At 42.9% G+C, this 72089-nt stretch overlaps 4 protein-coding genes, 2 long non-coding RNA genes and 1 pseudogene across 6 annotated transcripts; 6 read left to right on the top strand and 1 right to left on the bottom strand.

Annotated features, from left to right (window-relative positions):
• Positions 1-7748: 7748 nt before the first annotated feature.
• On the top strand, positions 7749-8635 carry LOC140470985 (histone H1-like). Its single transcript, XM_072566900.1, has one exon. It carries the CDS (start codon positions 7786-7788, stop codon positions 8464-8466), a length of 681 nt encoding a protein of 226 aa, XP_072423001.1. The 5' UTR covers positions 7749-7785; the 3' UTR covers positions 8467-8635.
• Positions 8636-21465: 12830 nt separating this feature from the next.
• On the top strand, positions 21466-22082 carry LOC140470827 (histone H2A-like). The gene has a single exon (XM_072566809.1). It carries the CDS (start codon positions 21466-21468, stop codon positions 21904-21906), a length of 441 nt encoding a protein of 146 aa, XP_072422910.1. The 3' UTR covers positions 21907-22082.
• A 6243-nt stretch (positions 22083-28325) lies between these two features.
• Positions 28326-44299, top strand: LOC140470964 (uncharacterized). Its single transcript, XR_011956813.1, has 4 exons — positions 28326-28531; positions 29291-29372; positions 35944-36019; positions 44091-44299. It is a non-coding gene; the product is annotated as an uncharacterized lncRNA (long non-coding RNA).
• Positions 44300-46258: 1959 nt separating this feature from the next.
• LOC140470872 (histone H2B 1/2-like) lies at positions 46259-47047 on the top strand. Its single transcript, XM_072566822.1, has one exon. The coding sequence runs from the start codon at positions 46289-46291 to the stop codon at positions 46667-46669; it is 381 nt and encodes a 126-aa protein (XP_072422923.1). The 5' UTR covers positions 46259-46288; the 3' UTR covers positions 46670-47047.
• A 606-nt stretch (positions 47048-47653) lies between these two features.
• Positions 47654-48151, top strand: LOC140470875 (histone H2A-like; annotated as a pseudogene).
• A 942-nt stretch (positions 48152-49093) lies between these two features.
• LOC140470876 (histone H4) lies at positions 49094-50120 on the bottom strand. The gene has a single exon (XM_072566824.1). The coding sequence runs from the start codon at positions 50075-50077 to the stop codon at positions 49766-49768; it is 312 nt and encodes a 103-aa protein (XP_072422925.1). The 5' UTR covers positions 50078-50120; the 3' UTR covers positions 49094-49765.
• Positions 50121-50279: 159 nt separating this feature from the next.
• LOC140470877 (uncharacterized) lies at positions 50280-55686 on the top strand. The gene is made up of 3 exons (XR_011956780.1): positions 50280-50521; positions 51281-51358; positions 52497-55686. It is a non-coding gene; the product is annotated as an uncharacterized lncRNA (long non-coding RNA).
• The last annotated feature ends 16403 nt before the right edge of the window (positions 55687-72089 follow it).

The raw sequence follows: 72089 nt of genomic DNA, 5'->3' as shown, positions 1-72089 counted from the left end.
GATTCTAATCTTCATTCACTCACTATCAGTGTCTCGGTGTAAAAGCCAATTTGAGATTAGTTCTGCAGTTATTGGCCTTTGAATACCTAGAGTGCCAGTTTTGCTCTTTGTGCAACAGTGACAAGTCGAGTATATGGATGACATTCTCTATGTTCAGTTGTATTTTTTCAGCAGAGTGTAGGATAAACCCGTTCAATATTTGATAAATCTGTGTGATTGAGGAGTTAATGTTGGTTCAATACTTATCGTTGCCAAGAATCTGAATTTTATTGTATTCAATCTCAGTTTTCTTTTCACATTTTGTGTGTGCAGTAGTCTTTGGCAGTTGCTGCTGGGCACTGCAATAATGTAACATCTAATACTAACATATTCTGAAGCGATTAATAATGTGGTCAGTCAATTATCTGGAAGTAGTTGTGGATCTAAATTGCATTTTTTTTCCTTTTTACCATTAACTGGCTGAGTGACAGTGAGTTTTCTGTTGTGCTGCCAATCTGTATCACTTTAAAGATTGGTACTGGTTGAGATCACACCAACATTGTCTGTATGTCTCTGTGTGATTCCAATTCTGATACACTTTATGAGGTGGTTCTAAGGTCTTATCAATCAGTGTTTCAAACATTAAAAAAGTATGGAAATGCTTCTGCATTACTGAGGCCCTCAACCAGAATGGGAGCATGCATGAAGTGTGTTTACATCAACACTAGGCTGAGAGTGAGAATGAGAGAGACAGAGACAGACACAGATGTGTATGTACATATACGAATGAGCATAAAGCATCCTCTGTAGATAAGGCTTGACCAAGAGGTTCATTTTAAATTTACATTGTTTGACTATTGTCTTTGTAGAGGACAACTGTTTATCAAAAGAATAATTTTGTCCTTCTCAATTACTCATAAATGTCCTACATTGCTTATATATCTGCACTCAATATCTACATATATATATAAACCATGTAACACCATGATCAGTTTGTTCTAATTGATTGTAACTTTAAAAATGCCAAATATACATATGAATTTAATGCAGCTCATAAATATATATTTATTATAAGCATACAGTCTAACCTGCTTCTAATCTTAGGAATGATAATTGGCTTTGAATGATGGAATTTACTGTCACTGAGGTGGTAAGCACTGAGAACAGGGTAAAATAACATAGATTTATGTATTGTCAGTTGTGTTTAACTCTTGGATTGAATGTGTACTTCTGGAAATGGAGCTCAATGTGTGTATGATTCAATCCACTCAGACAGAGGAAAGGACCTTCTCCTCTCCGACAGTGATAACATACCTGTTGGGTGTGAGAAGCAGCTGGTCACCCTTGGATTGGTCCATCAAATATTTGCCTGGAGAAAGACAAAAGAGAGAGCTCCTGTACATCACTAGCAGCTGAGTCGGAAGACATCAAATGATCAATGCAATACTCAGGTCATGATCATTATAATTCTTTGTTTTTGAACAGGGCAAGGTGAACAGTGCTGATCCTGGTTCCACTCGAGCCCTGAGCTCCTTCCAGTCCTTTTCTGTTTCCCCAATTCTAAAACATTTCACTTAGATAAAATGAACTCACCAACATATGGACATCTCCATAAATGGGATGATTACACAGTTCAATTTCCAGCTCCCAATACATGAACTATTGAAAAACAAATACTGGGCAAGATTTCACATACTTGGAGACGTTTATCCGGTGCCTGCCGTATTTATCCTACACACGATTATCACATTTGTTTCTACTGTCCTTTATTTCAAAGTCTATTCGCAATAAACAGCATGAAACAGAAGCCAAACAATGAATTTCCATCAGAGTTTAGAGGATTGCAAACCCCAAGAATGTCCGACAGCAGCTTTCTCCCAGCTCTGCCTCCCTCAGCAGGCCCACACACAGCCCGAGAAAGGCCTCTCTCTTCCCCCCAGCCCGCTCACTCCAAGTTCCGGGACCAGTTCCTGCTCCGCTCGGCCTCTTACAAACAGCCCCCGGTTCTCCCTGAACTTACCCCGAATCAATCCCGGTCTCGGAGGCCCCTCTGTGTCCCAGGCTCCCATCCCGATGTGCTGCTGGAAGGAGCCTGCTGTTCCCTCGCTTCCCTGGGCGCTGATCTCTCCATCGCAGCCTGTTTCAAACAAACCTCTTGCACTCACTGAGTAAATGCTCCTCAATGGCAGCGCTGGGGGAGGGCCTCACGCATGAGCTCCTCTGGTCGGGAGCAATCATCATTGGGGGAGGAGAGCGTTCGATGAGGGATGACGCATGCGATGTTTTCCCAAAAATTCCCAGAAACAAACATCAATTGGTCATTTCCCCAATTCCCTTTTCTCCCAGTTTGACCAAAGGAACTGGGGCTGTGGGAGAAAGGGCAGACAACGTTTCAACCTGGGACAGTGTCCCTTTATAAAGCTCCAATGGAGCTCATTCCCGGGTCATGTTAATAACTCCTCCCTCCGGCTCTCTCACAATCTGATCAGGGGGCGGAGAAGCTGGAGGCCACTCGGCCCAGCCTCTGTGCTCTCCCTATTCGATAACATCACGTCTGATCAAATGTTAACTGTGGATTTAATGCTGCTGACCCCTCATCCACAAATATTAAATCCTTGCCCAAACTAACATACAGAGAGAGGTAATAAGTGGACCATTCTTACGAAGGCAGAAAATAACTGATGGAGAGAGTCTTGAATCACAGTGTCAGTGCTTATTTCTGGGTCAGGAGGTCCGTGCCAAAGTCAGACCAGGTGTGTAATAACATCTCTGGGACTCGATTTAGTTTGTCGTGGATGACAGATTTTAGTGTCAGGTATGCTGCAGACAGAAACCTTGTGATGTATTGTATGCCACAACGAGAGACCCCAGCTGTTTTTGTTTATTCACTCCTGGAACGTGGATGTCGCTGGCTGAGCCAAGCATTTATTCTCCATCCCTTTGAGAAGGGGGTGGTCAGCTACCTTCAGGAACAGCTGTTGTCCATGTGCTGCCCACAATGTCATGAACAGGGAGTTCCAGGGTCTTGATCCAGTGACAGTGAAAGAAAGCGGTTTTATTTCCAAGTCAGCATGGTGAGTGTCTTACAGGGGAACTTGTCCAACATCAAGGCGGTGTTCCCTGACATCAGCTGCCTTTATCCTTTTAGATGGAGGTAGTCGCGATTTCGAAGGTCCTCCTTTTACAAATTACAAAACTCGAATCTCTGTCAACGGCACAGACAGACGTCTCTCTGGCCGAGAGCGTGAAATCAGAACAATGTGTTGCCTCCCTGGTGTCAGGATCAAGGATATTTCGGAGAGAATGCAGGATATTCACTAACAACACACGAAGGGAAAGGGATGAGATTTCGAAGGAAGAATAAGGAAGAGAGGCAAGAATTTAGAAAGGAGGCCCTCTCCGGTAGTAATGTCTAGATTACTCCCGCTGCTACGAGCGACTGAGGGTAGGAATAGGAATGCCCAACTCAGGAGCTGGTGCAGGGGAGAGGTGTTCAAATTTTCGGATAGTTGGACTCTCCTGGGGTAGACGTGACTTGTAGAAAAAGGATGGAATACACCTGAATTGGAAGGGATCTACTATATTGGTAGGGATATTTCCTTGAGCTACAGGGGACGGGTTAAACTAGTAAGGTGTGGGCGTGGGCGTGGTCAGTGGGAACCGGGGAGATAGTGAACAAAGATATCAATCTGAGGCTGGTGAGTCGGTAAGTCAAACACCCAGGGCAGACAGGAACATAGCAGAGAATGTGGTTGGATTGATAACTTACACTGCATTTATTTCAATGCAAGAGGCCTAACAGGGAAGGAGGATGAACTCAGGACATGGTTAGGAAAATGGGATTGGAATTTGGATATCATAGCAATGACAGAGACATGGTTTGGGGATGACACAACGGGCAGCTTAATGTTCCATGAATCAAAAGTTATAGGAAGGTTGGAGAGAGGGGTCAGCAAGAGAAAATGGGGAGTGACATGTTTGGTAAGAGATAAGATCACACCTTTACGGAGGGAGGATATTCCTGGACTTATATCCATGGAAATTATTTGGATGGAACTGAGAAATATGAAAGGGTTTGATCACCTTATTGGGATTGGACTGTAAACACCCTAACAGTCAGCAGGAAATTGAGAAACAAATTTGTCAGAAGATCTTAGACCTGCAGGAATAATGGTGTGGTTATGGTGAGGGATTTTAAAATTCCAAACATAGATTATGGCTGTCATATTGTTAATGGTTTAGACAGAAAGGAATTTCTTAAGTGTGTACAAGAAAGGTTTCTGATTCAGTATGTGAATGTATCTTCTAGACAAGGTGCAAATCTTGACCTACTCTTGTATCAGTGGGGAAGCACTTTGGGACCAACGACCATAATTTAATTAGTTTTAAAACTCATGGAAAAGGATAGACCAGATCTAAAAGTTAAATTTCTAATTTGGAGGAAGGCCAATTTTGAGATTATTGTGCAAAAACTTTCAAAAGTTGACTGAGGGCAGATGTTCACAGGCAAAGTGATGGCTGAAAAATGGAAAGCCTTCAAAAATGAGAGAATGAGGATACAGAGACAGTATGTTCCTGTTCGGGTGAAAGGCATGACTGGTAGGTGTAGGAAGTGCTGCATGTGAAAAGAAGTTGAGGTTTTGGTCCAAATAAGAAGGAAGCAAATGTTAGTTACATACAGCAGAGATTGAGTGAATCCTTCCAAAAAGGGACATAAAATAGCTTTGGCAAACAGTGTTAGTGAAAATTCAAATAGATTTTGCAAATACATGAAGGTCAAAAGGGTAACCAGGGAAAGAAGAGGGCCCAGCAAAGATTAGCAAGGCAGCCTATGTGTGGAACAACAGGAAATGTGGGAGATACTAAACAAGTGCTTACTGAGGAGAAAGAAATGGAAGATATATAACATGGGGAAACAGATAGTGACATCTTAAAAAATGTCCATAATACAGAGGAGGTGCTGCTGGATGATTTTAAACAGAAAAGGTGGATAAAGCATGAGCACCCAATCAGGTGGACCTGGAACATGGTGATAAGCTAGGGAAGTGATTGTTGGGCCCCTTGCTGAGATATTTGTATCATCCATAGTCACAGGTGAAGTGCAAAAAGACCACAGGCTGGCGAACGTGGTACCACTATTTAGGAAAGGTGGAAAGGAAAAGCCAGGGAACTTTTGAACAGTGAGCATAACATCAACAGTAGGCAAACAGTTGAGGGGATTGTGAGAGACAGGATTACATCTTTTTGAGAGGCCAGGATTGATTAGGGGTATTCAACATGGCTTTCTTGCGTGGGAAGTCATGTATCACTAATTTGACTGAGTTTTTTTGAATTGGTACGGAAGAGGACTGATGAGGGCAAAGTGGTGGATGTGATCTGTATGGCCTTCAGTAAGGTGTTTGACAAGGTTCCCCTTGGGAAATTGGCTAGCAAGATTCGATCACATGGAATACAGGGAGAACTAGCCATTTGGATACAGAACTTGTTTGAAGGTAGAAGACAGAGGGTGGTGATGGAGGGATGCTTTTCAGACTGGAGGCCTGTGACAAGTGATGTGCTACAAGGATCACTGCTGAGTCCACTGCTTTTCATCTTTTATATAAATGATTTTAGTTAAAAAATGACAGAACACGAACAGGTTTATTCCAACAGGTTTATTTAGAAGTACAAACTTTCGGAGTGCTGTTCCTCCATCAGGTGTCTGTATTTCGAAAGCTTGTACTTCCAAATAAACCTGTTGGACTATCGCCTGGGTGTTGTGTCATTTTTAACTTTGCACACCCTAGTACAGCACCTGCACCTCCACATTATGATGAATGATTTGGATGTGAGGTTGCAGATATTGTTAGTAAGTTTACAGATTACACAAAAATTGTAGGTGTACTAAACTGCAAAGAAGGCTACTTCAGAATACAGGAGGATCTCGATCAGATGGGCCACTGGACCCAGGAGTGGCATATTGAGTTCAATTTAAATCAGTATGAGCTGCTGCAATTGGAAAGGCAAATGAGGGCAGGACTTGCACACTTAATATAAAGGTCCTGTGGAGTATTGCTGAACAAAGAGACGTTGGAATGCAGGTTCGTTGTTGCTTGAACGTGGAGTTATAGTTAGACAGGATAGCAAAGAAGGCATTTGATATGTTTTCCTTTACTGGTCAGAGCTTTGAGTATGTGACTTAGGAGAACATGTTATGGGTGTACAGAACATTGATAATGCCACTTTTAGAATATTATGTGCAATTCTGGTCTCTTTACTAGAAAAAGAATGTTGTGAAACTTGAAACGACTATTTAAGATAGTTTTTTGTCCAAAGAAAAGACCTACAATTTGGGAATAAATATAGCAAGACAGAAAAGCTGCAAAACGATCCAAATTCAGCAAATGACTGCGAAAAGGGATTTAACTAACAAAGAACAAATGAAGAAAAGAGGAATGTTGTGGAAACCAATAAAAAAAAACTGCTAAAACACTAATAAATGTGTAAAGAGAGAAATGAACATTAATAGGTTGGCAAAGAAGACCATATGCCACTTACAACATTAAAGAAGGGAGTTCAAAATGGGTAGCGAAAATGTCTCAAAAATCATTAACATACCATTGTTTTCTGTCCACAAATGTTAACACAACTAACACAGTAGTGATATTGAAGAGTTTAGTGACAGGGAAGAACTGAACCAAATCAGTATTATATGAGAAACGATGTTGGGACTTTGGATAGGATTGAAGGTTGTGAAACACCAGTCCTTGATCATCTACGTCCCAGAGTATTTAATGTAGTAGACAGAGTAATACTGGATGCAGTGATGGTCATGTTCCAAGATTCTATAAACTCTGCAATAATTTACACAGATTGGGGGCTAGGTAGTGTAAGCAATCCAATGGAAAAGGGAGGGAAATATAAAATTGTGAACTATAGACCAGTCAGCCTGCAGGGAAAAAATCAAAATGAAAGCTTCAGTTGCGAAGCATTTGACAAAACAGTATTCAGGATCTGCTAGAATCAGCATGGACATGAAGGCCCTGTTCCAGTGCACACTGTTCTGTCTTCTAAGCTTGACAAACCGATTGGCCGTCTTTGAGGATGTAAACAGTAGAGCTGATGAGAGTGTAACAGTTACTGAGGAGAAAAAAAAACTACAACTAACTCCCTGGACACCGCAGCAAAGGCTGAAAGGAGGAGACATTCTATCCTTCCACACTTACATTTGGTGATATTTCTGGCGTGTGACTGTGTGAATGTGAATTCTGTGTCAGAGAGGCTGTCGGAAAAGGGCGGACGGTTAATCGAACGTAACTGTGTTTGTGTGTCCGCGAATATTATGATATTTCTGGGTCTCTCAGGTGAAAATCAAAAACATTTTCAATTCAACTTATTCCCCGGCTCCCCCACTAGACCACAAAGGTAGAATTTAAGACAATGTATTTGTTGATTTCAAGATTTTAGTCTAAAAGTACCGACAATGCCAGCGCTCAGCTCAAAGAGCTCGATTTGTGCGGCAGCAAAATGCGTTTAACTCGACAACGGAGCCATCTTTTCGAGTGAAAACTTTTCAGTCGTAAACCTTCCCGTGTCAGGGTGAGGAGAGATCGAGCCTGGCTCTCTGGAGATGCGGAATTTCAGAGGAATCGGAGAGTTTAGGCCGTTAGAGAAACACAGAGAAGCAGCAGGAACAGGGAGCTGACGGCAGGTTGTCCCTGCGCCGTCCGCTCGCTGCCTTGAAGTTGCTCAGTGCCGCCGCCAACAGCTTCATTGCTGACCCAGTTCAGACTGACCCAGAGAGAGATTCAGCGCAGAGTTCTCAACATGAGCGACAGTGCAGCCGCCGAAACGGCTCCTCCAGCCTCCGCTCCCACCAAAGTCAAGGCTCCCAAGAAGAAGGCGGCGGCTCCCAGAAATAAAACACCCGGTCCCGGGTTGGGAGAGCTGATTCTGAAGGTTGTCGGGGATATCAAGGATCGCAAAGGGGCGTCTCTGTCCGCAGTAAAGAAGGGGCTGGAGAGAAGCGGGATCGATGTGGGAAAGCGAAATGCACAGATCAAGATGAGTATCAGGAGGTGCCTGACGAACGGCTCCCTTGTTCTGGTCAAGGGCCAGGGCGTCTCCGGCTCCTTCAAACTCCCAAAGAATCCAGTCAAGGCAAAAGCGGGAAAGAAGGCGGGAACATCAGCGGCCGCCAAGAAACCGGCCGTGAAGAAATCACCGGTCAAGAAGTCGACAGCGAAGAAATCTAAGACCAAGAAAGCGACAGTCAAGAAATCCACAGCCAAGAAAGTGGTAGCCAAGAAATCCCCGGCCAAGAAAGCGAGCGGTAAGAAGACGGCATCGCCAAAGAAAGCGGTGAGCAAAGCAGCGCCAAAGAAACGGACCCCCGTGAAGAATGTGAAAAAGACCAAGGGCCCTAAAGCCCCCAAACCCCTCAGCAAACCGGCTAAAGGCAAGGCCAAGCCCAAAGCGAAAGTGACCAAGACGGCAGCAAAGAAATGAACCAGTCGGTGTAATATATAACCATCTGAACCCAAAGGCTCTTATCAGAGCCACCCACATCTCTCAGGAAAGAGCTGAGCCCGGATCCAATGTTCCCCGTCCCGGCGCCGCGCGCAGACCTACCTTAGACATTAATTGATCTGAATAAATCAAATACACACTCATGAAAGTGGAAACCTGTGAATGAGGAAGGTATCACACAGGGAGGGTTTATTGATCTCCACTTGGTTATTTCACTTCGCGACTTATAACTCTACCGAGTCACGAATGTGACACATTGTAGTATTTGTATTTCACTGACCCGTTCAGGAATGTTACTTTGTTCAGTTTTGATTCTGGGACGCTGCGCATGTTTTCCTGGCACGTTCCTTCCATCTGCCTGTTACAGACAGTTCAGGCAGCAATTCCACATTGTCTTCGGCCTAATTACAATCGGGGGGTAATAAAATAAAACAGATAAAGTGAGATTCTGTCCTTTTATCGGTGTACACTGCATTAGCTTTTAAGCTGTTTGAATTGGCGGGGTTGGTTAGATTGAATCACGGCTGGTACAAGTTCGGTTGTTTGTTTGGGCTGTTTTAAACCCTGCGCTCTCCTCCTGCCTGTTACAGACAGATCAAACAGTGATCCCGCCTCCTGTCCGCGCTGACAGCTATCTCGGTTTTGAAGAAATGCTACGAGAGTGTATTTATACGAGTTTGTCAGAGTGAATTCGGCGGGCATTTTCAAATTGACCAAATGTCATTTCACGTTAGCAAATCAGCCTCCAACAACTATTTTCCTGCCTTTTCTGTCCCTTCCGGAGCTGTTTCTCTGTGGGTTGAGTTTATATGTGATCTATATGGACTTCAGTAAGGCGTTCGACAAGGTTCCCCATGGGACACTGGTTAGCAAGGTTAGATCTCATGGAATACAGGGAGAACTAGCCATTTGGATACACAACTGGCTCAAAGGTAGAAGACAGAGGATGGTGGTGGAAGGTTGTTTTTCAGACTGGAGGCCTGTGACCAGTGGAGTGCCACAAGGATCGGTGCTGGGCCCTCTACTTTTTGTCATTTACATAAATGATTTGGATGTGAGCATAAGAGGTACAGTTAGTAAGTTTGCAGTTGACACCAAAATTGGAGGTGTAGTAGATAGTGAAGAGGGTTACCTCAGATTATAACAGATCTGGACCAGATGGGCCAATCGACTGAGAAGTGGCAGATGGAGATTAATTCAGATAAATGCAAGGTGCTGCATTTTGGGAAAACAAATCTTAGCAGGACTTATACATTTAATGGTAATGCCCTAGGGAGTGTTGCTGAACAAAGAGACCTTGGAGTGCAGGTTCATAGCTCCTTGAAAGTGCAGTCGCAGGTCGATAGGATAGTGAAGAAGGCGCTTGGTATGCTTTCCTTTGTTGGTCAGAGTATTGAGTACAGGAGTTGGGAGGTCATGTTGCAGCTGTACATACATTAGTTAGGCTGCTATTGGAATTTTGCATGTAATTCTGTTCTCCTTCCTATCGGAAGGATGTTGTGAAAGTTGAAAGAGTTCAGGAAAGATTTAAAAGGATGTTACCAGGGTTGGAGGATCTGATGGAAGGGCAGTTTGCGGATCAGCAGCTCGGTGAATTTCTGGGAGCGGCAGATCTCCCGCAGAGCCACCGTGCTGGGCCTGTAGCGATGAGGCTTCTCACTCCGCCCGTGGCCTAACCACCCAAATAGATCCTAACAAGAGCTTTATAAAGTCTCAGTAGCACATCGCTGCTTTTATATTCCAACCCTCTTGAGATAAATGACAACATTGCATTCGCTTTCTTAATCACAGATTCAACCTGCATGTTTACCTTTAGAGAATCCTCGACTAGCACTCCTAGATCCCTCTGTACTTTGGCTTTATGAATTTTCTCACCGTTTAGAAAGTAGTCCATGCTTGTATTATTTTTTCCAAAGTGCAAGACCTCAAACTGGCTCAAAAGTAGAAGACAGAGGGTGGTGGTGGAGGGTTGTTTTTCAGACTGGAGGCCTGTGACCAGTGGAGTGCCACAAGGATTGGTGCTGGGTCCTCTACTTTTTGTCATTTACGTAAATTATTTGGATGTGAGCATTGGAGGTACAGTTCATAAGTTTGCAGGTGATACGAAAATTGGAGGAAATTCTTGGCAGTGTGGAGGAACAGAGGTATCTGGGTATGCAAGTACATTGATCAAAGTTGCCACATAGGCATGTGGCGTTTTGGCTTTCATTAACAGGGGCATCAATGTTAAGAGCCACAAGGTTTTGCTGCATCTCTACAAGTCCCTGATGAGACCACATTTGGAATATTGTGTCAGCTCTGGTCACCCTACTACAGGAAAGATACAGAGGCTTTGAAGAGGATGCTGCCTGGACTGGAGGGCTTGCCTAAGGAAGAAAGGTTGAATAAACTCAGACTTTTCTCTCAGAACAGAAGGAGGAAGAGAGGAGATCTGATCGAGGTGTACAAAATAATGAGAGGAATAGACAGAGTCAATAGCCAGAGACTTTTCCCGAGGGCAGGAATGACTGGTATGAGAAGTTATAGTTTGAAGTTATTAGGAGGAAGGTATAAAGGAGATATCGGGGTAGGTTCTTTATGCAGAGAGTTGTGAATGCATGGAATGCATTGCCAGCTGAGGTGGCGGAAGCGAAGTTATTGGGGACATTTAAGCGACTGCTGGACATGCACATGAATAGCAGTGAGTTGAAGGGTGCGTAGGTTAAGTTACTATATTTTACTTTAGGATTAAGTTTTGGCACAACATCGTGGGCCTAAGGCCTGTTCTATGCTGTAATTTTCTCTGTTCTATGTAGTGGACAGCAAAGAAGGTTAACTCAGATCACAACAGGACCGTGACCATATGGGCCAACGGGCTGAGAATTGGCACAAGGAGTTTAATTCAGACAAGTGCTACATTTTGGGAAAGCAAATCTTAGCAGGATTTATACACTTAATGGTAAGGTCCTAGGGAGAGTTGCTGAACAAAGAGACCTTGGAATGCAAGTTCATAGCTCCTTGAAAGTGGAGTTGCAGGTAGATAGGATAGTGAAGAAGGCGTTTGGTATGCTTTCTTTTATTGGTCAGAGTATTGAGTACAGGAGTTAGGAGATCATTTTGCGACTTTGCAGGACATTAGTTAGGCTGCTGTTCGAATATTGTGTGCAATTCTGGTCTCGTTCCTATCGGAAAGATGTTGTAAAACTTGAAAGGGTTCAGAAAAGACTTACAAGGATGTTGCTAGGGTTGGAGGATTTGAGCTATAGGGAGAGGCTGAACAGGCTAGGGCTGTTTCCCTGGAGCATCAGAGGCTGGGGGGTGACCTTACAGAGGTTCATAAAACCATGAGGGGCATGGCTAGGATAAATAGACAAAGTCTTTTCCCTGAGTTTAGGTTTAGGGAGAGAGGGGAAAGATGTAAAAGAGACCTACGCTCTGCCAGAGGAAGTGGTGGAGGCTGGTATAATTGCAACATTTAGATGGGTATATGAATAGGAAGGGTTTGGAGGGATATGGGCCGGGCGCTGGCAGGTGGGACTAGATTGGGTTGGGATATTTGGTCAGCATGGACGGGTTGGACCGAAGGGTCTGTTTCCATGCTATACATCTCTATGACTCCATGCTAGCAAATGAGATTTGATTAGTTTAGGGTATCTGGTCAGTGTGGACTAGTTGGATCAAAGGCTGTATGACTCTACAACCTGAAAGTTGATAACTAGACTCTCACATATACTTGGTAAAAACAATGACTGCAGATGCTGGAAACAAGATTCTGGATTAGTGGTCTTTTATCTCCACCCTTCAGGCTCTCTGCCTGTATTCCTGATGAAGGGCTTTTGCCAGAAACGTTGATTTTACTGCTCCTCGGATGCTGCCTGAACTGCTGTGCCCTTCCAGCACCACTAATCCAAAATCTCACATATACTTGACAGGTGGCATATGATAAAAGCAATTACATAGTCAGAAATCAAAGACTGACAGGTACAAATTAATAACTGCACCCTGAGAAACACAGAGCAAAAGCTGACATGCATATACTCATACTTCACAGAACAGCCCTTCAGGCATCGTGTCTGCACCCACAATAACTACCACTGATGGTTTGCTAATTTCCTGCACTTGTCCCATATCCTTAAATGGTATGACATTTCAAGTGCTCATCCAAATACTAAGGTGATAGTTTCTAGGCTCCACTGTCTTCCCAAGCAGTATCTTCCAGATTTCCACCACTTGCTGAGTGAAAGAGATTTCCCTCAATATATTTAACCCTTACCCTACACCATAGTGAGAATCCTTATCCTTTACCATATTCTAACCCAATCACCACTTGTGATTGATCAATCAAACAAGGTAAACAGCTTCTCTACATGCACCCTCTCCACACGCCTCATAATCTTTCACACCACAATCATGTGCCCCCACCTCAGTCATCTCTGCTCTAGAAAAAAACAGTCCAAGCTCATTTAGTCTCTCCTTTTTTGGAAGTAATATTTGTGCTTTGATCCTGATCCCCCATACTGGGTTTGGGTTTAGTACTGGTGCTATCACTGTCAAAAATCACACAACACCAGGTTATAGTCCAACAGGTTTAATTGGAAGCACACTAGCTTTCGGAGCGACGTTCCTTCATCAGGTGATTGTGGAGGACTCGATCGTAACACAGAATTTATAGCAAAAATTTGTAGTGTGATGTAACTGAAATTATACATTGAAAAATTGATTGTCTCTTAAGCCTTTCATCTGTTAGAATACAGTGATGGTTTCACTTCTTTCATGTGTAAATCACAAAACCCTTTTTTAAAAGTTGCATTCTTGGGTTAGCTGTTAACAATGATGATAGCTAGACAATATGTTGAAGGTGTTAGCCCCCTGTGTTCTCTGTCTATGACCTGATGTTTAGATTGATTCTAATCTAAAAAGTGAGATAACAGAGTTTTACATAAATTCATGCACTTTTTGAGCTCCGAGTTCTACCTGAATGTATGCAGTTTTTGAGAAAAGTGCAATGTAACTCTGCAAGTACAAATTCACCACACAAATTATATGTGTGCATGTGGGTCTTTGTCTGCCTGTGTGTGTGTGTGTGTCTGTCTGGGGTGGGAGTTGTGAGTGTGAAAAAGTGTGTGTCTGTGTTTGTAATGAGTGCAGAGTGTCTTAAGTCTGTGAGGGGGTGCATGTGTGAGTGTGGGAGTGTATGTGTCTATAAGGGTGTGTGTGGGCATCTGTGTGCACATCTGTGTGTACCTGTGTCCTTGTGTATGTGACACACCTACAGTTTGGACAGATACAGATTGATAACTAAACTCACATTCACACAGCAGAAACTGAGAGGGTAGATTTGTAACCACAGTCACACGCTTGAATTGCAATAACTGACAGGGACACATTAGTGACAACATTTACATGTTCATGTGACAAGAATGGACAGGTACAGGTCGATAAATGAATTTGCATATCCACAATGCAGGAAATGAGAGATTGAGACTGTGGCTTTAACAGGTTTTTGTTTTTTCGTTCTTGAAGAACAAATTTAAGGCAGAGACACCGAGCCACGAGAGCAAACATTTTAAGGCCTATTGGGCATCTTTACAGAAAGCTGAAGATTCATCAACAGAAATACTTTGTGTTGGAGAAGGAGACCTTGAGTTTATTGTTTTTGGAGACATTTAAGAACAAAATTAACATACTGTTTAGATGAAGCTTACTATCACAGCCATTTAATTTGCAAATCACACACATGGCAGGGCAAGAGAACCTAATTGCCAAGGTGTTGTTGTGACTTTGATGAAAAAAGATGGAAGCGTTACATAGCAGGAAAAAGTGGACTGTCGTAGTGAGTGTTTGCATGCTTAGAGTCAACGAAATGTGTACGTATTGTTTACTAATCGTGTAAGGCTAAGGAATTTTTAAAAATTAGACCATCTCTGCATATTGATCAGCTCTTTTTAAGAGGGGTGGAAGGTTTGATGATATGGTGGCTTGAAGATATTTATTTTGTTCTTTCTTTCTTGTTGTTTTATGGCAGAAGTGTCAAGAAGTCTGCACGAGAGTAAACAGTTTGAGGCTCCTTTTAAAGTTGGAACAACAGAAGCAGCCTGAATGGGTGTGGTCAAGCTCTCACAGGATGACATTTTTAGTTTTGTTTTCAGCAAATTTGTCGGTGTCTTGAAGACAGGAAAGCTAGTTTTTTTTCCTCTCTGTTACAGTCAGAAGCTGCAGATTCTCTTTCTGCTACTGGAGTCGGATGTGAGACAATATATTTTATTGAATTTGTCTTTTGCCAAGGATGTTTATGGAATATTACTGTATTGGAACAGTTAATTAGGAAATATACTGTATCCATTGTTCTGTTAAGTATTCCAGTAGAGTTAAGTTATTCAAATTTCTTCTTTATTGCGTTGTATGTTAACTACTGTGGACAGGACAAAATGCACCTTTTAAAGCCACACAATCATTCTAACTGATAACTGCCCTCATATTCACCTAACAGAAACAGACTGGTGCAGATAGATAACTACACTGCCATATGCACACCAGAGAAACATTCAGGTACAGATTAAGCCGAATGTAGATATTCATAAAGCAGAAGCTGACAGGTACAGATTGATAACCAAACTCTCATATTCACAAACCAGAAAATGTCAGGTAAAGATTTATGACCATGTTTACAACACAGAAACTGACAAGGTGAGACTGATAAAAGCATTCACACAGACTCGTAGCAGAGACTGATAGGGATAGACTGTTCATTACACCGACATATTCACTGAGCAGAAACTGACAGGTACAGATTGATAATGCCAATCAAACATTCACATAACAGAAATGAACATAAAGACATGGATAACAAAACCCCCATTTACATAGCAGAAACTGTCAGGGACCAATTAGTAAATACACTCTCACATTCACAGAGCAAACACTGACAGGGACAGATTAATAACTACAATTACACATTCTCACAGCAGAGACCTAAAGGATAGACTGATAACTACACAAACATAATGACTGTGGAAGAACTGACAGGTACAGGTTGATGACTAGACTGCCATATTCACAGATCACAACCTGTGTGGAAAAGTTTAACTAAACTGAGATACTCACAAAACAGAAGCTGACAGGTACATGTTGATAACCACGTTGACATATTCCCAACAGAGAAATGGATAAGGTAATACCGATAAAAGCACTGCCACATTCACATAGCAGAGACTGATAGTGGGAGACTGAAAATTACACAGACAAATTCATTGAGCAGAAAGAAACGGGTACAGATTGATAAAGCCAGTCAAACAGTCTCATAGCAAAGACTGATAGGCACTGCAATAGTAAATACTCTTACACATTCTCACATCAGAGGCATTCTGGGATTGTGATAATTATACTAACGTAATCACTGTGGAAGAATGGACAGGTACAGACTGATGACTACAATCACACATTCAGATGGCAGAAACTGACAGGGACAGATTGTGAGAGAGTAATAATCATTCACCTCCCGAAAGTTCACATGGGCAGATCAAAAACCACACTCCTGTTTTACACAGCCAATAACGAGAGGTAAACTCACCCTTAACCAACCTTAAATTCTGAACAACACTATCTCACAGTGCAAGCAGGGAACAAATAACACAAGATTGTTACAATTAAAATTCGCACAAGTATCATGTTCAAAATAATCCTTAAATAACAGTGACCAGTTCAGAGTGAGTACAAATGACTTGTGACCAAATAAAGTTCAGAGAAAATCCACATAGCAAAGTTCATAATGAAAAAAAGATCTGCTAGAAACTGAAATGCACCAAATAATATCTATTCTAATGTAGTGCAAAGTAAGATTTCAGGAACTGAAATATTGGCAGGAGGCCGCTGACACTGATTGAGGAGCCAAACAGTCAGGGAGTAAAATTCATGTTGTCATCAGAAAGCAAAAAGCACAGGTCACAGTACATCAGTTCCCTTTAGTCATTGAGGTAATCAGAGTAGAACTGACAATGATACACACAGTGGCTGCTATTCTGAGTAATGTATGAATACTTTGGCTGATACTCATTGGAGATTTGAAGAAGAAGAGGGGAAAGGATAACTGAAGAGAGTTTTAGATTAGTTTAGTTACAGTGTGGAAACAGGCCCTTCGGCTCAACAAGTCCGCACCGATCCGCCGAAGCGCAACCCACCCAGACCCCTTCCCCTACATTTACCCCTTCACCTAACACTACGGGCAATTTAGCATGGCCAATTCACCTAACCTGCACATAAGCACCTGGAGGAAACCCACGCAGACACGGGGAGAATGTGCAAACTCCACACAGTCAGCTAACCACTGTGCCACCGTGCCGCCCACTTAGCAAGATTTCCATGCTGCATATGCTCACCTGTCACCTCATAGTTGTGTGCTATTGTTGCACTGTGAATAAAAGTACTATTGTAGTAAAGCAGAATTTATAGGCAAAAATTAGTTTCCTCTTCCAGCCAAAGAAAAATACACTAACAAAATAATAGGTGTTCCTAGAATGGTCTGGTCAGTAAAAATCACTGCTTAAAGTGGTGGTGAAGTAAAAGGCACAAATAGAATTACTGACCTGTGCTGAATTAGCTGACCTTGATCAGAGTTTGCAGAAAGGATGATGGTAGAATGTCCTTCATCTTCAGAGAGTGTAGAACAAGAAACACAAGCAAAAGAGAACATTCCTTAACTCCCATTTTCCTCCAACACGATGCATTTGTCAAGTAGTTCCATCATTTCCAGGAGTAAAACACAGTCCCTGTCAGATTGCAGTGCATTTTCTCACTTGACAACAAATATGATGCCATTTTAAAATGGAAGAGAAAAGAAAACCATTATCAAAACATGCAGAATACATTACAAGTAGAAACTCACACTTTAGAATGAGCTCGGAATTTGATCCCTTCACAAACCTTCCGATGATAATGCAGATCCTGACAGATCCACATTGAATCCCAAACTAACCAATCAGAGTGAGGTTACTATGCCTACAAAGTAGCCAATCAGGAGGCAGGATTTCCCATCCCTCATTAGCATTGATGACATCGTCAGTCTATAAAATGCGAGATCCTTATTCCGCTTTCCCTTATTCTGTGTCTGACAGTGAGTGTTTTTATGGCTGAAGAAGGGTCAAGTTGCGAAGAAAGTGTTGAATAGGGCGCCTGTGAAGGGCGGCAAGAAAACGAGGCGGTCCAGGAAAGAAAGTTAATCTATCTACATTTACAAAGATGCAGGTTCACCCCGACACCGGCATCTCCTCCAAGGCCATGAGCATCATGAACTCGTTCGTCAACGATATTTTCGAGCGCATCGCGGGGGAGGCTTCCCGCCTGGCCCATTACAACAAGCGCAGCACCATCAGCTCCCGGGAGATCCAGACCGTCGTGCGGCTGCTGCTGCCCGGGGAGCTGGCCAAGCACGCCGTGTCGGAGGGTACAAAGGCGGTGACCAAGTACACCAGCTCCAAGTGAAGGACCGCATTGCACTGAAACACACACATCCACAACCCAAAGGCTCTTTTAAGAGCCACCTACAACTTCCCTGAAACAGGAAGACCATTATGTTTCTGTATATGTACCATTAATGCCTCTGCGAGGACTGACAGAGAGGTAGTTACACCCCAGATAAAAGGAAAAGACTTAGGGGACAGAAAGGGATCCCCTGTGGCCATTCCCCTCAACAATAAGTATACCGTTTTGGATAATGTTGGGGGGGATGACTTACCAGGGGAAGGCAGTGGGGCAGCTGCTGCTCAGAAGGGAAGGTGAACAGGAGCAGAGCAGTGGTCATTGGGGACTCGATAGTTAGAGGGACAGATAGGCGGTTCTATGGGGACGAGAGAGACTCACGGTTGGTGTGTTGCCTCCTGGGTGCCAGGGTCCGTGATGTCTCTGATTGTGTTTTTGGATCCTCAGTTCGAACGGGCCTCGGGGGCCAAGGTAAACCGAGGCAAGAGCAAGGCCATGCTCTTCAGGAACTGGGCCGACCAATCCTCTATCCCCTTCACCGTCAGGACTGACCACCTGAAGGTGCTGGGTATTTGGTTCGGGGGGGCTTGGGCGTGCGCCAAGACCTGGGAGGAGCGGATCAGGAAGATGAGACAGAAACTAGGCAGATGGGGGCAACGGTCGCTCTCCATCGCGGGAAAAAACCTGGTCATCAGGTGTGAGGCACTCTCAGTATTGCTATATGTGGCACAGGTCTGGCCTATCCCCAGGACCTGTGCCGCTGCAGTCACCTGGGCCACCTTCCAATTCATTTGGAGATCAAAGATGGACCGGGTCCGAAGAGACTCAATGTACAAAGACCGGTGCAATGGGGGAAAAACACTCCCAATGCCACCCTCACCCTGATGGCCACCTTTGTGTGTGGCTGCATCAAGCTGTGCGTGGATCCCCGGTACGCAAACACCAAGTGTCACTACGTACTGAGGTTCTACCTGTCCCCGGTGTTGCGAAGGATGGGCCTGGCCTCGCTGCCGCGGAACGCTCCGAGTAGTTGGACCATTCCGTATCACCTGTCCTTCGTGGAGAAATTTATGAGGAAAAACACCTTTGACCACAAGTCCATCAGGAAGTGGTCAGCACGTAGCGTCCTTGAGACCCTTCGGGAAAAGGAGAGGGTGGATCCTGTCGAGCGGTTCCCTGAGCAGACTGTCAAAGCCATTTGGCAGAAGGTCTCATCGCCAGAACTTTCCAACAAGCACCAAGAAGGGCTCTGCCTGTGAGATCCTTCATGCACGCCCGGACTCTCTGCCGCACCGAACGCTGCCCTCGAAGTGGCTGCAGGGGGGATGAGACAGTCACACACCTCCTTCTGGAATGTGCCTATGCAGAGGAAGTCTGGAGAGGAATGCAGTGGTGCTTGTTGAGGTTCGTCCCGAGCAGCGCCGTGACGCGGGACTCCGTGCTCTACGGCCTGTTCCCCGGGACTCACACCGAGATGAACATTAACTGCGCCTGGAGGATCATCAACTCAGTGAAGGACGCTCACTGGGCGGTCCGAAACCTGTTGATCTTCCAGCTGAAGGAGTTGACCCCGACCGAGTGTTGCAGACTGGCACATTCCAAGGTCCAAGACTACGTGTTGAGGGACGCGCTGAAGCTTGGGGCAGCTGCCGCCAAGGTGCGGTGGGGAAAGACCACCGTGTAAGATCGGCCTGCCTAAAGAAGAACAGGGGGCCCATGCGGACGTTTTTTGGGCTCTGCTGATGCCTCAGCCAAATATATGTACAAGATTGAAAAATGCACAGACCTGTATATGACAATGATAAATTCGAATCTGTGTTTGTAAATGTGGACATATGTATGGCATGACCAAATGTACAGACCATCAAATCATTTTATGAATAAAGTATATTTTTGAAAAAAAAAGTTTTTGGGATCCTTTGGGGGGGAGGGAGAGCAGTCCCATGTCGTGGTCCACATTGGCACCGACGACATAGGTCAGAAGAGAGATGGGGATGTGAGGCAGAAATTCAGGGAGCTAGGATGGAAGCTTAGAGTTGTTTTCTCTGGTTTGCTGCCCGTGCCACGTGCTAGTGAGGTGAGGAATAGGGAGAGAAAGGAGTTGAACACGTGGCTACAGGGATGGTGCAGGAGGGAGGGTTTTGGGTTTTTGGATAATTGGAGCTCTTTTTGGGGTAGGTGGGACCTCTACAAGCAGAATGGTCTTCATCTAAACCAGAGGGATGCCAATATCCTGGGTGGGAAATTCGTTAAAGCTTTTAAGGTGGATTTAAACTAATACAGCAGGGGAATGGGAACCAAAATTGTAGGACAGATCCAGAAGAGGATGAGAGTAGGGAGTTCCAAAATCAAGTATCTGACACTGGCAAGTGAGAACCTGGTTTGAAGTGTGTGTACTTCAATGTGAGGAGCATCCGAAATAAAGTGGGTGAACTGGCAGCAGGGGTTGGTACCTGGGACTTCGATGTTGTGGCCATTATGGAGACATGGATAGAACACAGACAGGAATGGCTGTTGCAGGTTCCGGGATTCAGATGTTTCAGTAAGAACAGAGAAGATGGTAAAAGAGGGGGAGGTGTGGCATTGTTGATCAGGGACAATATTACAGTTGTAGAAAAAATGTTTGGGGACTCGTTAACTGAGGTAGTATGGGCTGAGGTTAGAAACAGGAAAGGAGAAGTCACCATGCTGGGAGTTTTCTATAGTCCTCCAAATAGTCCCAGAGATGTAGAGGAAAAGATAGCAAAGATGATTCTCGATAGGAGTGAGAGAGGCAGGGTAGTTGTCATGGGGGACTTCAACTATCCAAATATTGACTGGGATCACTACAGTATGAGTACTATAGATGGGTCAGTTTTTGTCCAGTGTGTACAGGATGGCTTCCTGACACAGTATGTAGACAAACCTACAAGGGGCGCAACCAGTTTAGATTTAGCACTGGGTTCTTTATTCCTGATGAAGGGCTTTTGCCCGAAACGTCGATTTCGCTGCTCGTTGGATGCTGCCTGAACTGCTGTGCTCTTCCAGCACCACTAATCCAGTATTTGGTTTTCAGCATCTGCAGTCATTGTTTTTACCCAGAACGTAATCATGTTTTCTCAGTATATCGGGGTGCTGTTGAAAAGTGAAATAAATGATGAGTTGCAGAGTGCAGGGTTTGGCGCCTTTTTTGTTTCCGCTTGTGTTTAATGTTCAGAAGATTCCATTCAGGGTCAGAAATGGGCAGATTCCAGGAGGCGAGGTCATGGGTTTTAACGTAGAAGTAAATTAGATCGAGTATTCGTGCATTCTTCTGTGTTTAAACTCTCTACTTTTCGGTACATATTGGCGGGCTTTTCAAATTGGAAATAAGCGGTTGATGGTTTTGGCGCCGGTACTTTCCGCCCCCCTCCCCGTGCCCTCTCCGGATTGGGGAATGAGGCAGATATCTGATTGGGAATTGAAACAACATTAGGAGGGGCTGAACAATGGGACCAATCAGAAACGGCCGCCCCACCATCCCTCCCGAAGGTATAAAAGACCGCAATGTGGGCGGAGTGTAGCATTCTCTCTCAAAGTGTTTGTGAGATTGTGGTCATGTCTGGAAGAGGAAAGGGCGGTGGGAAAGGTCGCGCCAAGGCGAAGTCTCGGTCGTCCCGGGCTGGCCTGCAGTTCCCGGTGGGCCGTGTTCACAGGCTCCTGAGAAAGGGTAACTATGCTGAGCGTGTGGGTGCCGGAGCGCCGGTCTATCTGGCTGCGGTGCTGGAGTATCTGACGGCTGAAATCCTGGAGCTGGCCGGCAACGCGGCCCGGGACAACAAGAAGACCCGCATCATCCCCAGGCACCTACAGCTGGCCGTGCGCAACGACGAGGAGCTCAACAAGTTGCTGGGAGGGGTGACCATCGCTCAGGGCGGGGTGCTGCCTAATATCCAGGCCGTGCTGCTGCCCAAGAAAACCGCCGCTGGGGGAGCCGCTAAAAAGTGAAGAGACTATTCTTGAATGTGACAACCCAAAGGCTCTTTTAAGAGCCGCTCACAGCATCTGTGAAAGGAGCTGAACACTCCCGTCTGTCTGATTGAATTACCTTCCTTTAACTGATATCGGTTTGTACGATACTGTACTGTTACTGTGTGTGATCTAATAAACTTTTCCTTGTGGCCGTTCACCGTTTGAGCCGTAGCACAAGGAGTGTGAAAAGTTTATCATGGAATATTGATACCACGCAATCTTAACAGTGCTCGGAGTACATTATTTTTATTGCTTGTAGGTTTCTGTGGTCCCGTGACTTTAATTATTGTCTGATAAATGATTCACTCAGTCCCTATACTTCCCGCCCACAGGCAGTTTCACGTTATCTTGAATTGTATTTGGGAAGAGCTGAATTGCCCCAGTGGCGCGAGTAAGTTTATAACGAATGGTCGCTGACCCTCCGTGTTTTATTTCCGAACGAGTTCCTGTGTAGGGCTCTGTCCCTCGCCGTAGACAGATGATAATGGAGGTAATCGTCATTTTTCAGCTTCTTCCAGTTGCTGTTTAATATGGGACCAATTCGGGAGCTACCCGCCCCTGTGGGGTATGACCCTGATTTTGATCTCTGGCAAACAGAAGTGAGTCAACATTAGTGTGGTGCTGGAAAAACACAGCAGGTCAGGCAGCATCCGAGGAGCAGGAAAATCGACGTTTTGGGCAAAAGGAAAGGCTTTTGCCTGAAACATCGTTTTTCCTGCTTCTCAGATGTTGCCTGAATTGCTGTACGTTTCAAGCACCTCTCTAATCTCCAGCATCTGCAATACCCACCTCTGCCAAACAGAATTGCCCTATCTTTGAATTCCACGGTTAGATTCATTTTACAGTTAAATGTCCATACACTGAGGGTGTTGTTTGATTGCACAGTGCTCTGAGTGAGACTTTCTGCTGTAGTTTCGAAGCTTTCAAAATGAACGGAGATCAAACCAGAACACCTGTCTCACTGCAAGGGTCAGTCAAATAGCACAGAAACAGATCCTCCAAAATCTTAACAATGATATACTTATCTAAATGTCTTTTCAACATTGTGACTGTGTCCATATGCATCACCCCCTTTCGAAGTTAATTCCACACAATCTATGCAGTTTAAAAAAAAACTTACATTTTTAAAGTAAAAGGAAAAAGATTTTAAAAGTATCTCATCATCTTGCAGTCTCTTACCACAGAAAAAGACACATACTATTCTCCTTACCTTTAGCCTTCATGATTGTCAAAACTCTATCACCCATCAAGATCTTAGGCTCCAGAGAACAGAAGTCCCAGCCTAATATAATGGAATCTTCCATTTCCATCAACACCCTAGTAAACTTTTTCTGAACCCTTTCCAGCTCAATAGTATACTTTTGATAACAGGGTGATCAGAACTTAATATGATAATCCAGAAGAGGACTCATCAACATCCTATGCAACCTCAATACGACCTTTCAACTCCTGTACTCAAAGGTCTGAGCAATGAAGGCAAACATGCTAGATGTTTTCTTCACCACATTGTCTGCATGTGAAGCAAACTTCAAAAATATGCAGCTGGCCAACTCGGTCTCTCTGTTCAACAGCACGACCCAAGGCCCTGCTTATAATTGTATACGTCCTACCCTTGTTTATTTTGTAAATATGCAATGCCTCAATAACTCCATCTGCCATTCCTCACGTCATTGACTGATTTAATCAAGATTTGTTTCTGATCTGAGAGACCCGTCACTGTCCACTATATATTTTGATGTCATCTGCAAAATTACTAACCATGCCTTCTGTATTTTCATCTAAATTATTTACAGAAAAAACAAACAAAAGTGGACTCAGCACCGATTGGGGTGGAACATCATTGGTAACTTGCATCCAGTCTAATAAGCAATTGTCCACCTCCTCTCCATCTCCTGCTGTTATGCCAATTTTATATTCATATGGCACAGTCAATCTGAATCCCAGGCACACTCAACCTGAATCCCATTTAATCTAACCTTGCTATTTAGTCTACCATGCAGAAACTTGTAAAAGGCTTACCAAACTTCAAGTCAATAACGTTTACCAATGTGCCCTCAATCTTCTTGGATACTCCCTCTACAATCTCAATCAACTTTGGGAAATATAATTTCCTTCTACAAAACAGTCCTGACAATTCATAATTATTTCTTGCCCTCTCCTTCCCAAACCACACATTTGAATCCAATCTTTCAGAATCACCTCCAACAATGTACCCATCACACAAGTCAGACTCACAGGTCTATAATTCCCAGGCTTCTCCTTACATCCCATCTTAAAATAATGGCAAAATATTACCCAATGTCCGATCATCCAGCACATCACCATAGTTACAGATGATACAAATATTTCTGCAAGGGGCACCACAATATCCTCCTTTATTCACACAATGTCCTGGGATACACGAGATCAGGAATCTGAGGTTATCCAACTTTGTTTTCAAAGACCTCCAGCATTTCCTCTTCTGTAATGTGAACTCTTTTCAAAACATCAATATTCATTTTACTTCATTTGCCTGCTTCCCAGTAAAAACTGATGTGAAATTTCATTTTCTGCCTCTTGCATCTTCTGAAATTCAAACAGAACTGCAGAGGTGAACTGGATCTGCTGGTAACAAAATGGCCCATGTCTGCTCCCACAAAATGGCTGACAAATGTCTCCCCTTGGTACATTGTCATTAATGGCTGTGAGTAATCTATTTTGTCCAGGGCAAATGAGGGTACTTCTGAAAACTTACTAACTTTCACACACAGGCATAAATGTTTTGGTTCCATGTATCTCTTCTGGAAGTCTTTGAAAACAGATCTAAGACTAACTAACCATAACAGAAAGCATTCTTACAAATCTTATAGCAACTAGTTAAAACTAAATGTATTTTTAACACACATAATTAGGACAATGGGAAATATAAGAGGAAAAACAGAATTTCATAAAGAAAGCACATGCGATACAATGAATAACAGAATTCAAACTGACTCACAGATAAAGCCAGCCTAAGACGCCTGAAGCAATTAACTTTGGAATGTGAATGAGGAGGATGCATAGAAAGATGGCACAGATGAGTGATTATAGTGTCTGTTCAATACCATGAGGTCATGGGAAGCTGAGGCCTGTTAAAGGAATGCCTGCCATTGATTCGGTGTCTTATAGGATTGAGTTTACGAAGTATGAGGGTGATCAAAATGATCAGGTTGTATGCGATTGTTATCAGCAAATTTTGTAAAATACTGCTTTACGTTATAAATTCAGAATGTGTCATGATCTCCCTTCAGGGCTGATCTCTGGAGAGGATCCTTTGTCCCTGCTTTAACTGGGTTTTGCATGAATAAACCTCCACTTGCCTGAGCTCTGCCTGCCTGCTGAGTTTGCATTCCCTTTCGGGGGAAAAGGCTCTGATTACAACAACAACTACCTCTTCGATCTTTAAGGTGCCCTACTCTCTTTAGCTCCCTCCTTGTTAACTTGCTTTGAATGATCTTGTAGAATCTCATTGAATTATGCTTAACCTTTTCTGCCAAAACTATCTGGTATCCCCCTCTTTGATTTCCTAATCTTCCTTTCAAGAATGCCCTTACTATTTGCACAATGTTCAATAGATGCTTTTCACCCCAGTTGTCTATGTCTATGTTTGTGATTTATTTGTACTTGCAAATAAAACATTGACTTTGCTGCTCCTCTGATGTTGTGCTTTTCCAGTTTCATTTTTATCAACTCTGACTGACCTTACGAAAAACTTTACATTTATCCACGTTAGATTGCTTTTGCTCATTGACTCAACACAGTCACAATGCATTTTCTTTCACAGCTCACCATCCGACTTAGTTTTATGTCATCTGTCAGTCTGGAAATATTACATTTAGTTTCCCCTTCTAAATCATTGTGACTATATTGTGAAGAGTAGGATTCTAATCATGATTCTTGCCATGACTCCTAGTCATTACCTGCCATCGAAAAAATGATCCATTTATTCCCTCTACATGTTTTCTTTCAGCCAACCAGTTTTTAAAATCCATCTCAACACCATGTTCTTTATTTTGTTTTATGTGAGATTTTGTCAAAAGAAACATCCAAATGACACCATCTGTTTATCACCTCTACTCCAGCAGATTTGCCAAGCTGAGAACATAGAACATTATGATACAGGAACAGGCATTTCGAATCCATGCTGACTTTGTTTGGTCCCAATCTTTTTTTTCCCACAGACATTCTGCAAGTATTTTTTTCCTGCAGGCTGAGTGGCCTATAATTCCCAGATTATCTCTACCTTGCTTTTCAAATAGATTGGTCACATTAGCTAACTCACAATCTGAGGAAAATATTGCAATGTCTATGGAATCTTGGAACATGACCATTCTCTATTTCTGTGACCACTATGTTAAGTACTCTGGGATGTGGATGACCAGGCTTTGCTATTTCCCAGCTTGAATCTTATCCATTGTCCCAGCACAATTTTCCAAACAATACTTATTTGTTTCAGTTTTTCCCTCTTACTGAACTCTGTATTCCCCAACATTCCTGGTGCATCATTTGTGTCATTCTTTGTGATCAGCGAACAACAGTTACATATTTGAATGGATAGCTATTTTTGCTCCCTAATATGGACTGCCTCTTTTTGATCATAAGAGACCTGTCTTTGTGGTCATCAACCCATGTTTTTTTCCATTTCCCCTTTACACATTTATCAATACTTTAACAGTTAGTTTATTTTTCAAAACATCTGCAAGCTTGCTCCAGTCCTTATTTTCTCTTTCTTAATCAATGTCTTTTATCTCATCGTTTGCTGAATTCTAAATTGTGGCGAAATTGAGGACTGCAGATGTTGGAGATCAGAGTCAAGATTAGAGTGGTGCTGGAAAAGCGCAGCAGGTCAGGCAGCATCCGAGAAGCAGGAAAATTGACATTTCGGGCAAAAGCCTTTCATCAGGAATGAGGCTGGGAGTCTCCTGGGTGGAGAGATAAATGGGAGTGGGGTGGGGCTGGGGAGAAGGTAGTTAAGAGTTTAATAGATGGATGGACGTGCGGATGAAGGTGATAGGTCAGAGAGGAGGGTGGAGTGGATAGATGTGAAGGGAGATTGGCAGGTAGGACAGGTCATGAGGATGGTGCTGAGCTGGCAGGTTGGAACTGGTGTAAGTTGGGGGGAGGGGAAATGTGGAAACTGGTGAAGTCCACGAAGTTGATTCTAAGCTTACTGTGAATCCTCTTGTAAAGATGCTACCTTGAAGAAGTTCTCCCCCTCTCTCTACAAAGATCTCAGTGAGTTTCTCTCTCACTGCAACCCCCAGGTCATCTCCTCTGCCCTGAATTCTAAATTGTTCCCAGGCTTTATGTATGTCTGTTTATTTTCTTCCCAATTTGTATGCCTATTCTTGGGATGAAATATTATCTCACAGAACCCTAAAGTTTTGTTAAGTTTACAAAAGTAATAATTTGTAAATTGTAAAACTTTCCAAACTCAGGGTAACCTCCATCAGAAAAGTTAAATGTAGTTGATGTAGGGAGACATCACCTTGATAGAGGGCAAGTTTCTCTCTAAGCCACACACCATAATCACTTGAAAATAGATCCCATTTCCTTCACTGTCACTTGATCAAGAACCTGGAATTCCCTGCTCATGGCATTGTGGGCAGGACATGGACAACAGCTGTTCCAGAAGGTGGCTCACCACCGCCTGCTCAAAGGGGACTAAAGGCGAAGCTCAGCCAGCGACGTCTACGTCCCCAGAGTGAATAACCAAAAACACCTGGGGTCTCTCGTTGTGCCATACAATACATTACAAGGTTTCTGTCTGCAGCATACCTGACACTAACATCTGTTGTCCACGATACACTAAATCGAGGCCCAGAGACGTTATTGCACACCCCTGCTCCAGGTTTGATTTTTTGCACACGCCTCCTGAACCAGAAACAGGGACTAACACTGTGATGCAAGACTCTCTCCAACAGTTACATTCTGCCTTAGTAAGAGTGTTCCACTTATTTCATTTGTGTTACCATTTTCCACTTATGCTCCTTTCTTAAGGGAATTAATATTTGTGGATGAGGGTCAGCAGGATTAAATACCACAGTTAACATAAGATCAGACGTGATGTTATTGAATAGGGGATTACAGGGCATGGGCCGAGTGGCCTCCAGTTTCTCCGCCCCCTGATCAGATTGTGAGAGAGCCGGAGGGAGGAGTTATTAACATGACCCGGGGATGAGCACCATTGGAACTTCATAAAGGGACAATGTCCCAGCTTGAAACCTTCTCTGCCCTTTCCCCTACAGCCCCAGTTCCTTTGGTCAAACTGGGAGAAAATGGAATCGGGGAAATGACCAATCGATGTTGTTTCTGGGAATCATTGGGAAAAGTGGCGCGTGCGCGATGCAGTCCCTCCTCCAGTGCTGACTGTTCCTGACGAAAGGAGCGCATGCGTGAGGCCCTCCCCCAGCGCTGCCATTGAGGAGCATTTACTCAGTGAGTGCAAGAGGTTTGTTTGAAACAGACCGCAATGGAGAGATCAGCGCCCAGGGAAGGGAGGGAACAGCAGGCTCCTTCCAACAGCACATCGGGATGGGAGTCTGGGACACAGAGGGGGCTCCGAGACCGGGATTGATTCGGGGTGAGTTCAGGGAGAACCGGGGGCTGTTTGTAAGAGGCCGAGCGGAGCAGGAACTGGTCCCGGAACTTGGAGTGAGCGGGCTGGGGGGAAGAGAGAGGCCTTTCTCGGGCTGTGTGTGGGCCTGCTGAGGGGGACAGAGTGGGAAGAAGCTGCTGTGGGACATTCTTGTGGTTCTTAATCCCCTCAACAGTGATGGGAATTCATTGCTGGCTTCTGTTTATTGCGAATAGACGTTGAATTGTTGGGAAATAAAGAGAATGATCTAAATGTGATCAAAGTGCCTGTTGTTCATTAGATTAGATTACTTAGTGTGGAAACAGGCCCTTCGGCCCAACAAGTCCACACCGAACCGCCACCCACCCAGACCCATTCCCTTATATTTACCCCTTCACCATGGCCAATTCATCTAACCTGCACATTTTTGGATTGTGGGAGGAAATCCACGCAGACACGGGGAGAATGTGCAAACTCCACACAGAGAGTCGCCTGAGGCGGGAATTGAACCCGGGTCTTTGGTGCTGTGTGGCAGCAGTGTGCCACCCACAGTTCTTCCTTCAACAGTTATTGTTTTATTTTTGGAGCTGAATATTGAACTGTGTAATCATTCGAAAACAGAAAAAGATTGGGAGCAGATCAGTTTTGCTTCGTAATCAGTCCTTGCTTTGTTTAAAAACAGATGTATCATGATCATGACCTGAATGTTGTGTTGATCAGTTGATGTCTTTCTACTTAGAAATGATATCTATTTTCTTCCTCCAGGCAAATGTTTGATGGGCCAAGATGATGTAATATTTCCTCAGTACAAAGCCAAGTATGACCATCTGCTTCTACCAAACAACAGGTATGTTACAGTTGTCAGAATGGATTGAGTCAGACACGCATTGAGCTCAATTTCCAGAAGTATGCATTCAATCCAAGAATGATGAAATATTTTTAACTGATGAAATATTTTTAAAAATTTCTCTTTATACTCAATGCTCAAAAGCTCAGTTCCAATAAATTCCTATGCATAGCTAATTATCATTTGCAACATAAGAAGAGGGATAGGTTGTATCCTCATATGAAATATACATTCAGGAATTACATTAGTCCACATATAGTAAAGGCAATTTTAAAGTTACAATCAAGGTGAACAAACAAGTCATGCTGTCACATTGTTACAACAGGAATAGATGAAGAAGATATTGAGTTCAGATGCAGAAGGAAACTTTGATATTTTCAGTAACTGAGAAAGTCAAAATTACATTTTTGATAAATCATTAGATTAGATTACTTACAGTGTGAAAACAGGCCCTTCGGCCCAACAAGTCCACACTGACCCGCCGAAGCGCACCCACCCAGACCCATTCCCCGACAGCTAACACTACGGGCAATTTAGCATGGCCAATTCACCTGACCTGCACATTTGTTTTTTGGACTGTGGGAGGAAACCGGAGCACCCGGAGGAAACCCACGCAGATACGGGGAGAAAATGCAAACTCCACACAGTCAATCGCCTGAGGCGAGAATTGAATCCGGGTCTCTGGCGCTGTGAGGCAGCAGTGCTAACCACTGTGCCATCGTGCCACCCACAACCACTGTGCCACCGTGCTGCCCACCTGGAAAAGACATACAATTAAACTATGTAAATTCCAAATGAATCTCTGGGCCAAAGCCTGATGTCGAGAGAGTTCTCATCATGTGTGTACACAGCCACAACCACCCCCATATGTGTGCTTGCACACACGCACACACCATTCTATCTCTGAGTTACTGACTGATTTACAATAGTTGCAAATTCGTACACCATCCTGAAATACAAATTACTACATCTAACAGTGATGAAGATCCATGTACACTGCAACTAGCAGAAAACATTGCATCAAACTGCTTTCTACTCTCAGATCTCAAGTCAAAGATTTGACAGGACAGAATATATCTATTCAAATTATTAAATCTGCACTGATCAAAAAGAGTCTATAACAACACAGTTGATTGAAAGGGATAAGAATTGTTAAGTCAATGAGTATTCCATTTCCATAGATCTTTCATGGGAGCAGAGAAGTTGACATCCCCATCTGTGTCATAACGCCATTCTCCATTGCATCATTTTTAGGAGTTTTATTTCAGTCCAGGAAGAACGTTTTTCTTGTTCTGTGTGTCTTTCAAAATTTATTTCAAGAAATCTATGAAGAACCCTGCATTCATCTTGACTATTTCTTCCTTAAACTACAAAAAAAAATCAAGGAATCAGGATATGGTTTTATCAATGAGTCAATGGAATCAGATCATTACTATTTAAAACAGTGCAGAAGGAAAGAAAAAGCTAGAATTGATAGGTTTGTCAAGCTGCTCCTTTATTTTAATGACCAAGAGTTGCTTGTTCAGTAAATTGAATTTGACTGTTTAAATATTCTTCACTAATAGTGGAAAATAAAAGATCTTTTGTTTTCCCCTGCCCTACCAGAGAGCAACAACAATACTGCTAATGGTTTGCACCAGATCCTGTCCAGATTGGTAAATAAAATAGAATTGGCCGATTCTCTTTTCTGCACAAGGGGCATTGTCTTCAGTCAGCTGCAATGCAGTTGAAATGTTCACTTAGTTGCAAATTGATTCGGTTAATACTGATCATTAATTCATTGGTAAAATGTGTCACAATGCAAAAAGTGATAGCATCCTGAAAACCAGACCTTGATATCCCCAGTGTTCCTGGTTAGACTCTGCACTATAGGAATTACAAAAGTCTATTGCTTTTCTCCCCTTGATTCTGAAGAAAAGCTTTTCTGCTGTAATGTGTTGCATGTTCACTTGTCCATGAATCCTATAGGCTCTAAAACTAAAGAATATAGGCTTTTATTTTCCACTATTAGTGAAGAATATTTAAACAGTCAAATTCAATTTACTGAACAAGCAACTCTTGATCATTAAAATAAAGGAGCAGCTTGGCAAACCTTTCAATTCTAGCTTTTTCTTTCCTTCTGCACTGTTTTAAATAGTAATGATCTGATTCCATTGACTCATCCAATTACATGTACAAGGGTAAATATTAGCAGATATAGAATCACATCCACTTTCACTGACAGAAGCTGACTCCAGTGGAAATGGATAAAACCTCATTTGTGTCAAATAGCAGAAGTTTAAATAATTTTTAAAAAGTGACATGTTTCAATTTAGATGACACTCAACCACTGTGAAATACGATAAACACACTTTATCCACACTCACATTCAAAGGGAAAAAAGAATAAAATTTAGGCCCAGGTATTTGCTTCAGAAACTGAAAGGGAGAGAATTATAATATATATATATATATATGTGTGTGTAATATATATATATATATATATATTTATATATACACACACACACACACACACACTTACATACACAACTAAACTAACACATTCACTTAGCAAACACTGGCAGATACAGTCTGGTTAATACATTTACACATTTATAAATAAGATGCTGACAGATACAGATTCATAACTCCATCCTGAGGTACCCAGAGCAGAATATAACAGGGACAGATTGGTCAATCGTACACATGTGCACATGGCAGGACATCTCCGAGGAAGACTGATAACTACATTCTCATCATCAAAATTTATTAGAACAGATTAATAACACTCCGTTTCAACTCACATACGTTGACATGTACAGTTTGATAATGACACTCCTGTTTACAGCACAGAAACTGATAGGTAGAAATTAATAACAAAAATTGCTGGAAAATCCACAGGTTTGGCAGCATTGGTGGAGGGAAATCAGACTTAATATTTGAGGTCTAGTGACCCCTCCTCAGAACTGACTGTGTGCATTTTCCTCGCTACCATTTGGTCTTCTCTATGCTGGGGCAAGTTTAGATTTGGGTGTCCACTGCAGAACACCTACATTCTGTCCAGAAAAAAATGTCCCTCAGCTTCTAGTTGTATGCCACTTCAACACACCACCTAGTTCCCTGGCCAACATCTCTTTCTCAGGCTTGCTGCAGTGATCCAGCAAAGTTCAGTGCAAGCTGGAAGAACAGCACCTCATTTTCTGCTTGGGAACTCGACAGCCTTCTGGACTCAATATTGAATTCTACATCTTTAGAGCTAGAGCTCTCCAGTATCATTACCCAAAACCCCTCACACCACGCAGTGTTATCATTGGGTCTTCTATTGTACACCAAAACTCACTAACAGTCTCTATTAATATCTATTATCATCCGCATCTGACTGTGATCCACTAATTTATCTGTCCAACTGTTCTTCCCTCTCTTTGGATTCTATATCTATCCACCATTTACTCCCTTACCCTTCAACACGCCTTATCTTCTGCAGAAAGTCTAATATTTTCCTGACTACCATCTCTTCACAGGAAGGGTTACTAGCCTGGAAATTTTAACTCTGATTTCTGTCCACAGACTCCATCCGACCTGCTGAGATTTTCCAGCAATTTGTTTTAGTTTCTGATTTCCAGCATCTACAGTTCATTTGGTTTTCATTTAGCAATTAATAACTACATTTTCATATTCACAGAGCAGAAGCTATCAGAGGAAATTGATAACCACATTCACATGCTCACAAAAGAAATTCTGTCATGCAAACATTGATAAAAGCTCTCACATTTACATTACAGAGCCTGACAGGGAAGGGTTCTTATCTAAACAAAACATTCATGAAGCAAAAACTGAAAGGGACTATTAAAAAGTAAATTCTCATACTCACATAGCAGAACCTGGCAGACTTAGATTGACAATTACCCAAACACATTCAGGATTGAGTACAGTCGTTGGGAGGTCACCTTGTAGCTGTACATGACATTGGTTAGGCCACTGTTGGAATATTGCATGCAATTCTGGTCTCCATCCTATAGGAATGATATTGAGAATCTTGAAAGGGTTCAGAAAAGATTTACAAGGATGTTGCCAGTTTTGGAGGGTTTGAGCTATTGGGAGAGGGTGAATAGGCTAGGGCTGTTTTCCCTGGAGCATCGGAGGCTGAGGGATGACATTATAGAGGTTTATAAAATCATGAGAGGCATGGATCGGATAAATAGACAAAGTCTTTTCCCTGGGCTGGGGGAGTCTAGAATGAGAGGGTATAGGTTTAGGGTGAGAGGGAAAAAAAATAGAAGAGACCTAAGGGGCACGTTTTCATGCAGAGGGTGGTACTTGTATGGAATGACCTGCTAGGACGAAGTGGTGGAGGCTAGTACAATTGCAGCATTTAAAAGGCATCGAGATAGGTATATGAATAGGAAGTATTTGGAGGGATATGGGCTGGGTGCTGCCAGGTGGGACTGGATTGGGTTGGGATATCTAGTTGGCATGGACAAGTTGGACCAAAGGGTCTGTTTCAGTGCTGTACATCTCTCTGACATTCACCAAGCTGATTTCCTCAGATGGCTAAGGGAATTCAGCATGTCCATAAAGACTCTTGCAAACTCTTATAGATGCACCACAGAAAGCATCCTATTTGGATGTGTCACAGCGTAGTATGGCTTCTGTTCTGCCCAAGACCATAAGAAACTACAGAGAGTTGTGACTTAGCCCAGTCCATCACTGAAAGCAGCCTTCCATCCAAAGGCTCCATTTCCACTTCCCCCTGTCTCGGGAAAGCAACCAACAACATGAAAGACACATCCAACCCCAGTTATACGCTCCTCCACCCTGGTCTGTCGGGTAGAAAATACAGAAGTTTGAATACACCATCCAACAGATTCAACAACTGCTTCTCAGCTACTATTAGACTTTTGAATGGATCTCTAAATTTTGATGCTATTCTCTGTCAGCACCTTTTCTGCAGCTTTAACACTGTATTCTGGATTCTGTTCTATTACCTTGATGGACTTTGGATGAAATGATCTGTAAGGTGCACAAAACAATACTTTTCAATTTATCTTAGGACATGTGATAACTATGATCAAATTAAATTAATAACTGCAGTCTTATGTTCATATTGCAGAATCTGAGGGGTACAGGCTGATAACTACAGTCACACAAACGGACAGGAAAAGATGAATCAATACACTCAAAACACTGGAATTACAGAGCCTGACGGGGAAAGATTGATCACTAAACTCTCACATTCACAAAGCAGAAGCTGATAGTAACAGATGAAAACTCAGCTCTCACATTCACATAGCAGGGATAGATTGTCAATTACATAAACATATTCACCAAGCAGAAACTGACAGCTGCAGATTGATAACTATATTTATGTATTCACGCAGCAGAGTCTGAAAGGTTCAGATTGAGTTACACTCACTTTGACAAAGAAGAAATTGACAGGTAGCGAATGATAACTGTACTCCCACATTCACATCGCTGAAACTGACCACGACAGTTTGATTAAAACACCAATATTCACAGCAGAAATCTGATGGGTACTGATCAATAACTGTATTCACATATTGACAAGAAATAATCCGACAGGGACAGGTTGGTATCGACTCTCTCAAATTGACATGGTGGAAACAGTTTGACAAAGACACTCTGGTGTCAAATAGCAAAACCTGACAGGTACTGTTTGATAACTGCATTCACACATTGGTATAGCTAAAGCAGACAAATAGAGATCAATATCTACATTCACACAGAAGAAACTGATGGGTACAATTGGATGACTGCACTTAATATTCATACAGCAAAAACTGACAGGTAGATACTGATAATGACACTCGCATTCTCATAGCTGATACTGACAGGTTCAGGTTGATAACTACACATACAGATACACAGTAGAAACTGTTCAGGACAGATTGGTATGCAAACTCACACATTCACAGGGCAGAAACTGATAGGTACATATTGATGACTAAACTCTCATGTGTCCATCAGTGAAACACATAGGGACTGATTTTATTTATATAAAATGTACTAACAACCAGTACCTGTAAGTTTATTCTATGTGGATCTATGAATTTAGTTATCAATCTATACCTGTCAGTTTATGCTGTGTGAATGTGAGAGTGTAGTTATTAATCTGTCCCTGTCAGTCTCTGCAGTGTCAAAATGTAAATATATTTACCATGGTGTGACAAGGACAGACTGATAACGGCATGCACTCACACATTTGCACAGCTTATACTGACAGATACAGGTTGACAGCAGTACTCCCACATTCACCTCGCTGGAACTGACCGGTATGGATTGATAAGGAAACTCTCAAATCCAGATACACACTTGTATTGGGTAGCCCTATTGTGGAGCTGTGGAGGTGTTGGTTTGTATCTGGTTCTCAGTGAATTGGTAAAGATATTTTTATTACAATCACCAGACAAAGAGCAGCTCAGGCCAAGAATAGAATCAGACCTGTGGTTCTATTGGACTTGCCGGTTTGAAAGAAAAACATCCAAATGATTATTAAATGAATGGTGCATTCAAAGGTTTGATACTGTCAAACGTAATGTTGATTTACAGGAGGTATCTCTTCTGTCTTCCTCCAGACAAATACTTGAAGGACCACGACACGTTCCCTCGGGGCAAAACCAAGTGTGATCAGTTTTTTATAACAAACAGCAGGTAGGTTATCATTGTCAGACTAAAGAACATCCTTTCCACAGTCACAGAGCAGTTTGAATTAGATGAACATTAAGCTCAATTTCCAGAAGGAACGTTTCAAACAAAGAGTCAAATATCACCAAGGAATTACAATTTTTTATCTCTCTCCATGCACATCACCCCATTTCCAATAAATCTTATTATTCACAGCCACATAGTCATAGATTTATACAGCACCAAAACAGATACTTCGGCTGGACTCATCCATGCCAACCAGATATCGTGAACTAATCCAGTCTCATTTGCCAGCACGTGGCCCATATCCCTCTAAACACTTCCTGCTCTTGTATCCATCCAAGTGCCTTTTAAATGGTGTAATTGTACCAGTCTCCACCAATTTCTCTATAGACTTGTATACCAAGGCCCCTTTGTTCCTCAGTACTCCCTAGGGACATACCCTTCATTGTGTAATTGTTTCCCCTATTAGACCTCCAAAAATGCATTATCTCACACTTATCAGGAATATCAGAGCCATTGTTCTGCCGGTGATACTCTCACTGTAGCCTGAGACTATCCCCCTCACTGTCGACAGGGCTGTCAATTTTCATGTCGAAGAAGAACGAACAGTACAGCACAGTCACATGCCCTTTGCCCTCCAAGCCTGCACCAACACATTTTGCGCTTGCACACTAAAATCTCATCTATAAATATAGTAATTATACATTCTACATTCACATCCAAGTCGTTAATGTACATAATGAACAGCAAGTGTCCCGGCACTGATCCCTGTGGGACACCGCTGGTCACAGGCTTCCAATCACAAACACAACCCATCACCATCACACTTTGCATCTTGCCTGCAAGCTAATTTCAGATCCAGTTTGCTTAAGACTCCAAGACCCAATCTTAGACCAGTCTTTTATTTGGGACTTTGTCAAAGGCTGTTGGGGTGGCCTGTACCTGCCAGAATAGAGTGGCCCATATCTGTTAACACAAACTGGCTGATAAGTGGAAAGTAGAATTAAACAGCAGGACATGAGAGACAATGGCAGAAACTAAGCACATCAACCTGTTCACAAACAGTAAGACATGATGATACCATTGAACAAGCCACTCAGAGGACAGTAAAAAGGACCCAGCCTGTTCCCATTCGAAACAGTTCTGACTAGCAGACCTAAGGTCTGATGAATGAGTAACTCCAGCCACATTAAATGAAAGGGAATTGTGCCAGTAAATGAACAGGCACCAGATCTTCGATACAGCCCATTAATCCCCTAAAACAACTGAGGGGGCAACAGCTAAAGTTATCTTATACTACTCAGTTTTGTAACTGTGTGACTTTACACATTTTAACTAACTTTATAAGAGAAATTAAAATTACTAATTTATAACAAGTAATGCACAATTACTGTTTTCTGTTTTTTTTCATGTATAATAAGGACTTTGGGGCATGTAAGAGGAACAATAGAATTTGATTAAAATTAAATACAATGAATAATAGCATTCAGGATGTCCCTCAAGATAAGCTAGACTGACAGAAACCCGAAGGAGTATAGCAAGTAACTCTGGAATATGAACAAATAGGAGACATATAAAAATCCCAAGGCTGAGCGATTACAGCATCTGCTAATCACCTTGAGATCATGTGAACCTGGAGCTGTCCAATGGATGCCCATCATTGATTAGGTGTCTCATAGGATAGGGTATGCAAAGTAAGAGGGAGGAACATATTAATCACGTTGTGTGTGATTATTTACAGAAAGTTACAAAAGATACTGCTTTTTTAAATTGTAAAAGCAGAGTGTGCCATGGATCTCTCTTCTGAGGCCCAGTCTCCGGGGAAGATCCTTTGGCCCTCTCCCTGCATTAACCAGTTTCCTCTTGAATAAACACCTACCACTTGCCTGAATCCTGCCTTGCTCCTGAGTCTTTCATCTCTGGTCAGGGATTATGCTCCTACAGAGGCCTTACTGTAGTCCATGTAAACTACAGCAACTGCACTACTCCCATCAGTATATTTCGTTGCCAGGACTGAACGGTTTGAGTTATGGGGAAAGGCCAAATAGGCTGTTGCTTTTTCCCCCGAACTGTCTGAGGCTGAGGTATGACCTTATTGAGGTTAATAAAATCATGAGTGACCTTAAGAGGGTGAATATGCAAGGTCTTTTTTCTAATGTTGGGGAGTCCAAAAGTAGAGGGCATAGGTTTAAGGTGAGAGTGAAAAAGTTTAAAAAGCACTGGTGGGGTTACTTTATCATTGCAGAGGGTGGTGCTTGTATGGAATGAGCTACCAGAGGAAGTGGAGGTGGTGGGTACAATTACAATCTTTTGTAGGCACCTGAATCGGTACATGAATAGGAAGAGTTTAGAGGGAGGCAGACCAAAAGCTGGCAAATGGGACTTGGTCAGATTAGGATCTCTGGTCAGCACTAACAACTTGGACTAAAGGACCTGTTTCTGTGCTGTACGACTGTATGACACTCTGAAGGCCAGACCTTGATACCACGACTCCCAGTTAGATTCCGCACAATAAGAATTGGAAAAGTGTATTGCTTTTCCCACCTTGACTTTTAAGAACAGCACAGACTTGTTTCTGTGGCAATGTGTTACAGTTTTACTTGTCTGTGAATCCTACAGATACAAACAATTACAGAAAATAAGATCTTTCCCATTCACTTCAGGAAACATGAACTGAGAACGCTGTCCTGTCCCACTCTTACTAACTGGCTGTCCACTTTACAGCAAACATTTAAACTGCTCAGTAACAGTGTAGGAGGACTGAAGCAGGGTCAAGTGAGTATGGGCATTCTCCCTGTGTCACAACTGTTCCTTTCAAAAATCTTTTTTATATATAAGATCAGTGTGAATACACAATGGAGAACAGCCTGAGTAGTCAACATTAAAGTTTAGTTTCTAAGGTCTTCACTAGACAACGTGGCTCTACTCTGTGGCAGCGTGTCTCATCTGAGCAGAGTTTTGAAGGACCAGTCCCATTGAATAGCACAGACTGACAGGTAGATAGTAATTCCCAAGTACTCAAGCCGCACAAGTGAATGGAAGAGCAGAGCAAATAGTTGCTGACTGTGCCAGGTGTTGTCATTATTCGTGGAATGAAGGGTGTGAAAAAAACTGATTTCTGGACGCAACAAAGAATGAGATAGTGCCAATACACAGTGTATAGAATAACTTGCAAAGCACAGAAATACTGTCAGGTTAGTAGGTCCACCAGCAAAAATAGAAAAATCATGCCCACAAGGGTCATATGGTTGGGAGAGCTAGCATTTCATTAATGAAGTTAAACAGGACAGGGTAAGAGTGAAATATGTCAGTGCCAGTGTACAAGTAAACGTCTAATCAAATTTAAATGCATGGTATCACATTGGTCAAAAAGTAAATTCCACTTGTTTATTCAGAAATACTGAACCCCCTATTGCATCTTCACTATGTAGTCCAGTTAAGTAGGGAAAGAAGTAAATAAACATTCAGATTAAGTATTCATCCAATTATCTCACCATGGTTTAAACTTGCTGTCTGACTCTATGACTGTATGTAATTCATGCATCAATTCTGTTTGTCCAAACTGGAAGAATTAGATAGCAGGCCAAGTGTCAGATTGAAACAAATATTGCAATTTAATTCATTTCCACAAAATGAAAACAGAACACATCTCTTACAAAATGACTGAATAAATACTTTGTTTTCAAGTGGTCAAAAGGGAAATCAAATATTGACATATAAAGGTACACACTCAGACAGATCCCCAGAACTTGTTGGATACAGAAAGAGAAAGCTCTCAAGTGATCTTGTTATAAACATGTGAACAATAATTTCAAAATGCACATTCAGAATATGACTTGCAATCATAAACCATACCATAGAATAAAAGTTGTGGAAATTGTCCAAACTGCTCTATACAGTCAGAGACTGACTGTATAAAAAGGCTCATTTTAATTTAAAGACTCTTGAGATCTTTCAAGAGTCACTGGAGTCAGGAAAGGTCCCAGACGATTGGAAGATGGCTGTAGTAACCCCCTTGTTCAAGAAAGGATCAAGGCAAAAGATGGAAAATTATAGGCCAATCAGCTTAACCTCGGTTGTTGGTAAAATTCTAGAATCCATCATTAAGGATGAGGTTTCTAAATTCTTGGAAGAGCAGAGTCTGATTAGAACAAGTCAACATGGATTTAGTAAAGGGAGGTCATGCCTGACAAACCTGTTGGAATTTTTTGAAGAGGTAACAAGTAGGTTAGACCAGGGGAACCCAGTGGATGTGGTCTATCTGGACTTTCAAAAGGCCTTTGATAAGGTGCCACACGGGAGACTGCTGAGCAAGGTGAGGGCCCATGGTGTTCGAGGTGAGCTGCTGGGATGGATTGAGGATTGGCTATCTAACAGAAGGCAGAGAGTTGGGATAAAAGGTTCTTTTTCAGAATGGCAGCCGGTGACGAGCGGTGTCCCGCAGGGTTCGGTGCTGGGGCCACAGCTGTTCGCATTATATATTAATGATTTGGATGAGGGAACCGGGGGCATTCTAGCGAAGTTTGCCGATGATACAAAGTTAGGTAGACAGGCAGGTAGTACTGAGGAAGTGGGGAGGCTACAGAAGGATCTAGACAGGTTGGGAGAGTGGTCCAGGAAATGGCTGATGGAATTTAACGTGAGCAAGTGCGAGGTCTTGCACTTTGGCAAAAAGAATATAGGAATGGACTACTTTCTAAATGGTGAGAAACTTAATAAAGCCAAAGCACAAAGGGATCTGGGAGTGCTAGTCGAGGATTCTCTAAAGGTAAACATGCAGGTTGAGTCTGTGATTAAGAAAGCGAATGCAATGTTGTCTCTTATCTCAAGAGGGTTGGAATATAAAAGCAGAGATGTACTACTAAGACTTTATAAAGCTCTGGTTAGGCCCCATTTGGAGTACTGTGTCCAGTTTTGGTCCCCACACCTCAGGAAGGACATACTGGCACTGGAACGTGTCCAGCGGAGATTCACACGGATGATCCCTGGAATGACAGGTCTAGCATATGAGGAACGGCTGAGGATACTGGGATTGTATTCGTTGGAGTTTAGAAGATTAAGGGGAGATCTAATAGAGACGTACAAAATAATACATGGCTTTGAAAAGGTGGATGCTAGAAAATTGTTTCTGTTAGGCGAGGAGACTAGGACCCGTGGACACAGCCCTAGAATTAGAGGGGGTCATTTCAGAACGGAAATGCGGAGACATTTCTTCAGCCAGAGAGTGGTGGGCCTGTGGAATTCATTGCCACGGAGTGCAGTGGAAGCCGGGACGCTAAATGTCTTCAAGGCCGAGATTGATAGGTTCTTGTTGTCTAGAGGAATTAAGGGCTACGGGGAGAATGCTGGCAAGTGGAGCTGAAATGCGCATCAGCCATGATTGAATGGCGGAGTGGACTCGATGGGCCGAATGGCCTTACTTCCACTCCTATGTCTTATGGTCTTATGGTCTTACATTGAATTTCTCCAGTGCGATAGAGGTCATTTGGCCCATCCCCCTGCAACAATTCTCTAAAGCAGATCTCACCCAGATGTAGACCCCACCAAATCCCCATAACTTCATATTTACCATAGATAACCCACTAATACTGCACTAATCCTTGAATAATACCATGGCTAATCCAGCAAACCTGCACATGTTTGGACCATGCAGAAAAACAAGAGCACCCAGAGGAAACCCATGGAGACACGGGCAGAATATGCAAACAGCACACAGATAATGAAGCATGGTTGGCTAAAAGCCTTTCATCAGTACAGATGAATAACAAAACCATACATTCACATAGCAGAAATTGACAGGGAAAGATTGACAACCGCACTCATGCATTCATGCCGCAGAAAGCAAAAGGTACATTTCAATACAGACCCCACATGTTCACTTGGCAGAAGATGGAAGGTATATTGATAACAATGTTCACATTTTAACAATGCTGAAATTGACACGGACAGATTGATAATTAAACAATCACTTTCACAGACACTGTGATACTTCCTCAGTTCGAAGCGAAGTGTGACCAGCTGCCTCGAGGAAACAGCAGGGATGTAGCCCATTGACATTTACACCAGTTTTGAAGATAGGTAAACTGAATCCTCATCCAAAATAGACATTCAGGAACAGCATTAAAATCTGCATTTAATAAGAACATTTTCAAAATTAAAATGAAGATAAACAAATAGATTATACTGTTACATAGTTTCAACAACCATCCGTGAGGTAGCTGCTAAGTACAGAGATGGAGGGAAACTGTGCTCATCCACAGTTTCTCTCTCTCCATTCTCAGTGCACATCACCCCCATTTCCAATCAGTGTTATTATTCACAGCCATCGCGTCATAGAGGTGTACAGCACGGAAACAGACCCTTCGGTCCAATTGTCTATGCCGATCAGATATCCTTACCCAATCTAGTCCCATTTCCCAGCACGTGGCCCCTATCCCTCTAAACCCTTCTTATTCACATACCCATTCAGGTGCCTTTTAAATGTTGTAGTTGTACCAGCCTCCATCACTTATCCATGCTGTTCATGATTTAATGAACCTCTATAAAGGTCCCTCTCCAGGGGAAACAGCTCCAGCCTATTCAGCTTAGATTAGTTTAGTTACAGTGTGGAAACAGGTCCTTCAGTCCAACAAGTCCACACCGACCCGCCGAAGCACAACCCACCCAGACCCATTCAGCTACATTTATCCCTTCGCCTAACACTATGGGCAATTTTAGTTTGGCCAATTCACCATGTTTGGACTGTGGGAGGAAACCTGAGCACCCAGAGGAAACTCACGCAGGCACAGGGAGAATGTGCAAACTCCACACAGTCAGTCGCTTGAGGCGGGAATTGAACCCAGGTCTCTCGCTGTGAGGCAGCAGCGCGAGCTACCGTGCTGCCCATTCTACCGCTAACTCAAATCCTCTAACCCAGATGAAGCACGTTTACATGGAGTTTATCTGTGACTGCGGACAGCATCAATCTTTTACTGAATAGTCATCACTGACGGAGATGACAATTAACTAATGTGATTTCCAAACAAAGTCTCACTCCTAAATGACCTCCTAGTGGTAGCTCATGCACTACTCACAACACCTCCCTCGAAAACCCACTGGCAATACAACTTCATAAACTTCTGCCCATTTCTCATCAGCCTGAATATGTGATGGTCTCCATTTCCTCATTAAGACATCATTTTTAAGATAATAATACGCAGGGATATATTCAGATTCTTTTTCTGTGTTGGCCTTTTGGTACAATTGCTTTAAATTTTCATCTCTCTGCTGTAACGTGCTTAATTTATCTCAGCTATGTCTTCCCAGTTTGTTTCAACCATCTAACCAAACAGGGTCTCTGCTAATTTCACTTCAACTTTCTTATCTGTACTCTTTGGTCTCTCCTGTTTCAACTGGTGACTTTGTCACCACACAATCAGGAAAAATCCCAGGATATATGTCCAGCAATAATTCAGTTGCCAGAGTTTTCACTGGCTGTTGTAGTTCAGTTCGCTGAGCTGGGAAATTGTGTTGCAGACATTTCATCCCCTGTCTAGGTGACATCCTCAGTGCTTGGGAACCTCCTGTGAAGTGCTTCTGTGATCTTTTCTCTGGCATTTATAGTGGTTTGAATCTGCCGCTTCCGGTTGTCAGTTCCAGCTGTCCGCTGCAGTGGCTGGTATATTGGGTCCAGGTCGATGTGCTTGATAACTCTCAACTCCAATCTGTGCCTGACTGTTTCTGGGATGTATTTTTGTAAACTGTATTTCACAGTCTTAACATGTCAGTATGCTACTGGTCTGCAACTCAAACCTTCTGAAGTGTACCTTGTTGCTTTACTCTGTCGGTGTCAATTTTGAAAGTACCAGGTACCACTTTGAACAGACTCGGGTATGCTTCACTATCCTCCACTCCCATACCCTATGAATATCAGCTTCTGCAAATTGAAGCTGAGTTTGTATTTATAACTGCAGCATTTTGATAAAGGATAATACTTTGTACATTGCAGATATTGTCAGTAACAATGTCACTGCTGATGTTACATTGTTTATGCCAGTTGCTAATCAATAATTGTATTATATGCCTCGGCAAACAGAACCACAACAACGAGCACCCAAGCTACAAATCTTCTCCCAAACTTTGAACACCTACGGGCGAGAGACGCTAAGACAAGCCAGGAAATAGGGAACCTGTGTCAACTGTCTAAGCGCCACATACGAACTCGGCAAACAGAACCACAACAGTTGCATTATATCTTTACAATTTATTGTTTTGCAAGTGACTCAGTCTTTCATTCTGTAACTGCCAGTTTGTTGTTTCTAATCTTATATTTACTCAGTTTCAGTCAATCACTGGCATGACAGAGAGCAAATATCTCAACATCTCTGTGAATATGACAGTTTCTGGTCTGTAAATGTGATTGATTAAACTATCACATTTACAGACCAGAAACTGTCATATTCACACAGTAGAAACCAACAGGTATAGGGTGATAACTTCATTCAAGTATGCACATAGCAGAATCTTACTGGGAGAGGGTGATACCTGTACTCACATATTCAAATAGCAGAAGCTTAGAGCTGCAGATTGATACATTGGCTCTCATTGTAAGTATGAAATGGTTGGGTATATTCTCGTTGGAGTTTTGAAGAACAATGAAGAAGAAAAAAAAAATGATCTGACGGGAGTTGACAGAGTTGATGCTGAGAGGATGGCACTGCTCATGAGAGAATCCAGAGTAAGGGATACAGTTTTGAACAGGAAGCCTTCTGTTCCACAGAGAGCTGTTAGGGTTGGGTTATCAGCTTAATTTATGCTAATGCATCCATATATCTTTTTTTGATACATAAGGGAGTCTTTGGTTATCGGCATTAAACATCAAAATGAGATGAAGGCCATAGCTAAAGCCTTTGTGATCTGTTCTCCTGACAAGAGTACACACAGGCAGATAGAAATGTCACAGATTTCTCATGCTGCTTATGGTGTTCTGCTTTGAGATATTTAAAGTGACACAAGATAGAAAGAAATTAATAACTACAGCATATACACTGTATCTGCATGACAGGATTTGGAGGCATCACCATGCACTTTATCTGTAACTTAGTGAAAAAAAAACCATCCATTACATCAGAAACTTTGAGATGTTGAGATATTTGCTCTCTGTCATGCCAGTGATTGACTGAAACTGAGTAAATATAAGATTAGAAACAACAAACTGGCAGTTACAGAATGAAATACGATGTGCTGGAAGAGCACAGCATGTCAGGCAGCATCCGAGGAGCAGGAGAATCGATGTTTCAAGCATAAACCCTTCATCTCAACGTTTTAGGCATAAGCCCAGCATCTGCAATCCTCACTTTCTCATGGGAGCACAGATTGGAGGAATATTTCTAAGTGGCTGGCAAATAGTGTAACGTTTTACCGCATACATCAGTGTTTGATGGTTACACAATAAAAGCTGTCTTGAAGTAACACTAATTGACTATTACACAGAGGACCAGAGCCTCAGTGGACAGATGTTGAATTAATGCCAAATGTGTAAATTAGGACTCGACAGATATAAAGTTAAAGTGACACACATATATATAGCATGTTAACAGTTGCTGGTTAACAGGTATTCGCATATGACTGAGAAATGTTATAAATCCCGATATGAAACTGCAAGACGTCTAAATGAAAAGTGCAGCAACCTGGTTCAGTTACACTGCAGGTACTTGCAAAGCACACAGTTATCGATAGATCTCTGGGCCCACAGTTATCCGTCAAGGTCTCAGAAATATACCTCATCAACCTCTCATCAACCCCAAGTGTAGAAAACACTCACGGTCAGGTTCCAGTTGACTGTGTAACTTGACAACAAATGTAATCGCAATTTCGAATGGATGAGAGTTTTTTTTTCACACAGTGACAAGTTCTGTGTTCATTCCAGCCTATACAGAGGAACAGAAACAGACATGCGGAGCGAGAAACACATGATCACAACAAAAAGCAAAAGGAAACCGAGCCAATACCACAGTCACTTTCTGTGTCACAGACACAAATCTCCCTCAGTCAGACTGACAGGAACAGAATCACTATCCATGTCACATTTCGTTGTAGTTTGTGACAGATCCACATTGATCCCACTCTAACCAATCAGAGAGACTCAATGTTGGAGCATGATTCTGTGTAAACTACCCAATCAGGAACCAGGCTTTCCCCCATCCCTCATTAGCATTGCTGACGTCGTCAGTCTATAAAAAGGGAGCTCCGAGCCCGCTTTCCCTTATTCTGTGTCTGACAGTGAGCGGCGCTATGGCTGATGAGAAGAAAGCTCAGCAAACCTCCAAGAAGGGCGCGAAGAAAATCATCAAGAAGGCGCCAGCGAAGGGCGGCAAGAAGAGGAAAAGGACTAGGAAAGAAAGTTACGCCATCTACATCTACAAAGTGATGAAGCAGGTTCACCCCGACACCGGTATCTCCTCCAAGGCCATGAGCATCATGAACTCGTTCGTCAACGATATTTTCGAGCGTATCGCGGGGGAGGCTTCCCGCCTGGCCCATTACAACAAGCGCAGCACCATCAGCTCCCGGGAGATCCAGACCGCCGTGCGGCTGCTGCTGCCCGGGGAGCTGGCCAAGCACGCCGTGTCGGAGGGTACAAAGGCGGTGACCAAGTACACCAGCTCCAAGTGAAGGACCGCACTGCACTGAAACATACACACATCCACAACCCAAAGGCTCTTATAAGAGCCACCCACAATTTCCCTGAGACAGCTGAACCATTTCTTTGCGTTGTTTGTTTTAGTTTGCATGTGATTTTTAATAAGGCATTTTATAACTTCTTGAGCTACGGAGAGAGCAGATCAGGCGCTACTAAGTCATTTTTCATCTTGTTTGTTCACCCCTGGCAGACAAATGCCCACGTCTTTACGTCCCACGATTGATACATTTTACCTTCTGATTTGCTTTACATTTCCAATGCGCGGGTTTGATCCGATTATTCGCAATGCAAGATAAAGCGTCCTATTGTCGGTGAGAGACTTTCAAAGCGAACTGAGAGAACACCCACACAGTTACCGGACTAAAACATTGAGGTTTTGCTGAATCTGATCGAGAGCGATGAGGGAGGACAGCTTTAAAATATTGTCTTAAAAAACGTGTTTGCACTCGATGTTGAGTCGGAAGAATGTTGTCTGCTGCTTCATCAGCATATCGGGGTTATTAAAATGTGCAAAGAAAACACAGGTTGCAGACTGCAGTGTTTGGCCTGTTTTGTTTCAGCTTCTCACGGTTGAGAAAATAACCCACTCTCAAGATCGGAAATGGACAGATGCAGTTCGGCAAATGAGGGAAAGTAAGACCGTCTGAAGTACACATTTGTAAACTAAAAGTAAATTATCATGTATATTAATGTTTTTTTTAACTTTCCTCAGTTTTTAGTACTTCAGGTTTCAGGTAAAACAGACTCCTTTGTTTGGAATTTGGCGGGATTTTCAAATTGCAAAGAAAGCGGTTGATGATTTGGCGCCTGTCATTGCCGTCCTCCTCCCCGGATTGGGGAATGAAGCAGATTTGATTCAGGATTGAAACAACATTAGGAGGGGCTGACCAATGGGACCAATCAGACATAGCCGCCCCACCATTCCTCCCGAAGGTATAAGAGACCGCGATGTGGGCGGGGTGCAGCATTCTCCGTGAAAGTTCTTGTGACAATGTCTGGGAGAGGAAAAGGCAGTGGGAAAGGTCGCGCCAAGGCGAAGTCTCGATCGTCCCGGGCTGGCCTGCAGTTCCCGGTGGGCCGTGTTCACAGGCTCCTGAGAAAGGGTAACTATGCTGAGCGTGTGGGTGCCGGAGCGCCGGTCTATCTGGCTGCGGTGCTGGAGTATCTGACGGCTGAAATCCTGGAGCTGGCCGGCAACGCGGCCCGGGACAACAAGAAGACCCGCATCATCCCCAGGCACCTACAGCTGGCCGTGCGCAACGACGAGGAGCTCAACAAGCTGCTGGGAGGGGTGACCATCGCTCAGGGCGGGGTGCTGCCTAATATCCAGGCCGTGCTGCTGCCCAAGAAAACCACCGCTGCTGGATCTGCTAAAAAGTGAAGAGAGTATTTTTGAATCTGAAAACCCAAAGGCTCTTTTAAGAGCCACTCACAGCATCTGTGAAAGGAGCTGAATCCTCTGTCGGGTTCAAATACTTTCGTTTTAATGCGCAGAGCTCTGGCCGTTGTACCTAACGTCACTAAATTTCTATTTCCTTCGTATTGGATACTGTTACTGTCTGTGGGAGCAGAGGAAGATTATCTCATAGAATACGATTGTAAGAGTGTCTGGAACGACATTATTTCTCATTGCACGGTCACTGCCTGAGCGATCAATGTTCTATAAGTTTAGAATAGTGTCACGGATGTTCCCGATCGAGTTTGGCTTCACATTTCTTTTAACTGCATCAATAAACTGAATCCTCCCACTAACTCTGCAGCATACACCTCTGCAATTTATTCGCTGCTCGTTTCATCCCCACTCATTTTCGCTCGCCTCTGGAGAGAGTGTGTCAGCAGTCAGTCATTTTTCAGCTGTACAAGTAGGGAATGTGGTAAAGTGAGATTGTGTGAAGTTTAGTTTCGTAACCGAAAAACCAATCAACGTGTACATGCATTCTGCTTTGTATAATCTCCTGCTCTTTTATACGTGATGGCGGGCATTTTCAAATTTGAAAATAAGCTGTTGATCTCTTCGCGCCATTTTCTCCCTTTCTCTCCTCCCTCCACCTCACCAAGCCATGTTAATGCAAAGGGAGTCAATGAGGAGATGGGGTTTTTTTTCCAGAAATATCGAACCCAATACCAAAATTTGATGTGAAAATCACTCTTCTAATTACTATATTTCCGCAATCCCTGAATGAAGATCTCATTAGTTGCAAATTCACCGCTGTTGCCTTCCGTTTTTGTTTTTAACTAACCTCCGATAGAAATACAGTACTAATGTGCCCCCCCCCATCGCTTCCTGCTCTCTCTGGAGGAGCAACCCAACTTGTATCCGCCGTGAATCAATCGAAAAACCGCCGATTGAAACATCTTAAAAGCTAAAACAGTGTACACCGATAAAACTACAGAACCACACTTTATCAAGAACTTTTATTTTATCCAAATTATTACATGCCCGAAGACAATTTGTAGTCCCTGCCTGATCGGGCAGATGGAAAGAACACGCCCCATAAACACATCCACAGGCTCCCAAGAGTGTTATACCTGGGCAATATAAATACTGCAAATTATCATTCATGGCAGGGACAGCCAGGTACATATTGATATCATTACTGAGATGGACAGATATTCACGAAGGTTACGGGAAGTTTGAGAAAGATCAGCCACGTTCGAATGGTAGAACAAGCTGGATGGGCAGAATGGCCTAATACTGCTGCTATATCTTACAATTACAAGTTATGATGCGATTCTTTACATGGAATAATCAGGTTGCACAACAGTAGAGTCTCGATTGGCCGAACAGCCTCTTATCCACACTGTAGGAATACTTGCAATTATAAATTCACTGGGCACGGTAAACGGCAACAAAGTGAACCGTCCACTCCGAATGTTCTCTACCGTACCGCAGAACACGGTATTAGTACATTTTCGGAACTGAAATAATTGTAAAAGTCGCGAGAAACGCGAAACGATCCCCTCACTGTGTACTACCTTCCCCGTCCTCAGGTCTCCGCTCTCTATCGGAGAATTTGGGTGGCTCTGAAAAGAGCCTTTGGGTTCGCTGGAAAAGGGTCGCTTTATGCTCAGCCGCCGAATCCATAGAGAGTGCGGCCCTGGCGTTTCAGAGCGTACACCACATCCATGGCGGTGACCGTCTTGCGCTTGGCGTGCTCAGTGTAGGTGACCGCATCCCTGATCACATTCTCCAGGAAAACCTTCAGCACCCCGCGGGTCTCCTCGTAGATCAAACCCGAGATGCGCTTGACCCCGCCACGGCGAGCCAGGCGCCGGATGGCTGGTTTGGTGATACCCTGGATGTTATCACGGAGCACTTTGCGGTGCCGCTTCGCTCCGCCTTTTCCCAGGCCTTTGCCTCCTTTACCTCTTCCAGACATCACGTTTCTTCACTCCAATCGCTGCTGAATGAGAGCCGAACTGCCTCCCCTTCCTTTTTTATACAGCCCGGCCCGACCTGGCTGAGAAAGAGCTGACAGAGAGAGGCGGGTCCGGAGAGGAAACTGAGTGACTGACAGAGCAGGGAAATGATTTTGATCATCCAGCTCCGCCTCCAGCTCACTCCGGCCCCAACTGTATCTGGGACTGAACCTGTTCTCCCCAAAGCTGTCCGTCCCTGAGCAGAAGAGCGCATGCGTGAGGCCCTCCCCCAGCGCTGACATTGAGGAGCATTTACTCAGTGAGTGCAAGAGGTTTGTTTGAAACAGACCGCAATGGAGAGATCAGCGCCCAGGGAAGGGAGGGAACAGCAGGCTCCTTCCAGCAGCACATCGGGATGGGAGCCTGGGACACAGAGGGGGGTCCGAGACCGGGATTGATTCGGGGTGAGTTCAGGGTGAACCGGGGGCTGTTTGTAAGAGCGGAGCAGGAACTGGTCCCGGAACTTGGAGTGAGCGGGCTGGGGGGAAGAGAGAGGCCTTTCTCGGGCTGTGTGTGGGCCTGCTGAGGGAGGCAGAGCGGGAAGGAAGCTGCTGTGGGGCATTTGTGTGGTTTGCAATCCTCTAAACCCAGTTTTAATTTCAATCTGTTTCCCGCTCTTTTTTGAGGTTGGGTGGACCAACTGTAGGAATGGGATACTCTTGTAAAAGGACATAGAACTAGGGTCTTGGTAAAAACATTAGAAATAGCGCCGTTTTTCCTCTTTCCAGCAGGTAGTTGGGGAGTTGGATATTGAGCTGTGTAAACATCCTGGTGGTTGAGTACTCCCATTCATGGTGCTGGGAAGTTGTTGCTCAGTTGCTGGATCTCACTCAACTGATATCAAGTTAAAAAAATCGCACAACACCAGGTTATAGTCCAACAGTCTGTTTTTTGGAAGCATTTGCTGTGTAACTTTCTGCACCTCAGTCCCACACCAACATCTCCCCATCAATTGGTATCGAATCACATGAAAAACAAACACAATCTCCAGACAAGGAGCAGCTCAGGGCAACAATGGAATCAGATCCGTGGTTCTAGTTAAGTTGTTGGCTTTAAATAAAAAAAACACACATCCTAATTAATATGCAACGAATGTGACAATTTAATATTGCCTGACGAGCCTCATGTTGATTTACAAGTGGTGTCCCTGTGTCTTCCTCCAGAAAAACACCTGAGGGACTAAGACACTGTAATACTTACTTCAAAGCAAAGAGTGACCAGCTGTCTCGAATAAACGAAAGGTATGTAGCCCATTGACGTTTACACACCAGTCTTGAAGATAGATAAACTGAATCCTCATTCAGGAATACCATTAAAATCTGCAGTTATTAACAGAATTTTCAAAGTTACAATGAAGACAGACAAATAGGCCACATTGTTGCATCGTTTCAATAACCATCAGTGAAGTCGGGGTTAAGTAAAGAGATGGAAGGAAACTGTGCTCACTGACAGGGCAAGAGTTACTGAAGAGAGTCATCGAGTCATGGAGACAGACAGCATATAAAAAGACCCTTTGGTCCAACTTGTCTATGCCGATCAGATATCGTAACCTAATCTGGTCCCATTTGCCAGCACTTAGCTCATTTTTCTCTAAACCCTTCCTGTTCATATTGTTAAAGTACAGATTTGAGATGGCTCAGGGAATCCCTTGTGGACTCAGACCTATCAGCCTCTCTTGATTCGTCCTGGAGATCGTACTCTTTGGTAGTCTGGAATAAAAACCTCTTGCAGACAGTTCAGTTCATTGTTAGCCTTACTCTTTATTTACCAATAGCATCACTGTTACAACGTAACATTGACATCTAAAACCTTTAAAACGTAGGATACCAGCTCTTCCTTTAAGAGCCCTCACAGACTATTCCACTCTTCTGTCCCTAATAGGCTTCGATTTTACAAAACTTTACAAAAAACACTGCATGTTCTTAATTAGATAGACAATGGAAAGGCAATAATTTGTAAGGAAGAGAAGTTAATTAACGGGTCTGTGTGTGCTTAGCTGATCACTCCTGTAGGCCCTTAGCCATCCATCAGGTGGGAAAAACAGATCCTGCCGAGTCAGGCTGGTGAGGTAATCAGTATCATAAAGAGGTATCAGTCCAAACTATATGGGAGAGGTCATAACGTAACCTTGCACAGCTTGCATGTCAGATATCATTGTTTTCCAAAATAGCATCTTAGTGAGGAGGGCAAGCTTTGAGTATAAAATAGCTTCCTGACAGATTGTGTCAGAATCTCTTCAATGTTAGGTTTAGAATAATTTTTAAGCTAGGAGCAGACTCCTGCTTTTTATCTTAAACACAGAATCATTCTGTACCTGAGGCTGAAAGGTTACATTTTAAATGATTAATTAGTTTCAAATTAAACATGCTTTCTTTTCAGGGTTGTGATTCAAATTCAAAGAAGATAAAAGATCTGACGAGTTCGAATTGAAGGTGGCGCAGTCATGGTGTGTGAGAACACCAAATAAGTTAAAGCTTCATCAATATTATATTTTAGAGTTTGCATTTTATAATCAGCGATGGTTACTCAAATTATCATACACACACACACACACATAATAAGAATCCATTATAATTGATAGGACCTGACCTTTTATTACAAGGCTTTTGACATGCTTCTGAGATGACACCAAGTTTCCGAGATCACGATCAAACACGGTCATTAATTTCATAAGTTAACATCTGTGAATGTTATCAGTCTGTGTCCTTTTTACACAGATTCATTGATGTTAAGGCAAATGTTCTTAATTGCTTTAGAGCATCCTGTTATCACTTGGTGAGAACAGATTTTTTAAAAATCTTCTGTACATCCTAGGTTCCCCCTTTTGTGGCCTGATGCCTCCCTGCCTGTCCTGTTTATTTTCTTGTGTTCTATAATTCAACATTACATTTAGTCTAAATATTTAAAGGACAAGTTTTAAGGCTTTCTCATTGGACCCACTTTTAAATGTTGTAATTTTACCAGGCTCCACCACTTCTCCATGCACCTTAATGATTTTATAAGGCCACTGTCCAGGAAAACAGTTCCAGCCTATTCAGCCTCTGCCTACAGTTCAAACTCTCCAACCGGGATGAAGTATATTTACATGGAGTTTATCTGTTTAAATTAGAGTGGTGCTGGAAAAGCACAGCAGTTCAGGCAGCATCTGAGGAGCAGTCACATACAGAGATAACAATTAAATAATGTGAATTTCAAACAGACAATCTATGCAGGTAGTTCATGCGCTACTCGCAGCACGTCCTTTCTATAACCCACTGGCAATAGGACTTCATAAACTTCTGCCCATTTCTCATCTGCCTGATTATGTGATGGTCTCTATTTCCTCATTAAGACATAATTTTTAAGATAATAACAATCAGGGATACATTTGGATTTGTTTTGTATATGCCTTTTGATAGAATTGCTTTAAATTTTCATCTTTTTGCTGTAACTCAGTTAGTTTACCTGAGCTAAAGATGTCTGCTTTGTTATCTATCTGTTCCTGGTTTGTCTCAACTATCTGATCAAACAGAGTCTCTGCTAATTTCCCTTCAACTTCCTTATCCGTACTCCTTGATTTTTCCTGTTTCAACTGGTGATTTTGTGACCTCGTTACCACACAATCAGGAAACATCCCAGAATGTGTATCCAGCAATAGTTCAGTTGCCTGAATTTCCATTGGATTTTCAGCCACAGTCAGCAGCACTCCTACCAGTGTATCAGCAACCTCATTAACAAGGACAAATTGTATTCCCAGAGCTGAAAGTTTGTCCATTACTCCTACTACGACTTCTCCCCTCTTCACTAGACACTCTAACCTCACTTCTTACAACTGAGCATTTCTTATGTCAATGTGAATTCCCAGTACTTGTACCTTTTCTGGCAATAGTCCTTCAGAGGTACATATATCCTCATCTTTCAGCATCACAGATTGAGAGGATCCTGTATCTCTTAATATTGTTACCTCTTCACCTGCTGCTCCTGGCCTATATGAGTAAACTTTACCTTCATGGTGTATGGTTTAAGAAGATCTGGCACTTCCTCCATAAACAACCTTCAACCAGCTTGGACACATTGGTCTCTGTTACCACTCCAAAATTCACTGACTCATCCTGTTTTCTTACATCTCAGTGCTTTTCCTAACCCACTAATACTGATTCCATGTGGCCTAATTTATTGAAAACACCAGAGCTTTTTCACTTCTCTTTCCCCTTCAAGGGTTTCCTTTTCACCCTATGGTAAATCATCCTTTTGATCTTCACCAAGATCTACTTTTTACTTTCCATGTGAGAATTTCTCTTATCCACAATTAATTATCCCTCGTGGATTGAAATTGATTTTGGCAGCCCAATTTTAATTTATTGATCAACTCAATCATCAGCCATTTCCGATGCCAGTCTTGCTGTTTTAATTCTCTGCTCTTACACATGAGTTCTCATTACTTCAGGAAGTGAATTTTTGAACTCCTGTCTAAGTGCCAATTTCCAAAGTTCAAACTCCCTCTTTCTTCCTTTCCTCTCTCTCCTTATCTCTCTCTTCTCCCTTTTCTGCTTTTAATCATAATTTAAACTGTTTTGTTTCTGTTGCTCTTTCCTTGACTTTGGCTTCTAACTCAAGTTGTTTCATTATCAATTGAATGTTAGCCATCTCTAAAGATTATGATGGCGTTTCCAGCAAATTTAAGTGTTGAGTTATTACTGTAATTATCGCTCTTTTCCTCGTGGGTGGAGGCAGGTTGAGCTCCAGCTTGTCTGCTAATTCCAGCAGCTTGGCATTAATCACTTTTTGCAAAAATCTGAAGTGACTTCTTCCACCCCCAGAAAAGACTTGACTCAAAGAGCCGTTGCTATCCCAAGCACTGTTTCCTGATGAAGGGCTGATTATCAAAACATTGATTCTCCTACTCCTCAGATGCTGCCTGGCCTGCTGTGCTTTTCCAGTACCACACTTTTGTCTCTGATCTCCAGCATCTGCAGTCTTCACTTTCTCCAAGCGCTGTTTAAACCAATTGAATTCAAGACTCGGAACAAAAGACGCTAATACTTACCATTCACTGCCTTTGAGTCTAACAACCCGAATCCCAAATCAGAACTACAGAATAAGTTCTGCAAACAGCCCCCAATCTGTTATGGAAAAGGCCTCCCAGATCAACTCCTCTTTGGTTTGGTTTTAGTAAGCAGCCATTGTGGAAGTTGCTGGACCCAAAGAAGCAGGTGATGATGCTCCCTCTCCAACATCTCTCCTGTGTGAAACTGTATTTGATTTGACCTTTTCTGCCAAGGCCTATTTATGGAAATTGTTGCAATTATGTGGAACAGCATCAATAAGTTCTGGGACAGTCTTGTGTTTCATTCAATAATCTTGTAAATAAAGTCTGTTTTGTTTAAAAATAAGTGGTATGATTAGATGCATCACTCCTGGAATATCCTGTACACTTACTTAAAGAACTTAGCAAAGTTAGCGTCTGGACTACTTTCTTGAAATGTTTTGAGGGAGTCCGGCCTGGTCTATAACACTTTTGCCAGAGTTGGAAGGACTGACAGTCTCAACTAGAATGACCAAAAGGATAAAAGAAAGGGAAGGAACAGGTTCACAATTTGAAGGTGTTGAGATCAATATTAAGTCGAAACGGCTGTAAAGTGCCTAGTCTGAAAATGAGATGTTGCTCCTACAATTTACATTATGATTCACTGGAACACTGCAACATGCCGAGGACAGACACATGGGCATGCAAGCATAAGGCTGTGTTAAAATGACTGGCTGCAGAAAGATTGCGTCCTGCTTGTTCACACACCGAAGATGTCCTGTAAGGTGGCCACCCTGTCTGTGTTTGGTTTTGCCAATGTACAGTATGCCACATTGGGTGCAGCGAATTCAATACATAATATTGGAGGAGGTACAGGTAAAATACTGCTTCACCTGTAAAGAGTGTTTACCCATAGAGTCCTACAGCATGGAGACAGGCCCTTTGGCGCAAACTGGTCCGACTCTAACCCCATCCCCCTGCACTTGGCCTATATCCTTCAAAACCTTTCCTATCAATGCAATAATCCAAATATGTATTAAATGTTGTTATTGTACCCACCTCAACCATTTTGAGAACTTAATATCATCTGTTAGCATGTATTTGACACAGATTATTGAATGAATGGGAAACTGGATGTAGATAACTTCAAGATAGGAAAGAAATGAGCTATTATCCAAGGTGCAGGATTGAGGGAATCACTCCCTGTTGGCTATGTTTGACATTAAAAGAATCTTTCCCTGCAACATGTTATGATAGCACTATTAAAATTTGTGATTACGCATTGTGAACGCCAGGGGCTGTGACAGTGTGCATTGACTGTGTGTGTGTGTGTCTGTGTGTGTCTGTGGGTGTGTGTGTGTCTGTGTGTGTGTGTGTGTGTGTGTGTGTGTGTGTGTGTGTGTGTGTGTGTGTGTGTGTTGATTCTCATTGTCAGGCAAAGCGAACTTCTTTATCTCTCAGCCATACACATGAGCTTAAACCTTGGACACTGTGCTGATGGTTTTTAATCTTTTATTTTTCCTCTCAGCTGAAGGCAAGGGACAATTGCAACAAGGCCATCACTTAGAGATGGGTATGTCATAGAGTTTGAGATGTTGCCTTCAATGAGACATGCCCTCTGTCAGGAGTGACATGTGTGCAATGTTGCATAATGTCCATCATTTGTATTTTATAAAGAAAAGTTTCCAAACAGAGTTCTGTCTTTTGCAGATTGCAGAGGGAGATGCAATTCCAAGAAGCAATGATTTCCACCCATCTGAAACTGCAATATAGTTTTGTTTCAGTGCATGATTTCAGTTCTAATTTTGTTGCAATTACAACACCGCTTTCACACATCTTGTAAAAATAAAACACTCCACTGGCTACAGTACGAGATTAAAAGATAATGAAAAAAATGAAGTAGCATAAAGATTCTTGCAGAGTTTGTCAGTGTGGTTCACGCACTGTGTGGGGACAGAGTCACAAGGAGAGGTTGCTAACTTCAGGACTGTTTCCTTTCTTGGAAGAATTCACACCTTTCCTTTCTTGACACGAGTCTTATATACAAACATTGGTTGGATTTTCCCTACCATGAAAACAGCGGTGTAAGTATCTCAGAAAGTTATTTATGTGTGTCCGACTTCTGACAAAAATTTCGCGGGAAAATTGACAGATGCTGTAGAATTGTATTCATTACTGATTGTTCTTTCATTTGAGTTGTTGTCGAATTACTGCATTATTTTCCCACAAGGGTTCCGAAGAAAGTTTATGATTTAATTTTGTTTCTAATTTTTAAATATCATTGGTGATAATTCCATTCTCAGCATGACGTTCGACAATAAATCTGTTCATTTAATTGACGTCTTCAAAAATGGTTAGGGATATGAAGGTAAGAAAGGAAGTCATGCACATTAAACCAGGGCTCAGGAGTTACAGTACGAATTAAATTATGAAATTTTGATAGATATGTAGTCTATTGTGAAAAATGATGCTAGAAATTTAAGCAGCAAATATCATGTCCATCTATCCATCCATCCATCCATCCGTCCATCCGTCCGTCTGTCCGTCCGTCTGTCTATCTATCTGTCTATCTATCTATCTGTCTACCTTTACATGCACCATTTCTACAGTTAGACCCCACCCTAATTGTAATACCCGAGAAATGAACAAAGTTGCTAATACTGTTTTCCCAGGCCTAGAGTTACATTAAAACACGGTGGAACTGTCATGAACAGAAACACATATTTGTCAGGTTTATTAACTGGAAATACTTGCTTTAATGAAGCTTGATTCTATCGTTGATAATTTCTAATCCATCCCTGGTACAAGGACAGTTGGGGTCTAATCTCACACTTTCGGAATATTGCACGCAATTATGGCCTCCCTCCTAAAGGAAAAAGAAATTGTGAAACGTGAAAGTATTCCCTTAATGATTTGCAAGGATTTTACCAGGATTGGAGGGTTTGAGCTATTGGGAGAGGCTGAATAGGCTGGGCCTGTTTCCCCTGAAACGTCAGTGGCTGAGGAGTGACTTTATGAAAGTTAGAAAGTCATCAGCGGCATGGACGTGGTAAGTAAACAGAAATCTTTTCCCTGGTATGTTGGTAGAGGTGAGGGAGAACTGGTAGGGGCGGGTTTGTGTGAGGGAGGTGGTCCAGACTAGAAGGCATAGGTTTAGGATGAGAGGAGAAAAAGTTAAAAGGGGACCAAACTGGCTACCTTTTCACGCAAAGGCTGGTGTGTGCATGGAATTAGATGCCCAAGAATGTGGTTCAGGCTGGTACAATTGCAACATTTAAAAGGCATCTGGATGGGTATGTGAATAGGAAGCATTAGAGGGAGATGGGCCACCCGCTAGCAAATGGGATGACATTGATTTGGGATACCTGTTGTGCATGGAAAAGTTCGACCAAAGGATATGTTTTCGTGCTGTCCATCCATATGACCCGTTGATTACATTTTCATGGCCAATTCATTACTTAAGAGAACAAGTCTTTGAGCCAGCATGTCTATAATTTGTGCATTTCAGAGTAGAGTTTAATTGTTAGGGAAGAGAAGTACTTGAGTGTATTTTCTGACAGAAAAGAAACCATAGGCACTGTTTTTGTAACAGAGGAATGTAAGAACAGGTGTGGGCCGTTCAGCTCCATCAACGTGTTGTCCCACTGAATACGATCATGGTTGTTTGCAAACTCCATCCCCATCTAGTTGAATACTGGTAATCAGAAATCTACCAGCATTTGCCTTTAACATATACAGTGATGGAGTGATCCCAGCCCCCTGCAGGTATGGGATTCGAAAGGGTTACAATCTAACAATAAACCCTCATCTTGCACCAAAGTCCCACTTATTTTAAAATCCTGCCTGGTTCTAGTATCCCTCAATCAGCAAGTGTTCAATCAGCAAGAGTAACATGTCTCTTTAAAAATTACGTTACTTTATTGCCAATGATATCATCACTCATCCATCCAAAGCCTGGGTAACACAGGCCCAGTTTGCCCACTTTCTCTTCATTGGATATTGCCCCTATCCCAGAGACAAATCTGCTGAATCTTCATGGCTCTCCGTCTGCATGGAAATAACATATTTCCTGAGACAAGGAGACACAAACTGCACTTAGACCTGCAGGTACAGTCTAACCAACGTCCGATGTTTTTTGAAACAAGACTTCACTGCTCCAGTACTCACATCCTCTTGTAATAACGGTTATCATTCCATTAGCCTTCATACAAGCGTAATTAGGCATGGAGCAAGGCATCAGAGATTCTTGCAATATCGGTGCAACTCTAATCTTGGGTGTCTTTAATTGACTTAGATATTTGACAAAACAAATGGTGGAGTATTTCCATTTGTATGTGCATGTGTATTTTTAGAAGTTGCTTTGAGGGACGTGGGTGTCACTGGCGGATAAGTATTTATTGTCTGTTCTTAGTTGCCCTTGAGAAAGTGGTAGTGATCCACATTCATGAAACGTGAGTATGTGTATGTGTGAGAGAGTGAGGGATGGTTCTTTAACCTTGCAGAACCAACTGGAAAGCAGTCTATTCTAAACGGGATACTTTGCAATGAGAAATTATGCATAAACAGTCTTGTTATGCAAACATCCTTTGGAGAAGAGTGACTATAATGTGACAGTAGTCTTCATGAAGATGAAGAGCCAAGTAGTTGAACTAGAAGCTAGGATCCCGAAGCTAAATAATGGGGCGTATGATATAAGAAGCATGAATTGACAAGGATGCATTGTAAAGCCATACTAACGTGATTGATGGTGGATAGGGGATGGTTCACGTTTGAAAATTGTCTTCATGCAGGCCAGCAGGTGATTGTAGTTTCTGTTGGTATGTAGACAACAGAAAGCACCTGATGCCCAGTCGGCCTGAATTGAATAAGAGAACTCATCAGCTTGTATCCAGGAGGGTGCACGCTTGGGCATGTCCATCGACAGCTGATTGGGAAAAGTAAAATTGTAATCATTACAGATTAAGGGTGCAACTTCAGTTCTGGTCTCTTACGAAAAGCAGCTGGTTCGGTTACCACTGATTGTACTAAAAGACTCGGGTCATATTAGAATTGAACAGCACAGCAGGTCAGGCAGCATCCGAGCAGCAGGAAAATCTAATTACGGGCAAAAGTCCTTCATCAGGAATGAGCCTGGAGCCTCGGGGGTGGAGAGATAAATGGCAGGGGTGTGGGGCTGGGGAGAAGGTAGCTGAGAGTGCAATAGGTGGATGGAGGTGGGAGTGAAGGTGATAGGTCGGAGAGGAGGGTGGAGCGAATACTTGGGAAAGAAGATTGACAGGTGGGACAGGCCATGAGGACGGTGCTGAGCTGGAAGGTTGGAACTTGAATGAAGTGGGGTGAGGGGAAATAAAGAAACTGGTGAAGTCGACATTGATGCCATGGGTTTGAAGGGTCCCGAGGCGGATAATGAAGAATTCTTTCTCCAGTTGTGGGATGATGAGGGAGTGGCGGTGGAGGAGGCCCAGGACCTGCATGTCCTCGGCAGAGTGGGAGGGGAAGTTGAAATGCTCGGCCATGGGGTGGTGGGGTTGATTTGTGTGGGTGTCCCGGATGTGTTCTCTGAAGTGCTCTGTGAGAAGATGTCCAGTCTCCCCAGTATCGTGGAGACCACATCGGGAGCACTGCCCTCATATCCTGTCCCAACTGTCAATCTTCCTTGCCACCCATCCCCTCCACCCTCCTCTCCGACCTATCACCTTCACTCAACCTCCATCCCTCTATTGCACTCTCAGCTACATTCTCCCCAGTCTCCCCCTGCTCCCCTTTACCTCTCCAACTCTAAACTCCCAGTCTAATTCCTGATAAAGGGTTTTTGCCTGAAACATCGATTTCCTGCTCCTTGGATGCTGTCTGACCTGCTGTGCTTTTTCAGCACCACTCTAATCTTGACACTAATCCCCAGTTCTGCAGTACCCACTTCAGCCTAAAAGGCTCGGGACCAATCTTGATGGTGAAATTGTTCGAGAAAGATTCAACTTCATTGGCCTTACATTTTCAGATTGGAAAATGGCTGCCTGTGTAAAGTCCTAATTAAATATTGCCTGGTATTTCAGTAAGCTTATATAATACAATTCCTACTGTTTGAAAAAAAGGCTATTTGACCCATTCAGTCTATGCCAATCATCCCAAGCGTATCCAACCCAGACCCATCCTGTAACCCTGCATTTCCCAGAGTTATTCCAAGTACAGGGCAATTTAGTCTGGCCATTCAAACTAACCTGCACATCCTTGGAATGTGGCAGGAAATCAGAGCACCAGGAGGAAACTGGTGAAGCCATGGGGCGAATATGCATGCTCCACACAGACAGTTGTCTGACGGTGGAATCAAACTCTGCTGCCTGGTGCTGTGAACCACTGCTTTAGGCAGCAGGGATGATCAAAGAGGCCAATAACCAATTCCATAATTCTGCGAGGCCCGTCCAGTGCCATTAGTTTTATTTGCAAATGTAGAGGCAGATATCAGGAGGCTGTAAAGCGAAAGAGTTATCAAACCTATCCAGTTTGTGGAGTGGACAACACTGGTCGGACTAATTATGAGGCACAACAGGTTGATTTTCCTTTTTGGGATATTTCAGTAACAAACTGTACAGTGGTTAGCACTGCTGCCTCACAGCGCCAGAGACCCGGGTTCAATTCCCGACTCAGGCGACTGACTGTGTGGAGTTTGCACATTCTCCCTGTGTCTGCGTGGGTTTCCTCCGGGTGCTCCGGTTTCCTCCCACAGTCCAAAGATCTGCAGGTCAGGTGAATTGGCCATGCTAAAATTGCCTGTAGTGTTAGGTAAAGGGATAAATGTTGGGGAATGGGTGGGTTGCGCTTCGGCGGGTCGGTGTGGACTTGTTGGGCCGAAGGGCCTGTTTCCACGCTGTAAGTAATCTAAACTGCTTTTCGCAACTGGATAACTACCGAATGCCTCTAATTGAAGATGAATACGCAAATCTGGTGGGGTGCTGTTCTTCATAAAGGTGGACCTGAGCCATGCATGTCTGCAATTGTAATTGAATAAGGATTCCCAGAAGTATGCTGAAATGAATGTCCACAGGGGTTTGTATCAATACAGGAGACTGCTTTCTGGGATATCATCTGAGAGTCCTGTTTGTATCTGTCAGCTAGAACTCCCTAATTGGTCATTATTAACAGCCTCAATCATGGATCTCAGACTCAATGCATCCACCTAGCCTTTTATCCAATCACTACAATTTACTAAAGGCGAAAGGCATTTGGCATGTAAGGATAGCTCCATATCATCCATCATCCAGTGGTTTTGCAGAAAACGCAGACCAGACATTGAAGAAACATCGTCAAAATGTGTGGTGCTGGAAAAGCAAAGCAGGAGCGTTGACATTTCGGACATGTGCTCTTCATGAGGGATACCTGAAACCTCGATTCCTCTGCTCCTTGAATGTTGCCTGACCTGCTGTGCTTTTCCAGCACCACATTTTTTGACTCTGATCTCCTGCATCTGAAGTCCCCTCTTACTTTTTAATGTAACAGCTTATGGCTTCACACGATATCTACCTGTCCTTGTTCCTGTTCAGTGATAGGGCCACTCCTCACGCAGCTGCAAGGACAGCTCTAATGCAGAGTTGATAATGGGCAGAAGTCTCCACACCAGGTTAAACCTAATCCTCCCTGACCTGAGGGAGATCGGGAAATGACATCATGGGCACTCATTGCTGGAGAGACAGTTTACTTTAGCGAATGAAGCTTGATGTTCAAACTATGGGAATGGCTCTACCTGGGTAAGAGATGTGTGATGCAAAGTACGTCCCAACATACAAATTTTCGGGAGGAGACGCAATCCTGAACAAGCATGGACCACATGAAAGCTGCAACCTCACAAACTGGGCAGGAGCAAAACATACCCCACACCCTCAGACCATCCAGCAAGGCTGTCAGAAGCTGTGGGTTCTCCCGTTCCACCTATCCTCGCAGAAACCTCTCAGAATGAGATGGACATGGCGGATGGCACAGCCTTAACATCGTTACCGACTGAGGAAAGTGATGACTTTCTTCCCACACACTTAGCGAGCAAGGGGCAGTCTACTGTCTGGTAAAATATATCATCAATTTTCCAGGCAGAGTTGCAAGGACTGGACCTTATGCTAAAATGTCCTCGAAGAAGCTCTGGGGAAAAGAACAGGCCTATGTATCAGTACTGACGGAAAGTGGGACGTAGTGTTTGAATTGAGGTCAGCTAGGTGAACCTCATAGAACTTAAGTTCCCTGATTGGTGGTTCGATCAGGGAGCCCTGACTGACAGAAGAAAACAGGGGTGGCAGGGGTTCTGTTCATTGTAGGAGCGGGTTCTGAGCTAGATTGGTTAGTGTGTTGGACTATGCATATGTAAATGAAGGGGGACTTGGTGACGGTATAGCAGCCTCATGGAATTGTTTCACTATCTTTCCGAGATCCATGCACAAGGGTATCCAGATCCCCCTGCACTCAATCACTGTGAAGTTTCTCCCCACTGAGATAATAAGTTGCCTTTCTATTCTAAGCGGAGGTGTTGGTAATGCTGGTGCATTTAGTTGTCACTATCCATTGAGGGTGTTTTAGTCTAATCTACTGAACAAGGAACTATAGCAGACCTATGTTCCTGCGTTGCCTTCCACTCATACACCAGACGTGAGAAGCAGCCAAGCCTTCAGGCTGTTATGTATCCTGTACCTGAGTACCCATCAGTCGGCACTTCCAGTTACTCTTTCGTTGAGACACACAATTTCACTTCGGCAATCCTCCTATCACTTGGTGAGCTCCACTGAACATGGCATTCACAGAATGGAAACCTATTGCCCCACAGAGGCCTCTGTTCAAAATGGTTCCAGCACTGGTGCTGTTTTCAGTGGCCCCCAGGGAGCGGGGACTGACTGGAACATTGTGGGATAACAGCATCGAAAAAGCGATGCAACTGTTCAATCTGTCACTGCAGTTCCTTTTTATCTTTCAGAATCAAAGAACAAAATCACTTAACTTTCTGAGAGACTCCCAGTTGGGAAATCAGCCCATTCCAGGCAGTTGGTTCTGTAAGGATGGAAGGTTGGTGTGAAGCTACATCAAGCAATCAGGAAAGCTCGTGGTATGTTCTGATTCATTGTGACGGGAATTGAATGTAAGAGTGTGGAGGGTATGCTTCAGTTACCTAGCATTCGGTGTTTCGATAATAGAGGGAATTTTCTGGGGCCTTGACTAAGATCTTATGTATCGTCGCTAGGCAATGGAGAGGTCTAGAGAATTGACAAGTAGCTAATGTTGTTCCTTTGTTAAAAAAGGAAAATAGTGATAATGAAGGAAGCCATAGACCAGCGACTCTCACATCAGTGGTGGGGAAGTTATTGGAGACAATTCTTAGGGATATGACTTGTGCACATTTGGAAAAGCGCAGCTTAATGTGGGGCAGTCAGTATGACTTTGTGCAGGGCAGCTCATGTCTTACTAACTTGATTGAATTTTGCAAGCAGATGAGGAAGGTGTTCGATGAGGGTCGAGCTGTGAATGTTATTTCCATAGGTCTTAATAAGGCTTCTGACAAGGCTTCTCTTGTTTGGCTCATCCAGAAGATTCAGATGCATGGGAACCATAGTGACTTGGCGGCTTGGATTCAAAATTGGCTTGCCCAAAGAAGACAGAGCGTAATGGTGGAAAGGTGGTTTTCAGGCTAGAGGTCCGTGATTAGTGGTGTTCCACAGGGATCTCTGCTGTTTGTGTCGGTGGAGTTATGGATAGTGTAGCAGGATGCCATAGCAGGATACAGACCGGTTGCAGATATGGGCAGATAAATGGCAGATGAAGGACAATCCTTCTAAATATGAGGCGCTACGCTTTGCGAGATCAAACGTTAAGAAAAAAACATCCACTTAATCGACCGACTCTAATGTAAAGAAGGATCTTGGGGTTCAAGTCCATAGGTCACTGAAAATAGCCATGCAAGTAGATAGGGTGATAAAGAAAGCGTATGACATTCTTGCCTTTATTGAATGGAAAAATGAGTATAAGAGTCAGAGTGTAATATTGCAGCTCCATAAGACATTAGTTAAGCCATACTTAGAGTATTGTGTTCAAATCTGGTCACGACATTACAGGAAGGATGTGGAGGATTTAGAAGAATACAGAATAGATTTACCAGGATTCTGCCAGGAATAGAGAGTGTGAACGATAATGAGAGGCGAGAAAAACTTGGATTATTTCGTCTTGTGCGGCGGAGGCCGTGGGGGAGGGGGGGGGGGGGGTGGGGCGTGGAATGATAGAAGTCTATAAAATTATGCTTTGTTTAGATAGCGTTGACCATCAGAATATTTTTTCCTTAAAGTTAAAATTTCTAATACTGGGGTATACATTTAAAGTTGAGAGAAGGGAAGTTCAAAGGAGATGTGAGGGGCAAGTTGTTTTTGCACAGAAAGTGGTAGGAGTCTGAACCACATTTCCAGGGATGGTGTTTGATAAGAGCTGTTACGGGAATTTTAGGTCAGCATTTGAAAATTCACTGAATGGAGGGATATGCACCAAGGACATGCAGAATGGCTGTTTCCTTTGGTATGGTGTTTGAAAGGCCTCTTCCTGTGTGGTACTGTTCTATATTACTGGTTATAAACACAGAAAGTGCTGAAGGAACACAGAGACAAACAGAGGTAACATTTCGAATCGAGTGGCACTTCTTCATAACTGAAAGGCTGGGGAACAACAGTGCTTGTAATACTCTCGATAGTGGAACAGGTCAGTGCTGGTGCAAAGAACAAATCGGTTGTTAATTGTGGTGAAAGGGAAATAGGGATGTAAAACAGATTTGTATTACGATGGGCTTTGGGGGTGGGGGCGTGAAGAGTCCCAACGTCCTGGTGGGCTGCACGATTTTCTTTCGTTTCACTTTGGTCAGTGAATTCTGTTTTAGTTACAGATGTTGCTGGTTTAAAGGCAGAAAGATCCGTGACAATATATCATTGTCATGACAGCTGCAGAGGTGTATTCTGCCTCGGGACTGCCTGCTGAATGCTGATAAAGCTCATTCTAAAGGCCTTGCAGAGCTGATGTGGGTTTCCTTCTCGGGGAAACGGTGGTCTAGATGGGTGTCCATATGAGTACCATGCAACGTGGGACGCTTCCTGTGTCTCTCTGTTTTGGAGACAATGGTCAGAGAGAATTTGGCAGCGTATTCTGTCTGGTCTCCTAAACATGAAGACACTGCGCAAGGGAACCTGAACCAGACGCATTAACTCGGGCCTCAATCTACTTCAATATTCCCAATGACAAGTTAAGACTCAGTGTCTGGAGAGCTACAGGGACTGCAATCATATAATCCGACAGCACAGAAACAGATACTTCATCCCAGCTCATCCATCCCAACCAAGTTTCACGAACTATACAAGTCTCATTTGCTTTTAGTCAGCCCAAATTTGTTTCTCTCTCTCTCTCTATCCTCAGGATGCTGCCCAACCTACTGAGTTTCTCCAGCATTTCCCGTGTTCATAAACTATAACATTATCTGTTTCTCTCATACACTCCCCACAAATGTTGCCAGACCGGCTGGATTTCTCCAACACGACCTGTGTTTATAAGCTGTAACCTTACACCGCTTTCACTCTCACTCCCCTCCCCCCCACCCACCCACCCAAATATTATGCCAGATCTGTTGCGCTTCCTGTGTTTATAAACTATAAAATTAATTCTGTTTCTGTCTCTCTCCTCGCAGATTCTGGTAGACCTGCTGAGTTTCTCCAGTACTGCCTGTGTTTATAAACCGTAACATTAACTTTGTTTCTCTCTCTCTCTCTCTCTCTCTCACACACACACACACACACACACAAACACACACATACTCCCCACTGGTGCTGCCAGACCAATCAAATCTCCAGCGACTTTTGGATAATGGGAGCACTGCTGTCTCAACTCAATGCTAGGAATGATAGATTGGCCTTGAAGGGAGTAGAACGTAGGCTGGCAAGAATGGGATCTGGACTTCATGGTAAAAACAATGACTGCAGATGCTGAAAATCAAATACTGGATTAGTGGTGCTGGAAGAGCACAGCAGTTCAGGCAGCATCCAACGAGCAGCGAAATCAACGTTTCGGGCAAAAGCCCTGGACTTCATGGGTTAAGTTATGAGGAGAAATTACGCAAATGAGACCTATTTTCTCCAGAATGTATACATTTGAGGGTCGATCTGATTGAAGATGTTGACAGGAAAAGACAGGGTAGATTTAGGGAAACTGTTTCCACTGGTTGGCGATACCAGAAATGGGGAGGACATAATCTGAGATTTAGGAATAGAATATTCAGGAGAGATATATTTAGAAGTACAGAAAATGTGGGAAATTATTGGAACTCTGTTCCATAAATTCCAGTGGATGGTGGATCGGGTGTTATTTTCCAATCTGAGATCATCAATGTTTCTTCAGCAGCGATACCAAGGGGATAGGATCCAAAGGCATGTATATGGAGCTCGGCCACAGATCAGGCATTGAATGGTAGAATAAGCTCCAAGGGGCTGAAAGGCCTACTGTTGTTCCTGTAAGTGGCATTAATTAGTTGGAAATGTATGGAGTGTATGGAGAGGGCTGCTTCCTTTTGATGTTTCTGAACCTATCGTCTTCTGTTACAGGTAAATGTGTGATAGAGAAGGCATTGATGTACCAGGCACCAGGTCACACTGAGTTGGAAACTGCTGTGCTATAAAACCGCGTCAGAAATGTCACAAATCTCCTTGCTTCTGCCCCTCTGTAATTGTGTGTGATAGAGTAACACACACTGACAAACCTTCCCTTTCGCCGGTAAGATGAGGTTACATTCTGTGGCAGATACCCTACACTTCCTTCTCAGTTCCCTGAAAGTAGGAGCTAATTGCTGTGGCCAATAGAAAAAAAAACAAACTTGGCAGAAATCGGAAATGAAAGGAGTTGGGTGTTTGAATGATAGCATTTCTCGAGAAAGCGAGAAAGAGGGGCAGAGGAAGAGAAAAGAATCAACATTTCAAGTTACTGTTGTTTGATCCAACTTTGTGGAATATTATTCGATCTTCTCAGAAAGGGACACAAGTTAGACGCACACATGTGCTAAGATCTGAAACTGTTATGCCAAAGATGGATTAGTAGAATTACAGAATCCCACAAAGAGGACATTTCACATCAATATAGAGGGTGAGATAAATCACTGACCAGTGAATGGAAATACCATCACTTTTCATCAACGTTAGGAGATTTACCAGAAAGTCGTCTTGGGGGCTGGAGAATTTCAGTGATGGAGTGAAATTAGACAGACTGGGTTTGCTTTCCTCAGAAGAGAGGAGATTGAGAGGGTGCAGGGTGGGAAACATTACATGTGTGTGTATATATATAGGGGGCATGGTTAGGGTTTACAGGAGGAAATGTTTCCTGCTTGACAGAGGGATTAATGACCAGAACATAGATATAAATTGATATGAAGTGCATGATGACCCTATTGGTTTCTCATTCATGTATCATTCCAACTGCAGATTTTGCTTTGTAACTTTCAACCTACTATTTATCCCTTCGTTTGCCCTTGGCAGCAAGTAAAGAGGGTGATGGAGGAAAACACTTTTTCAATCAAAGTGTGGTGAGAATCTGGAAAACACTGCCCGTCAGGGAGGAAGAGGCAGAAACCCTCATCACATTAAAGAAAAATTCAGATGCCAACCTGTGATTCCAAATCTGTGGACCAAATGCTGGGAAAGAAATGCGCTTAGAGAATAGTGAGGTGGCTGTTTTTGATGAGTGCAGACTTAAATGGTCAATAGACCTTTTTCAGAAATGTGTCCTTCTTCGGCTCTGATTTTAGATTGAAGAAAGTCCTAGTTCCTTTGTGAAGTGACTTAACATGTAGCAGAAGTTGTGCAAACATATGGAAACGTTTCAAATATGTTCCAAGGGGAGCCCTGCTGTAACGCATCCCCTTGTCTCTGAATTAGAAGCTTCAGTGTGGAGGTCATTAGTAAGTCTTGGCTGACTTTGGGGATTTCTAACAATCTTGCTGAGGCAAAAAATGCAAATGATTCCTTTTGCAATAATCTTCCCAAACGTGTTTTTTTTAAAGAAAAGTTTTCTGAACTAATAAGAATGGCACAGGAAATGGCAAACTAAGTGAAGGGAAACAGGAGGGGCAAACGAAGGAATAAATAGTAGGTTGAAAGTTACAAAGCAAAATCTGCAGTTGGAATGATACATGAATGAGAAACCAATAGGGTCATCATGCACTTCATATCAATTTATATTCTGCCTCCACTTCGATAGGATGGAACAGTCAACAGTTCCCATTGAGTTACAGACAGGACACGTGCTGCTTCTCTGCTGTTTTTCCTCTTACATTGCTTTGAAGTTGTATTTACTTTGCAACTTCTAGGACACTGGCAAAAATAATGACATTTATTTGTAGTCCCTTTTGTTTTCCAGTGAATCTTGCTCTCTTTGGGATCACCCAAGGTAAGAGGGAACTGTAATTTTTGGATAAACATTTATAAATCTCAAGTCTTGTTATGCACTTTCTTTCAGTGAACTTTTCCAAACATGCATCAAATTCGACTTGATCCCAGTCTTCCTGATCAGGAGTTAGGGATATTCTCTGAAAGATCGGGAACTGGAATCATTTTCAATCCTTCTCCCATATGGGTGCCCCACTAGTTATAATGAAAACTAATGACCATTTTTTTAAAATGTCGTCACATCTGACAGAGTCCATTCAGTAAATCTGTACCAGAGTTTAACTTCATCTCAATACTTCAAATGAGCATGAGATTTAAAACAGGATGTTTGTGAAATACAAAGTTACGATAATTTTGGAAGAGAGAACAGAGTATTATTTGAATGGAGAGAAACTACAGAGAGCTGCACCAGAAATTGACTTGGTGTGGGCTGGAATTTGTGAATTAAAAACAGAATGCTAGCACACAGCAGATAACCAGGAAGTGCAAAGGGAATCTTGGCCCTTATTTCAAAGGGATTGAAGGAGAATAGGGAACTCTTTCTGCAAATGTACAAGGTGCTTGTGAGACCATTTTTTTGAGTACTGGGAGCTGTTTTGTTTCTCTTATAAAATGAAATATATCATTTCATTGGAGGAAATTCAGCAAAGGTTCACTATAATGATTCCCTGTATGGAGGATTTGTTTCATAAATAAAGGCTAAAGAGGTTGGTACTCTACTCATTCGAATTTAGAAGAATGAGTGGCGATTTCATTGAAACTTATCAGGATTTGACAGGGTCAATGCTGAGAGGATGGTTCTTAATCATATGAGAGTCTAGGACCAGAGGGCACAGTCTCAGAATAACGGGGCACCAATTAAAAAAAGTGATATGAGGAGAAATGCCATCTTTTAAACAATTGCGTGTTTTTGGAACTACTTGCCACAGAAAGCTGTGTGTACTGATGCAAGAGTTCTTGTATACACTGAAGGTCTACATAAATAAATTCTCGATCAGCTGAAAAATCAAGAGAAAGGGCAAGAAAATGGATGTGAGGAATGTTATATCAGTCATAAGAAAATGGATGGCAGACCAGGTTCGAGGACCCAATGGCCTGCTCCTGTCCTTATGTTTAAAATGAGTAGGGAGGCAGTGTCAACGTTGGATGAACTGATCAGATAAGACTGTTCGAACAGTAAACTGAACGTTTTAATGGAATTGCTACAGGGCATTTATTTTAAATCGTTTGGAAAGATAAAATACCACATTACAAATCCACCAGCTAAATTCAAGATGAGAGCACTGATGGATAATGACAGTGAGCATCGATACAATATATTGGAGCGCAGTATTGTGGAATATAGACAGTACTGTCTCTTTCTTGACAAGACGTCAGTATTAAATGGTGCCACTTGCAGATCAGAACTAGTTGTGATAACCATTATGACAAATATTAATGGATATTAACTTCAGTTCTGATCTTCAGTTCCATAAGTGATCAGAAAGCTTGGAAATGTAGCAAACAAGAAGGGTGAAGGAGGAGAACAGAGGAGTACAGACAGACTATAATGGGCAGGTATATGATGCATGAAATTTCATTCATTTGTGCGACATAGGCCCAGCATTTATTGCCCTGTCTTTTGTTGCTCCCTTGAGAACGCGGTATTGAGTTATCTACCTTCACCAGCTTCTCTGAAAAGCCATTCTAGGCACTTATCATTCTCTTTGTGGTAAGACACTTGCTTCTTACATTTTCATTAAACTTTCCCCCTTTTACATGAAACCTATGTCCCCCAGTAATTGACATTTATACTCTGGGAAAAAAGACTTTGACTAGTCATTCCATCCATGCCTCTCATAATTTTGTGAACGCCCAAAAATTGTCCCTACTCACTGCTGTTCAGGTGAAAACAGATAAAGTTTTCTCCTCATTGCTAATACCCTCCGAACGAGGCAATAGCCTGGTTAACCATTTCTGTACCCTCTGTAAAGTCTCCACACCCTTCTATTAGTGTGGTAATGAGCTGTACACGGTATTTTCTTTAACTCCAAGCCAATTTTCAGCCAAATGCACATTTAAGCATGATCTACTGCTCAAACTTCAGTTTCTTTTGGTCAATAATTTACATAAAGTCAGGCTAGAAGTTAATAATTTCTCATGTGGAGATTTTGAGTAGATTTAGAAGAACAGAAGCTGATTCTTGTTGAATCTTCTTAGAGGGACTTGTACGGGACATGCGGAACTTGTGTTGGAGAGTCTTGGCCAGAGGGGCATCCTCTCACATAAAGGGGGTTGCTAATTGAAGATGGGAGTGAGGGGGAATTTAATCTCTGAGGGGAATGAATCTGTGGAAATCTTTACTACAGGGTTATTGAGGCTAAGTCCTTCAGACCTATTCACCCTCTGAATGAAATAATCCTTAAATCCAATCAAAACCTACTGCCTTTCAATTGACCTGATAGCCCCGTTCTTATTGAGCCTTTGACTAAGTGGAACAGCTGCTCCATATCCCCCCGTCCATGCTCCTCATACTCTTACACACCTCTATCAGGACCC

The sequence above is a fragment of the Chiloscyllium punctatum genome, chromosome 52, assembly GCF_047496795.1.
Source record: "Chiloscyllium punctatum isolate Juve2018m chromosome 52, sChiPun1.3, whole genome shotgun sequence".
Taxonomy (NCBI): Eukaryota; Metazoa; Chordata; class Chondrichthyes; order Orectolobiformes; family Hemiscylliidae; genus Chiloscyllium; species Chiloscyllium punctatum.
This window is presented reverse-complemented; position numbering and strand designations above follow the sequence as displayed.

What these genes read in the sequence shown, in the direction of transcription:
- LOC140470985 (XM_072566900.1), top strand. Translation starts at nt 7,786, where the DNA reads ATGAGCGACAGTGCAGCCGCCGAAACGGCTCCTCCAGCCTCCGCTCCC.
- LOC140470827 (XM_072566809.1), top strand. Translation starts at nt 21,466, where the DNA reads ATGTGGGCGGAGTGTAGCATTCTCTCTCAAAGTGTTTGTGAGATTGTG.
- LOC140470876 (XM_072566824.1), bottom strand. Translation starts at nt 50,077, where the DNA reads ATGTCTGGAAGAGGTAAAGGAGGCAAAGGCCTGGGAAAAGGCGGAGCG.
- LOC140470872 (XM_072566822.1), top strand. Translation starts at nt 46,289, where the DNA reads ATGGCTGATGAGAAGAAAGCTCAGCAAACCTCCAAGAAGGGCGCGAAG.